General features: G+C 34.0%; 4 protein-coding genes across 4 annotated transcripts; 3 read left to right on the forward strand and 1 right to left on the reverse strand.

Moving 5' to 3' along the window:
- Positions 1-7,147: 7,147 nt before the first annotated feature.
- LOC114098795 (olfactory receptor 13C7-like) lies at positions 7,148-8,110 on the reverse strand. The gene has a single exon (XM_027943024.2). It carries the CDS (start codon positions 8,108-8,110, stop codon positions 7,148-7,150), a length of 963 nt encoding a protein of 320 aa, XP_027798825.1.
- Positions 8,111-23,614: 15,504 nt separating this feature from the next.
- Positions 23,615-24,559, forward strand: LOC114098794 (olfactory receptor 13D1-like). Its single transcript, XM_027943022.2, has one exon. It carries the CDS (start codon positions 23,615-23,617, stop codon positions 24,557-24,559), a length of 945 nt encoding a protein of 314 aa, XP_027798823.2.
- Positions 24,560-36,188: 11,629 nt separating this feature from the next.
- LOC114098796 (olfactory receptor 13D1-like) lies at positions 36,189-37,133 on the forward strand. The gene has a single exon (XM_027943025.2). The coding sequence runs from the start codon at positions 36,189-36,191 to the stop codon at positions 37,131-37,133; it is 945 nt and encodes a 314-aa protein (XP_027798826.2).
- Positions 37,134-65,618: 28,485 nt separating this feature from the next.
- On the forward strand, positions 65,619-66,563 carry LOC114081961 (olfactory receptor 13D1-like). Its single transcript, XM_027923447.2, has one exon. It carries the CDS (start codon positions 65,619-65,621, stop codon positions 66,561-66,563), a length of 945 nt encoding a protein of 314 aa, XP_027779248.2.
- Positions 66,564-72,089: the final 5,526 nt, after the last annotated feature.

The raw sequence follows: 72,089 nt of genomic DNA on the forward strand, positions 1-72,089 counted from the left end.
TTTTCTTTAGTCAGGGGCCACTGAGGAACCCACACTGGTCTTTCTGATTTCCAAGTAATTTTGATTGTCTCAGTGGCCCTTTCTGAAAATCCAACCCATGTCTGTCTGTTCCTTGATCTATTTGTATTGGTGCTGCTATAACTTGCCCTTGTTTTCCTAATCTTTTTTCTTTCCTAAAGCCTTGTCTAGCCCTAGTAGTGGGCGCATTAGGATTGATGTTATTTGTTAACATCAAACCTAATTGATCTAGGACATCTTGTCCCCATAAATTTATAGGAAGATGATCCAATACATATGGCTGTATAGTTCCTTCACATCCTTCAGGATCCTTCCAATCTAATATCATAGAACTTCTATGGGGATTAGTCGCCACTCCTAGGCCTCGAAGCGTTTGAGTGGCTTGTTGTAATGGCCAATGTTTTGGCCATTCTTGACGAGATATGATGCTAAGGTCAGCTCCTGTGTCCAGTAGTCCATTAAACTCATGACCTTGAATATTAAGTTTTAGCATTGGGCGAGAATCTAAATTTAAAGACAACATAGCCCAATCTACACCTGTGGAGCCTAATCCCCTGGAACCTCTTTCTACACTACGACTAGGAAATTTATTATGTAGGCTGAGTATTATTAACAACTGTGCTATTCTATCTTCAGGTGAAATTACTGATATACCTCTTGGAGAACTAGCTATAATTTTTATTTCACCTACATAATCGGGATCAATTACCCCAGGACTTATCATAAGTCCTTTTAATGTAGATGAACTACGTCCCAATAATAAGCCTACTGTTCCTTGGGGAAGAGGTCCTTTTACTCCTGTGGGAATGATTTGAGCTCCCATCTCTGGAGTTAATACTGCTCTGGCAGAGGCGCAGATGTCCAACCCTGTGCTCCCTCAGGTTTGTCTGATGAGGGATTTAATGGACAATGTGTCCTGGGCACTACCCTGATGGTGTTGCTGGGTTCTTCCACTGCCTCGTAGATTTGTGGTTGTGGGCCCCAGAGCATTGGGCCCCCCTGTCCGTTTTTTGGCAATGGAGCCTGATGCCTTTCTCCACGATATCGTGGATAAATACCTGGTCTTTGTCCGTTTTTTGATAAGGGAGTACCCTCTATGGTGGTTTGAGAATGGCATTCATTAGCCCAATGTCTCCCTCTACGGCATCGTGGGCAAATACCCGGTATTCTATTCCTTTGATACCTACTTTTGTTAAACCCTCCTCCTATGGGGCAATTCCTTTTAAAATGTCCTGTTTGTTCACAATCATAGCATGTTTTTGGCCTGGCATCTAAAGCCTGTTGTACTGCAGCTGCCAAGACTTGCCCTTGTTCATTAATATCTCTACATAATTTAATATATGTGTTTAAATCTTCATGTCTCCATGGTCTAATAACCTCTCTGCAGCAACGATTTGCTTGGTCATAAGCCAGTTGTTTTATTAATGGCATTGCTTGTTCTGTATCCCCCAAAATTTTGGCAGCCGTTTGAATTAGCCTATCTACAAAGTCAGCGTAAGGTTCATTAGCTCTCTGTATTACCTTAGATAGCTGACCTTGTAAATCTCCATGTCCTTGTAAAGTCTTCCATGCCCTAACTGCGTCTGCAGCAATTTGTGCATATATAGCAGGATCATATTCAATTTGTTGCTGTTGACCCTCATAAGGTCCTTTTCCTAACAACATATCTAGATTTCTTTGAGGGTAACCGGCTGCTGCATTTCGCCTAGCTGTCTCCGTGCAAAATTCCTCAATGGCAACCTTCCATAACAAATATTGTCCTCCATTTAGTACAGATTTACACATGCTAGCCCAATCTGCTGGCGTCATGTCCAAGTTAGTAATGGACTCAACCATGCTTACCGTGAAGGGAGCTTGGGGACCATAGGTTGTTACAGCCTCCTTTAACTGCTTCACTGTTTTAAAATCTAATGCACGGTGAATTCGCTGCCCTCCTGCCTGTTCAAGTACAGGGCATGCTAATCTTTGAGGTCCTGTCTCAGGATCCCATTTATCAACTACGGGGTTTGAGGGCCACTCAGCTGTCTCCATCGGTGGGGCTGTTGGTTGAATTACGCTCTCTTGTGATAAAACGGAGTTAGTAACAGCCTCCTGTTGTGGCCTTTTTCCTAACAACCCCTTTTCCTTTAAATTTTCTTCCTCTGTCTGACTAGCTCGAGAGACCTTCTCTTTTGCTTGATCTAAAATAGCTTTCTCCATGGTCTGAACCTCTAACAATTTACTTAACATCTTTTTGGTTTGTTTTTTACTAATTTCTAATCTACTATAAAGATAACACAACCCAATAAGATAACACAAAACAAAACCGAAACTGAATGAAACAAAAACGGAATAAAAAATCGTTGTATCAATTTTCTCTTCCTCAGGGCCGACAACCTTCAAACCTTTAGTCAACCATTTTTTCCAGTTTGCTTGAGAAATTTCTAGGGATAGGCAGCTTGAAACAAAAACAAGATAAATCAAAACAAGAACACACTGTTTTTTTTTTTAAATGGTCACCCATTCTTTTGCTCTTCCTCAGGGACAAGCAATTTCACTTACCTCCAAGCTTCAGAAGTTCCCCACACTGGACACCAAATGCTGCAGTCTGGCTGGGCACAAAATCACGAGCCACCACACAGCTTGTAGATTCAAACATCAACTCTTTATTCCCAAACTCACACCAGCAGTCTACAATCACGTTCTGGGGAAATCCACGTTCTCTGCCCAAATCCACCCCCACTGGGCTTCTGTCTCCCAAAAAATACTGTCTGAATGCCGTGAGAACTCAAGGGGAACTCAGGCAGCAGGATACGCCCTATTCTCAGCAGGAATAATCTTAAACCTGGAACCACCCTAAACCCGGATAGTCCTAAACCGGGAACGCCCTAAACCCAGATCATCCTAAACCAGGAACACCCTAAACCCGGATCCGCCTTGGTCCTTGAGCAAGGTCACCTACATGCAATGTCACTGCAAAATGTCCTATTTCCACAAGTCCTTCCACTAAGCAACATGGGGTACGCTGGCAAGGAAATTGTCATACCTACTTGGCTAATGGCTCCCAGCATTAAATAAAAAAAAATTTTTCTGTCATATGTTTAGTGATGTAACTGGAATCATATAATCCTTCCCTGGAACAGCATCTAGGTTTTCTGCTTCCTCCTACCTAAGTATATAACCCCTCCTTTCTGAACATCTAGGTTTCATCCCTGTTGTCTCTGCAATACTGATAAACTTCTTATCAGAGAAAAAGACTCTTTCACGGGATGTAATACGTAAGTGTCTGTTTCCTGTTCATGGGGTTCATACTGTGCTTCTGGCAGTGATGGCATATGACTTCTATGTGTCCATCAGCAAATATCTGAGTTATCCCATCATCATAAACAAGAGTTCTTGTATTTAGAAGGCAGCTTTTCTTCATGGATTAGGCTTTTAGAACAAACTGGCATAAATGTACTAACATTACAAATGTCCTTTTGTGGAAGAAATGTCATTCATTGATCATTTTTCTGAAATAGTATCTTTAATGAAACTAGTGTGCATACATATTTCCTAGAACGATAGTATATGTTGGGCAATGGAATGTTTTCAGTTACTCCATTACTGCTAATTTCTGCTTTCTATATTTTTACCACCCATGCGATACTGAAATCAATTCAGCTGGAAGAAGTAAAAAGGTTTCTTCTGCATGCTCAGTCCACATGAGAGAGGGGATTGTGTTTTATGAAATATGTTTTATGTAAATGAAGCAAACATACAAAAATCTCTTTCAGACAAACTAATAGACTTGGTCTATTATGTAGTTACCCTCATTTTCAATTCTATTATCTGTAACCTAAGGAGTATAGAGGTGCTTGGGTATATGAAGAAAATTGATGAGTGGACACTGGTGCTGGAAGAAATGATGAGAAACTGACATCTTTGAGTTCATAAATAAAATAAGCTGACATATTTTGAGGCAAAATTTTAAATATAAGCAGAGCAAAGAAAGGAAGATATGTGTGGAAACAATGCCAGAGTTAGAAATTTTAGTATTAATCTAACTACATCACTTTATGAAAATGATCTCACAAAATGTAGAAATAAGTTGTCTAAGTAGTACAAACAAGTAAACTTACAAGGTCAAGGCTTAAAAAAGTGAAATTAATCTTATCCAAGAAAATCCAACACATATGGCTTCTGAGCAAATTATATTTGTTGGCCTCTTCCATTTGGAAAATCTTTGATACATTAACTTATTTACCATTATTTTTATATTTTACCCAGGGACTTTATCTAGTTCCAATTTACATTTCTGGCTAGGTATTTCATCTTCTTTTCATGACCATGTTTGTTCCCATTACTTTCACACATACTGTGTTCATTCACCATGTAGTTTTATAATTACTCCACGTTCTTTCACACCTAAGGACAATAATAACAAATGCTATTTCCTCTGTATTGTCACTTTCCTTCCCTAGTGAAATCTTAGCAATGTCAGAAGGGACAGGTACAATGTCACAATCTCTGCAAAGCCTTCTAATATTGCCCTCGAGTTGGTTATTCCTTACTCTGTGCTGCTCTGACCCTTACCTTTACTACCATGGTTTTTCTTTTATGCTATAACCATTTGTTAGCTTCTGAAATCTCAATGTCGGAACCATGGCTAAGTGTTCATTATATAAAGTCCAATGCCAAGTTAAATAAATGGTTGACAGTAATTAACTGTTGAATGAACTAATTAATTAAAATCAAAAAAGGATAGTAAAAATACAAGTCCAGGTATTTGAAATAAGAAAAGTGGATATTATATATCATTCCATCCCCAAAATCACAATTCCAAACACTGTTGGTAAAATATCAGCTTACCTTAAAACATAGGAGGAAACAGGTAAGAAAAGACTGACTAAAACAAACTGAAAAAGTCATCTGGTCTGGGCAAGACAAAAAGCATAGAAGTGTACAATATTCTCTGATAATCAATTGGCAAAAAAAATATAAAAATCACTGACTCTCATTCATAAGCAAATATGTAAATTTATTCTAAATATTTTCTCTTCATAAAATCTTGACTTTGGGTGGCTAATGAAGTGCAATATATGCTATTGTTGCTTAATATATCATCACTCTCCTTGGTTTGTATTTTGCCCCAATGTTACTACAAACTCATATTCAAAATTTAATAAAAATCTTTAAAATAATTCCAAATATTGTAGGTTGACCTTTTAGAAAATGTTGTACTCTAAAAATACTTTGGAGTAAATGTTTCTTTCGAAGGAAATTCAGTTTGTAGCACATGAAAAATCCTGATTCAAAAACAAAATTCAGAATCAACGTATTAATTCTCCTTCAGAGAAATGTCAGCATGCATATGAGGCAAAACAACTGTTCTGATGCTTTATAACAATTTCTCTTTTACGTTCTTGTCCTTCTGAAATGTCTTTTGAGATATTTCCCAACTCAGCTAAGCATAAGTCGCCCTTTCCTTCCTGGGACACCACCCCAATTCAAGGGAAATTTTACATACTCCCTTCAAAAACTCTTCACATGCTACACTGTAGTTGAGAATCTCCACCACCACCACCATCACCCCTTAAGTCTGTTACATACCCAAATTATGCTCATCTATAGCCAGTCTTAGAATGTTAAAACTGCAAAAAGAAACTGAATCCATCACAAAATGTCTTAAAGAATATTGTTCATCTTTATTGAGATTACTAAGACTCAATGAGGTAGTGCCACACAAAACCAGCATCTAAACTTCCCCAAAATTCTATTTAGTTGTTATTTTCCTTTTTCCCTAATTCCATTTTTGCAGTATCTCATTCTTTGTCTTTGAAATCTCTAGTATGCACTGCTTTCTTCCTTACTCCACTGTCCCCTCTTTCTCACTGAACCCCTTTCTTTCTTTCTCAAAGATGGTTCAAATACTTTCATATGAAGATAGCATATGACCACATTTAAATTACTCCCAGTAGGGCTGGGACTGTAACTCAATGGGTTTGATAAATTAATTAATTAATCACTCCAAGTCTACCCATTACTCTGCTCAGCCCAACCAAGACCCAAGACCAACTGGGGAGAGGTAATTTTTTTAATATTTTTGTCCCCAATTAATGTTAGTCTATATTCCAAAAAACAAAAACAAAAACAACAAAAAAGTGTTCCTCATGTTCTGTTTTTTTGTTTTTCCAGGTTGTTTAGTTGTGTTATTTTTTTCAATAGTTAGCACAGTGCCTGAGACAATATAGGTATCAATAAATACTTGTTGATTAAATAAGTAACAAATAACTGAATGAATGAAAGGAAAGCTCCTATTCTACAGGAAATTCATGTAACTGCAGAAATAGCTAATTTGTTAAACTATACTAAATTATCATTAATAAATTACTATTGTGTTATTAGAGAACCTTGTAAAATTCTTTAGAAACTAATTTTTCAGCCATTAAACAATAACAATGTTAAAAGATAATAACAATGTTTCCTATTCGAAGATACCACTGCTCACTGATTTAAACACAAGACAGACCAAAATTCACTGTCAGCTGGATAAACAAAAGGTGACATTGCCCCAGGTGTCTTTTCATGGTAGGTGGGGTGCTTGCCAGATAGTAACCAAAAGGAAATCAGACCTAGGGGATATAGCTTGATATTTTTCAATGAAAATGACATATGTCCAGTCCAGGTACCCAATACCCAAGTGTTCCTCCATCCCCTCTATATGACCATATCTATCTCATTATGGGTCACTTTATGTTGAATTTATATAGTACTCTGACCCTTAACAAGACCCTTCCTACTAGATTTTCTAAGAATGACGTGACTATAAAACTGATTCACATAGAAGAGATTAAGTTATTAAAATGTTATTTCCCTTTACATAAGATTATAGAACTCATCATTCCAGAGTTAAACTAAACTTCATTATCCATGAGAAAGAGGGTGATTTGGATGAGAATTTTTTATTCATAAATTTCTGTCTCTCCTCTTCTTCAACCTATTGTGAAGGGAAAAGGTTATCCCTACATTTCTCTTTCATTCAAATATCAGGCACAAAAAATTAAGAATTTAAAAAATTAGTGGCACCACTAGTCCTTATATTTATTTTCGAACCACCAAGTAAAAATTACCCTTGCATTTAGAGTAAAACAATAAAAAAAAATAGCATTTACATTCCTTGCAAAAAACGTTTGCGACACAGTATATTCTTCACAGCTGCCTTCACATCTTTGTTCCTCAAACTATAGATGAGGGGATTGAGCATGGGTGTTACCACTCCATAGAAGAGTGAAATGATTTTGTCTGTGACCTGTTCTTTGTCAGCCCCTGAAGAGTCTTTAGCCTTGGGTTTTGCATACATGAAGAGGATGGTCCCATAGAATATAATAACCACTGTTAGGTGGGCGGAGCACGTGGAAAAGGCCTTCCGTTTTCCCTCTGCAGAAGGAATCCTCAGGATGGTGGAGAGAATGAAAACATATGATATAAAAATAAAAAGTACTGGGGCCACAAGAAAAATCACATTAGCAACAACCATGCTAATAATATTAATGGATATATCAGCACAAGCCAATTTTAAGACCGCCAAGATTTCACAAGTAAAATGATTAATGACATTATCACCACAGAAAGGAAGCTTCATTGCAAGCGAAGTCTGCAACACAGAATTGACACCCCCTGCGATCCAGGACCCAGCAGCCATGGGCACATAAGAAGTCTTGCTCATAACGATGGGGTATCTCAGAGGGTTACAGATGGCCACATAGCGATCAAATGCCATCATACTTAAAAGGACACACTCTGTGGCTCCCATAGCAAAGGAGAGAAACATTTGCACTCCACATCCAGAGAAGGAGATGGTTTTCTTTGAAGTTAAGAAGCTGCTGAGAAATAAGGGAATAGAAGAACTAGTGTAGCAGATGTCCAAGAATGACAAGTTACTGAGGAAAAAGTACATGGGGGTGTGCAAGTGGGAGTCACAGACACTAACAGTGATGATGACTCCATTTCCCAACAGGATCACCAGATACATGCAAAGGACCAGCACAAAGTAAATGGCCTCAAGCTCTGGGTAACCTGTAAGCCCCAGCAGGACAAATTCTGTCACAGAAGATTGATTGTATTTTCCCATGTTAATATTTTCTTTCACCGACAGGAATTCTATAAGGGCTGGAATGCATGTGATCTGCTGCAGCAGTGTCTGTAAGAACTGTTTACATTCTTAAGTGGATTCCCTCATGGGCAATAAAGACCTATAATTGAATATACAAATAACATAAGAATACATTACTATCCTTGAAGTTAAGATCAGTTAGACTTTCATATCTCATAAAAGAGGTTTAGCTCTAAATTAAATGTCCTTCTTAGAAAATAGATTAAGAATACATGCAACTGGGTTAGAATTATGCAACTCATTTGCATTATGAATTTAAAATTACTTTAATGTAATGTCACATTAGTATTTTGACCAAATAATTCAGAATAAATCTAAAATGTACCAAATAACATTGGCCAACAAGCATTTGACCATTTTAAAAATCATGTATGTCATAACAATTTTTTCTGAATAACCAATATGATATCCTTAACAAAAATGACTGCTCTTCAGTTATTAAAACAAAGCAGCATATGTAAATCCTGCTCCAAAGGTAATTTAACCTCAGTTTCAGAAGAGTTTTGGAGCTCAAAGGACAAATAGAAAAGAAGACGTATTTTTTAAAAAAGGACTTTTGGTTGTTTTTAATTTGGGGGAACTATAAGTTCCTGCAACATCCTAAGAATATTAACTACAGCATGTTAGTAAACAAAACAAGAAACACTGTTAGGTAGAACGATTTTTCTTTCTGTCTTTGAGTAACAATCAGGAAGTATCTGTAAAACATTATATTGTCCTGCCTGATGCACATAATGAATAATAAATTGACCTCAGGAAAACACTAGTGCCCAGTCTCAAGCTACAATCATAAATGTACAAATTACAAAATTTCAGTAACAAGAGATTTACTCTTTTACCTTCAGGTAGGAGGAAATGCATATTACCTCCTCTTTGCACAGATGTCAGCTTCCTCTGCTCTAACAGCAGAGCTGGGGTCTTCTCCCTGCATATTTAGCAATACTTATGACAGTAAGGAGTAGGCCACTTGAAAATTCTTAATGTAGCAATTTTCTATAATTATTTGTATCCCCATTACATTGGAATATGGAGTGTTTCTATATTAAAATGCCAAAACCAGAAGTCCTGCATTTTTACAAGATTGCTAGTCTTATAATTTCCACTTCAATAATTTCAGCAAAATAAATAAGAACTATCTACTTCCCAGTTCTCATTAAAATCAAGTTGCTGGCATTGGAAAAACCAATTAACCAGTGGCAAAACAGAAATGACTTCCAGTAATGATGAAAGCCGGGGCTCTTCACAGTCTTCTTTACTACTAGAGGATCCTTTAAAGGATCAGCCAATGGAACACCAAAGCAACTTAAAGTGTTTGCTGCTTTGAGAATGTTTCTAATCCCCAAAGTAATTTAAAGTTCACTTCCTAGTAATTTTGGGATAAAGTCCCTCAGAAGCAATTAAAACAAAGTAGCTAGTGCAATTTAATTGTATAACTTGCAAACCAGCAATAATTTTTCCAGCTCACACTCTCTGGGAAGAGCAAATGACTACTACCCAGGTAAAATGATCAAGAGATAGAAATTAGAATGGACAATATTTAATGGAGAGATATGTCAGAAATCTGTGACACTTGGTTCAAAATGATACTTTGCTCTCGATAATTGCCAATTATCTTTACTTTGACCTTCAGTACTAGAGTCCCAGATCCCATAAGCATCATTCTGGTATCATTGGTTCCTCTAAACAGACATAACTATAAGCACAGTCATTTTAATTTTGCTTATCCATGTCTCTGTTCAAGTATATACACAAGGTCCCAAACTTATCCAACCTTTCCTTTACTTAAGCTCACAATGGCCTGGCACAAAAAGTAACAGAAATGCAACAATTTCAATGGCTGAGAAAAACCAGAGTTTACTTTAGAACAGGAAAATAAATTCTGACTTGAAATAATTATTAACTAAATGTTATTATAATTAATAACATTTGCCTTGACTATCTGTTGAAATGAATGTTAACTCATGAAAATTCAATTCTTTTACATGGATATTACAAAATATACTTTTTGTTTCAAATTCTGAAATTAAATGGAATCACTATGTGTAGTGTTAAAAAGAAGAGAATAAAATTTGACAACATGATTCATTTTTGTCAGTGAAAAATATTTTTAAATGTCATTGAGGAAGAAATACAACATAGAAAAGCAACATATGCCATGAAAGATGTTATGCCTTTCTTCAATAAATAAAATTTGAAAATCAATTCTCAGAGTTGTTAACTATATGCAAAGACATGCTCAGTATACTGGCTCATAATGCAACTGTTGAGAATTTTTCACTCTAAACAATGTTCAATGAACAGAAGAATTAAGTAGGTTGATGTGGCCACTGTAAAGGCCAAAATCTTCATCATGCCAGTTTAGGCCCCAATTTCCTTAACAAGACTCCTAAAGTGCAAGAAATAAAATCAAGAATCAATAAATCAAAATATTTAATCATCGATAAATCAGAAATCAATAAATAAAAAGTCAGCCAAAGAAATAATCAATGAGGTAGAGACAGAGCTCACCGAATGCGAGCAAATTTTTACCATATGCACATCAGATAGAGAACTAACCTCCAGGATATATAAAGAACTCAAAAAAACATAATACCAAAAGGAACTTTCAACATGCAGCCAGTTGGTCAGAAGTCCCTGAGGCTCAGATTTGCTTTTGGCATCTAAAGTACGGGACAATCTTGTGGCACTGAGCCCTTTACCTGTGGGATCTGATGCAAACTCCACGTAGGTAGTGTCAGAATTGAAATAAATTGTAGGACAATCCAGTGAAGTCAGAAAATTGCTTGATGTGGAGAAAATACACATCTGGTTATCTCATGTCAGAAGTAAATTGTTGACAGAGTGTTCTGTGTTGAAAATACAATAGGAGAATTACAGTTTTTCCTATTATTTACCATATGCCTATGAACATATTAAACTAATAATAGTTACCATGTCTGGAATTATGGATGAATTTGATTTCTTCATTTAGGGTTTACCAAATTTCCCAGATTTTCTTCAATTAATATGTATTATTGAATTATAAAAATTTAGTTTATTTTTTTAAAAATAAGCTATTGCTTAATAAATAAGATACAATTAGTTCTTTGAGACAGTATTATTAAACTTTTAGGACCTACTATTTCCCACACAGATGAGAAATATCACTTTAAATCACTTCTGGGATTACAAGAGTCTCTTTGAAGAAAGCAAAGAAGGATTTATATTCTCTACTGGAGTCTCCATTTAGTTCTCTGGAAACTTTTAGGGCTCAAATGTCAGAGTAAACCTATATTGTTTGCTGTTGATACAAATTCAAGGTAGAACATTTAAGCAAGACTTACCTTTAGTCTGTTCCCTTTGAGATTACCCATGATAGCCTGGAATGGTGGAATTCTTTTTTATTATTATTTTTAACTAAAACATAAAAATTGTACATATTTATGAGGTACCAAGTGATGTTTCAATACATGGGCACATTGTATAATGTTTATATCAGGTTACACTCATCTGTCTCCTCAAATGTTTATAAATTATAGTGACAATATTTAAAATCTTTTCTTTCAGGTTTTTAAATTATACAATATCTTACCACTATCTATAGTCATCCTACTGTGCAACAGCACATCAGAATTACTTATTTCTATCTAATTATAATTAATTTCCCACTCATCAACCTTTCCCCACCCCATCCCTCTAATCTGTCCAGGTTCTGATGATCAACCATTCTACTCTCATTTCTAGCAACATTTTTTATACCACAAAAAAAATAAAAACTAAAAACAACATCTATCTTAAACAAAACAGAACAAAGCAGGAGACATGAAAATACTTGACTTCAAAATATATCACAAAGCTGTAGTAATAAAAACAACATGATACTGGCAGAAAAGCAGACACTGAGAGCAAGAGAACAGAATAGAGAGCTTATAATTAAACCCTCACATTTGAAGCCAAATGATTTTTGTTTTAGTCAGCTTTTTTGCTGTTGTGACTAAAGGACCTAACCAAAACAATTTTAAAGGAGGAAAAATTTATTTGAGACCTCACAGTTTCAGAGGCCTTAGTCCACAGAAGGCCAGCTTCATTCCTCCAGGCTTGGGGTGAAGCTGAACATCATGGCAGGAGATGGTGGCCAAAGGAAGCAGCTCACATCATGGCGACCAGGAGGCAGAGAGAGACTCAACTCTCCAGATAAAATATATACACCAAAGCCACACCCTGATTCCCACCTCCTTCAGCTATACCCTACTACTTCAGCCACCTTTCAGTTAATGCCTATGAGGGGATTAAATCACTAATTGGGTTAAGACTTTTAACAGTCTGATCATTCATTTCTCTGAACCTTCTTGCACTGTCTCACACAAGGACAACTCATGTCCAAACCATAAAAATTTTTAAAACAGAGGCTAAAAACATGCTCTGAAGAAAGAATAATCATTTTTCTTTTTTTTTAGTTGCAGATGGACACAATACCTTTATTTTATTTGTTTTTATTTTTATATGGTGCCAGTGATTGAACCCAGTGTCTCATGCATGTAGGCAAGCACTCTGCCACTGAGCCACAACCCTGGCCCCAGGATAATCATTTTGATAAATAGTGCTGGCCAGCCTCATATGGAAGAATGAAACTAGACCCCTATCTATCTATTACCACTTAAAAAACTTAATATAAATATTTGAATGTGCTCACAAGAATACACCATGGAAAAGTAGTACCTCTGCAGCGATTTTTTGCACAAACCAAAGGACAAGATGCTACCATGAAAATACTTGTTGAGGGCCACAGGCGAGTCAGGATGATGCAAGGCATCTTTGCCAGAATGGAGTGATTGAAAGGTGATGCCAGCAAGCCATTGAGATGATGATGGTTATGTTAAGCTGTGTATTTAATTGTATGTTAGACCCCTGCTGTCCGCCTCGGCCTGCTACTTTGGAGTTCTTGTGATACTTTGGGGATTCCTGGGGAGTTCAAATTGGTTGGGGAAGTGCCGGAGGAGGGATTTGCGGAGGAGGGATTTCCGGTTGGTGTGTGGTGTGTCCAGGGAGAAGGCCGTGTGCCTGGGTTTCGTGGGAGTGAAGAAAATAAAGGAGTTCCTGTTTTGAACCTACAAGGCTGTGTAGCGGCTCGGTTATTTTGTGCCCAGCCAGACTGCGGCAATACTGAAGAAATGGAAGATGATGGAGTGGATCCAGGCAACAAGCCTCAACTTCTCCATACTCCAGAAATGAAGCACTGAAAGAACAGCTGACCAGTCAGCCACTAAGCTCTATGCCAATTTAAAGAAGCCTCTGTGGAAGCAACGATGCACAGCATTCACAGCAATCAGTGGCACCCCTCAGCCCTGCGTCCTGTGCCCTCACACCTAATAGAAACAGCCAGCAGCTGCAGCATCTTCCAAGCATGCAGATTTGGTCTCCTGGACTGATGAATAAGCATTAGCTGGAGAAAAAACCCCAGCAATAGAAAGTAACTCCAGTGCCCCAGCACCTCTAGGAAGATCCACAGCTGTGAATCCCAGAGTTGCCATTAATTCATTTATCATTCAAAGGTACAGACCCACAGAAGGCAATTCTAAAGATAACCCCAAACAGCCAGCAGAGAACCTTGTGCACATACACAACAGCAGTATACCCCACAAAAAGGCTTATGAAGGAGCATCCCACAGCCAACCACCATCCAGTGTGCCCAGATACAAGCCCATTAACCTGTGACCTCTGCACTCAAGAGGAGACAGCACCCATCCACAAACCCAGTCAGCACCATATCAAAAAGATTTCAATACCTCTACCTTAGAATTTCCATCCCCTGCACACTCCAAAATATGCATCAGGTAGCCCACATTGGGTGTGACAGCCCAGAAACATGGACCTTCTCTTCAGAAGGGAACATAAGCCTGCACTCCAAAAAAGGAAATAACTTGGCCACTAAGTCCCAATCAGGGACTGTCTCCATTGACCCAACAGAAAATTAGTAGGTACTGAGACACACCAAAGATTGGAAAGATCCTCCCTAGAACTGTATCAGAGGTAAGCTGGTATGATCACTAACCCCAACCCAAGAAAAGTTGGAGGAAAAGTCAGGAAGTGGTTATTTTCTAAATGTCTCAAATCCTGAGAAGAATAAAATCAGGAAAACTCAATTAGAAATCTCCCCACATGGGCATGGATTTCATAAATAATTCTAATTTTAATTTTGATATTATAGATATTACTTTTCATATTGGAATGATATTCCATGAGGAAGAAATGAAAAACAACAATGAAAATCAACAGAGGGAGGTATTACACTGAAGGAAAAACTAATCAAAGGAGAAACAAAGTCAAGTTAAATCCCCAAAATAAACAAAACTGACTAGGAATACAAATTATGTCTCAATAATAATCCTGAATGTTAATGGCTTAAACTCACTAATCAAAAGACACAGACTGGCAGATTGAATTTAAAATAAAGACCCAACAATATGCTGCCTCCAAGAGACTCATCTCATAGGAAAAGACATCCACAGACTGAAGGTAAAAGGTTGGAAAAAAACATACCACTCACATGGACTATGGAAACAAGCAGAGGTTTCCATCCTCATGTCAAATAAAATAGACTGCAAGCCAAAGTTAATCAAAAGGGATAAAGAAGGACATTTCATACTGCTTAAGGTAACCATACATCAACAAGATATAAAATTATAAACGTATATGCACCAAACAAATGAAGCATCTATATTCATCAAACAAATTCTTCTCAAGTTCAAGAGTCAAATAGACACAACACAATAATTTTGGGTGACTTTAACACACCTCTTTCACCACTTGATAGGTCTTCCAAATAAAAGCTGAACAAAGAAATTCTCGAACTCAATAATACAATAAATAACTTAGACTTAACTGATATATATAGAATATTTCATCCGTCAATGAGCGAATGCACGTTCTTCTCAGCAACACATGGATCCTTCTCTAAAATAGACCACACATTATGACACAAAGTAAACCTTAGAAATACAAAAAAGTAGAGATACTACCCTGCATTCTATCAGATCACAATAGAATGAAATTAGAAATCAATGATGATTCATTAAAACCCTGCTTAAAAATAGCATGAGCCAAAACCCAGCTACTTGGGAGACTGAAATAGGAGAAGACAAGATTGAGGCCACCCTCATCAACTTAATGAGTCCCTGTCTCAAAATAAAAAAATAAAAGGAGTTGGGATGTAACTCAGTGGTAGGGTGCCCCTAGGTTCACTCCTCAGTTCCATAATAAATAAAATCAAAAATATATAAAATACATGAACTTTAACCACAAGAATATAATATAGCAAGTAGAATATGCTATCAATAATGCTTCATACTATATGAAGTATATTCATGAAAATATGCTAAAATTTCAATACTTATATCTAAAATAATGGATGGCTTTCATTTTTTTCTTTGGCCGTTTCTGAATAAACCAATTTTCCACAATGAATATATATTATTTCTAAAATAAGAAAAAAATTAATTAAAAAGAAAAAATGCTATTTAATGAGTAAGACATGATTAGGTCTTTGATTCATTGTCCTTAGTATTCTACAATTGGCTACCATTAGGAAGTTTAAAAGATTCAACTTTAAATCACTTGTGGGAATATAGAGTCTCCTAGAAGAAAACAAAGATGGACTTAAATTGGCTGCCAGAGGCACCAGTAACCCCCCTGAAAATACTTAGAACCCAGAGGTAAGAGAGTACTTAGGTGGCAGATTGACTTACTACAAACTCAAATATATGACATGAGTTTGTATTAGAGATAAAAGCTTTACTTTTGATCTGCCTCCCACTGACTCCAACTACTAGCATTCATCTGGAGGTGTAGGATTCTTCTGTATGGATTCTACACATGAGTACAGCTCAAAGAGAAGATAGCTAAGGTTAAAAATACTAAAAAGAGGAACAGGGGCTGGAGTTGTGGCTCAGTGGTAGAGCACTTGCCTAGCATTTGTGAGGCTCTGGATTCAATTCTCAGCACTGCATATAAATAAATAAACTAAAGGTCCATCAACATCTAAAAAAATATAAAAAAAAAAACAGGAACAATCTCAGCTACTTAATTCTTGCCTTCACACTTCAGCATGAAGCCATAAAGTATGTTCATACTTCAATGCATAAATAGAAAAATTTAATGATATACTAGAGGATGTGAATATTAGAGATATCAATGTTTATGTCTATACTGTCTTACTTGTTTTGAAGATTGTAGTCCCAATAAACCAGGTAATTTATTCTATGTGGAGAACTTGAGAACCCTACACTAATGTGTAAATGAGGTAGATTAAAGCAAAGTTGGGAAGAGCTATTTTCAGAAAGCAAAGAGGATGTAACAGTTAAGAATTCTGAATGATTTATTATATTTGGTAAGTTTTTAATAAAATAGTGAAAAGAACATGGGATATAATTATTTGATAAAGAAAATACCTTGAATATTTATGAACATATTTAAATTATTTTTTGCTTACCTTGGAAAATTTAAAAATGGCAGTTTAGGAGTTCAGAGTGAACTGACATACTATGTACCGTGCACTCCCTTTGTGCCAAAATCTTTCAGGTATGTTATGTTAATCATCTTATCAGTACAATGAGTGTACTATTATCTTATTTTTCATGACACTCATGACATGCAAGTTTGTATCGCTGGTAAATCACATATCCAGACTGAAATCTAGGAATCCTGACTCTAAGTCAACTGCTCTTTCTATTAAAACATGGTCCTTCTCCATAAAGATACATAACTAACAATAAGAACAAAGAAGAGGATCAGACAAAATAGGCTTACATGGCAGAGCCTTAGAAATAATTGAATGAGTTGCATGTTCTAATCAATCCCAGAAAACCTATAGCACAGATAGAAGTTCCAACAATGTAAGAGTTTAAACAATCCACGATATTCCTGTCGGGAAGGGATGCATTTTGTACTCACATGATGATGTTAATTAAAAAACAGAATAATTTTAAGACTAAAAAAAAAAAAAGGGCTAAATTCTAACTCACCCAGTACTGATTATTATCAACCCCTTTTAGGGCTCCTAGGAAGTCATTTATTTAGATGAGCATTAGGAGCCTCCTGCCAGTGATCTTTCATACTGTAAAGAACAAAGGCACTTTGTAAACATTAGGAAAACTTGGATTAAGCAAGATGACTGTTGTCATATACTGTTCAAACATTCCATGGGTTAAAATCAGAGAGTCTGGGTGAGTATGTATCCTTTTCCAACTACTATTCTTTCTTGATAAACATGCAAACATGCAGAGAAAAAGAGTGAATGCTTCATGATCAACAGTTTGCTTTCTTTCCACAAGTGATGCACAATGCTGAGAACCAATCTATGTCCGAGTATTTGGAGAGATGAATAAAATGTGGAGGACAAATAACCAAAATTTACTGCTTTCTGACAGAAAGAAAAGATAGTAAGAGAAGCCCTTGATCTTTCCTGATGCCTACTTTTTTTTTATTATGCGTAGTTTTGCCCACCAAGTATCTCTGCATTTGTGTGTGTGTGTGTGTGTGAGTGTAAGAGAGAGAGAGAGAGAGAGAGAGAGAGAGAGAGAGAGAGAGAGAGATACTATAGGATGGTTTACAGTGCCTCCTATGAGCACTGTCAAACTTGATCACATTCGTGTGTGTGTGTGTGTGTGTGTGTTATTTGTTCTTTTTAGATACATGACAGTAGACTCTATTTTGACATATTTATACAAACATGAAGTATATCTTATTCTAATTAGGATCCAAGTCTTGTGGATATACATGATGTTGAGATTCTAAATGGAATCCTTTTACAATAATTGAGGCTCTGTCAGGCTGTATGCTAATAGTGGGTATCTGTGTGAGATTTACTGGTTGAAATCAGAACACTAAATGTTGTATTTCTCTATATGATATAAAGCAACAAAAAGTTTCTCTCCAATTTACTGACCATTGACTGTGTTATTTCCTACTTGGGTTTGAAATAACACTGGTGTAAAAGTTCTTGTGTCAATTCTACTATTCCCTTCCTTTAAAAATTAGGAAATAGTATATATTTTATATTTATTAAATATAGTATAGTATATATTTTATATTTATTAAAATTATTATTAAAAATTAGGAAATAGTATATATTTTATATTTATAATAATTAAATATAGACTGATTAAGAATTATTTGGAAAATATGGAGATTAAATTGTTAATGCTCCAAGTTCCTTGTTCCAGAGAAAACTTCAATCAACACACTATAATTTTTTTTCCTTTTTAATTATTTTTGTAACTGTAGATGGACAATACTTTTATTTTATTTGTTTATTTTTATGTGGTGCTAAGGATCAAGCACTAGGCAAGCACTTTGTCAAGAAGCTGCAGCCACAGCCCCAGGGATAATTTCTTTAGGCAGCTTTTTTAAAAATAAAACTGCAGTTTTGTGTACAAAACTGCAATGATTTAGGCGCTTTTGAGACACTTCCTTTCTCAGGCAATATGTCATGAAAGTGTCCTCCATTTTTTTTAACACTTCTCTTAGACTACAGTTTGCATTGGTGATATAACATGGGACTCATGTCTTTTCACTCTTAATACCATGGCCATTATATGCCAGAATTTCACTATCTTAGAGGAAATAATATAGCAATTAATAAAGCATAATTTAATTTAAACTATGACACAATAAAATAAGTGAAAAATATTTTTTTTATTTTCTCATTTGTTAGAACTTTCAATTAAAAACTCAAATAATACATTTTAATGACTTCTAAAAATATACCTCCAGCATCTCAACACTTGAAATTATATTGACTGACAGTTTGAGAGAGATGATTTTTATCATCTTAATGATTTATCATCCTAAGTCTAGATTACCAAAAGTTTGTATGAAGAATGAATACTGTGCTCTATTAAATACTCTTGAACACCTAGTTAGATGCCAATGTATTTTACTTTTGTAACCAATTCACTTCATATATTATATTGACAAATTTTCAGAAATTAATGTGGAATTCCAAGAATTAAAAAAAAATAATTAACATCACTTTATTGTAGTTGGGTGTACTTTATATTCTTTGTAAAAATGTTCATAAATTGGATTGACCAACACTTTCTTGGCTCTAATACATTTGGGTAAAATTGATATTTTAATTTTTTTAAATTTTTTTTTTAATTGGTTGTTCAAAACATTACAAAGCTCATGACATATCATCTTCCATACATTTGATTCAAGTGGGTTATGAACTCCATTTTTTACCCCAAATACAAGTTGCAGAATCACATCGGTTACACATCCACCTTTTTACATAATACCATATTAGTGACTGTTGTATTCTGCTACCTTTCCTATCCCCTACTATCCCCCCTCCCCTTCCCTCTCATCTTCCCTCTCTACCCCATCTGCTGTTGTTTAATTCTCTCCCTTGTTTTTTTTTCCCCCTTTCCCCTCACAAACTCTTATATGTAATTTTGTGTAACAATGAGGGTCTTCTTCCATTTCCATAGTTTCCCTTCTCTCTCCCTTTCTCTCCCCCCACTCGTCTCTGTTTAATGTTAATCTTTTCCTCATGCTCTTCTTCCCTGTTCTGATCTTAGTTGCTCTCTTTATATCAAAGAAAACATTTGGCATTTGTTTTTTAAGGATTGGCTAGCTTCACTTAGCATAATCTGCTCTAATGCCATCCATTTCCCTGCAAAATCCATGATTTTGTCATTTTTTAGTGCTGCGTAATACTCCATTGTGTATAAATGCCACAGTTTTTTAATCCATTCATCTATTGAAGGGCATCTGGGTTGATTCCAAAGTCTAGCTATTGTGAATTGTGCTGCCATGATCATTGATATTTTAATTTGATAAAATAATTTCCAATAATTTTTCACATTAAAATGTTAGATAGCATATAAATTATTTGTTTCTTAAAATCACAATACTTATTCTTTATTCAGTGCCCATTTTCAAAGTATCACATTGGAACCCTACTATATATCATAGTATAAATGGCATGGTTTGTGTTGAACAAATAAGTAAATGAAGTATGCTATGAGAGCAGGAAGCACAGGGTTGTGTGACAGCACATAGCAGAAGCATAACCCTCATAACAGGAGGTGAGAAAGTTTCCTAGAAAATATAATATCTGAATTGAAAGAAGTCCTTCCAGTTTAAGAAAACAGTACAAATGCATAAAGATAAATGACTATTGTGCTTGAGGATAACTAAAAGAATCTCAGATTGGTCATTGCAGAGCACTGGAAGTGTCACTAGTGGTTTCAGAATTGTTACCTCAAAGGGACCAAAGAATGATTGGAGGATGAGCTGTAGGTCTTTTAAGCTGTGTTGCATAGGCAGCACATTGTTTTCCTTAGACTCTATCCCTCTGTCGATGTAACTTTTATGAGGATACTGATGCAGATTATTTGAAGGCAAACCTACTCAGTAACTCCTTACTGGACACCATCATGGGAGGAGAAAAATCAGAACTGAGAGGAGGAAAGAAAACTGAGGGAGTCAAGATAGACTTTTTATGATGGGTTAACTATGTTTTTGACAACATGACTGTTTTTTCTTTCTCTTATTCATCCTTGATTTTGGAAAAAAAAATATGCACAATTACCTGCAAGTTTTTTGAATAGAGCAAAAGAAAAACCATTTTTATCCCTTTTATCCAAGAACCTCACTCCTGAATACAAATGTTTAGTGTATTTTATTAAATAGTAAATAATAACCACTTTTTCTACTTTTCTTCCTTCTCTCTTCCCCATCCTCCCTCTCTTCTTCCACTAATGCCTTACAACAAATTAAAACAGCTGTCTTAACTCTTTCCTTTGTGGAATAAGTCCATGTGGCCAATAGGAAAGGAAAGGTATAGGAAGAAGGGATTATTCTCCAATATACTGATATTGGTACTATAATTTTTTTTAGCCTCACCAAATAATCACTGTCCAAGGGATACTCTCTAAAAGGAAGATAAATGTAAAGAAAAAAAATGAAGATGAAATTATTTTTCCAGCCCTGTGTTCCCTTGTAGGAAGACAGTCTTGTTATCTGTGACCAGCCAAGCAGTAAGTCCTTCATCTACATCTTCAAACTCTTGGGATACAAATATGACAAAAGGAAATCTATAGTTATGGGATGGATATGATCAGAAATAATTTTTTTCTTTCTATTATGACAATCCAGAGAATACAACTACAACAGTGAAGGGATAAAATAATGAAAGATGAAATCCTTTATATAATAGGTTTACACTCATGTTTAAGCATCTTAAAAGTAAGTATGAAACAATTGGAACACAACTAAGTTCTAATGATATAGTTTAAAGTTATAAGTAGACAGAACTTCAAAAAATATGAATTGGGAGGAAAAAGACAGAAAAGGCCAAAACTTTGGCCAAATTATATTGCTATATTGTGTGCATGTCCAAATATGAGAAAATCTCATTATTATGTATTACTATAATGCACCAATAAAAAATGTGGAAAAAGTTAATTTGTGAAGAAAATTGAAAGAATACAAAATTCAGAGAAGAAAACAAAAGGCCAAAATTGACATAACTGAAGTTCTTGAAGTATATACTGATTTTGAGAGGAAAGACAAATGCTAAGAATTCCAGGTGTGTGATTGCTAGAGGCAAATAAAATGGTAAGGGTTCTCAGGCCATTATTCCTGATTATGCTAATCCTCATAATTGTGAAATTCCTTCCTATATGTGGAAAATTAAGGAGGCTATAATCCACCCTTCAGAGCTTTCTGTCATAATACTTAAGGTCAAAAATAAAACAAACTGTGATGATTCCTATATAAATGTAACACATTTTTTCTAATAGTTTCTGTTGCTTAAAATCAGTATAGGAATCTGTGACATATAGTCTGGTCTGGTGGTTAAGAGGGTTGATTCTAGAACCATGACTAAAATATTCAATTCTAGTTTGATCATCTATTATATCTGTGGCCTTGTGAAAGTTACTTCAATTTGTGTATCTTTGTTTGCTCCATATCAAATATGAGTTTAAAATGGTACTAATTATAGAGTTGCCCTGAGTTTAAGTCAGTTAATATATTCAATGAACTTACATTAGTGTAATGTGCTTACAACAAAGTGCTCAATAAATGTTAGCCAAAATCAGTTTAGTCACTTATGTAAACTTTATGGCTAAAAATAAAAATAATTTGGAAGATCCAGGGATGCTTTCCAAAGTATCAAATATAAAAAATGAAGTAATAGATATGAAATGATAGTAATATGCCTAGAAAAAAAATAAAATATGCAACTAAAATGTAAGTGGTAGAGAAAAAAGAATGGAGAATTTAGATACTTAAAATCAACTGGAAATGTGTAAAAGTTAGGAGGAAAGGTAATGTTTTGTGACTTAAAGTGAAGGGCGGTGAATTATAGGTCCTAGAAAATCTGTGCATAGTTGGGTGCAGTGGTGCACAACTGTATTCCCAACAGCACAAAAGGCTGAGGCAGAAAAGTCACAAGTTCAAAGCCATCCTCAGCAATTAGCAAGTCCCTGTCCAAAATAAAAAATAAAAAGTGCTGGGAAAGTGGCTCACTGGTTAAGTGCCCCTGGGTTCAATCTCTGGTATCCTCCCTTAAAAAAAGAGAGAAAGAGAAAGAAAAGAAAAAAAGAAAAGGAAAGAAAATCTGTGCATAATGGCAGCCCAGACTCTTTAGTGCCTACAAATTCCTAGAAACCACACTCCAGTGATTATCAGAATCTTAACTGATGACATGTCTCACAGATCAGAAAATATTCATGTTCATCAATTATGATTCCCAACTTAAATCCTCATTTTTTAAATCAACTTTTCCTTCTAAGAAAAACATGTAGACATAAAAATTGTCATTTTTAACAGTTATAAATATAGAAATATATATTTAATATTGTTATATTTTATTATGTTGTATTCTTACATATAGTTTTAGATGACATGTTGAAATGGTCTACTGTTCCTGCCACCTAATGGATGATATCTAATTTAATTCTCACACAAACCTACCAAAGAATTAATAAAATCTCCCATCTCCTATCTGAGACTAGTAGCTTAGCTAGTTGAAACTCAAATAGTTAAGCTACTTAAAATGGATCACACTAAAGCTAAATGGGATGGCACAAAATCCACATGGTACTTTAAATTAAAACGAGCTTTATTAGAATGGTATCATTTCAAAATATTGATAATAAGAAGATTTTTATGTGTCCATATTTCAATGAAGTTTGCCCTAAGATTATGTGTTCATCGGAAAGCTTGGCACTTCTCACCACGATTCCAAATCTCTGCTACTGTTTGCTGCTACATAGTATTACCTATCTTTCAGTGTCTCTTTCATCATTAGTAAAATTAATATACTATCCCTGCTGTTACTGATTACAGGCCATGTTCTAAAACATCAAAATAAATAAATAATGGAAGAGAAATGATTAGATATATCTACATCAAAAATTCAGATTTCCCTGAGTCATGTCCTCATATGAACTCTGTAAATGACAAGGACACATGAAGATGGGGAATTATTCTGCAGTGACTGAATTCCTTCTGGTGGGGCTTTCTCAATACCCAGAACTACAGCATTTTCTCTTTGTGCTCTGCCTCATCATGTACAAGATTATCCTACTAGGAAACAGTCTCCTCATTATCATCAGCATCCTGGATCCTCGCCTCCATACCCCTATGTACTTCTTTCTTGGAAATCTTTCATTCTTAGACATCTGTTACACATCACCATTCATTCCACCAATGCTTATTATGTTTATGTCAGAGAGAATATCCATCTCCTTTCTTGGTTGTGCCCTGCAGATGGTTATCTCCCTTGGCTTGGGCTCCACTGAATGTGTTCTCCTGGCTGTAATGGCCTATGACAGGTATGTAGCCATCTGCAACCCACTGAGGTACCCCATCATCATGAACAAGGTGTTATACATGCACTTGGCTGCGTGGTCCTGGGCTATAGGCTACATGAACTCCTTAGTGCAAACAGTCATGACAATGGTGTTGCCTTTCTATGGTAACAATGTTATTGATCATCTTACCTGTGAGATCCTGGCTCTTCTAAAACTAGTGTGCTCAGATATATCAATGAATGTGCTTATTATGACAGTGGCAAGTATTATTATACTGGTGGTTCCTCTGCTGTTAATTTTTGTATCCTATATTTTCATTCTCTCTTCCATCCTAAGAATTGATTCTGCTGAGGGGAGAAAAAAAGCCTTTTCTACCTGTTCAGCCCATCTGACTGTGGTGATCTTATTCTATGGGTCAGCCCTTTTTATGTACACGAAACCCAAGTCAAAGAACACCAAAGTATCTGATGAAATCATTGTACTGTCTTATGGAGTGATAACCCCAATGTTGAATCCCATCATCTATAGCCTGAGGAATAAGGAAGTAAAAGAGGCTCTGAAGAAAATTTTGAAAAGACACTTGCATCTAACAAAAATATGAAAGGCCTTGAAACATGTGATTCTCTCAATACAGGATTAGATCAGGTATATTATAGTCACAGAAAAAGTCTGCTTGTAAGGCCATGCATAGGACTCCGTTCTTTTCAATCTGGAATGCTCATATAAAGCTTCTGAATATTGTCTTGTTTGCAGTCCCTGTATGTGCACAGCTCCTCTAATTAGTCCCTATTCACCTTTCCATCATATGAATCTTATCCTCTCTGCCCTCTGCTATCTCGTCTCTACTATTTTTCTTTCTTCCTCATTTTTCATTCTCTCTGCTCCTGTTTCCTTCTCCTTTTGGTCTTTCTCCTCCTCCCTCCTTCATCTATTTCATCTCTCTTCCTTTCTTTTGTCCTCTCAGTCTCCTTTCTCGGTTATTTAAAGTTGAACATGTATGTCTTTTTGGTCTGTCACCCTCTTTTCGGTAAGAGTATTCTTCTTGTGATGAGTCAACAGTCCGTCCATTTGAGTTTGTGTGGTTCTGGACAGGGCTAATCCAGTATTTTGGAAATAGTATAAGCAATGAACATTGGCCTAATTGATTAAAAACAAAATATTTCCTGCCACAGTGATTCATTCAGCATTTCAAGTGAGCCAAGTCAGGCTAATCAAACTCAATCCAAGATTTCTGTCCCAGTTTGAAGAAAAAGGGGAACTCTTTCTGCTAGAGTTGCTAAACAGGTAGAGTATTCATCTAGAGCCAATCACTGCCCTTATGTGGAGAAAGCCTAACTGAAAGGTAAAAGAAAAGTTGAAAGGAGTGTGGGAAAGGTTGTTTTAACTCCTTGATCAAGCTGTGTCTAAAGTCGAATTCACAAATGTTCTTTTGGTTTTATGAGTCAATAAATTACCTTTCTATAAAAAAACTAACTTTGAATTGGATTCTTAATTACATACAATCAAATTGTCCTGATTAATGTATTCCTTTGTTGCTTCTGCATTCATTTTTTGAAGCCAAAAATTGTGGGGATAGATTCTTGAAGTAGTCCCAAGTTCTCCAGCACTCAGGGGTTCTCTTTTTTCTTTCATTAAATAAATTATAATCATATAATTTCTGTTTTACATGAAGGTAAATACACTAATCACCCCCCACCAATAATTTCTAAACAGTGTTTACATTTTCCTACATTCTGGTTTTCAGTTTTGCCCCAGACTATTATTCTAAACTTTACTACCATTCCTTGGGTAATCTTATGTGCTTCTTAGTTTTGAAACTCTCAACAGTACATTTTGCCCATAAACAATAGACGAAATATTCCTAAATAACTATAATAAAGGTCATTATATTTAACATCCTTCTATAGGCTAAAAAAATTGTCATGGAATTAAAAATACACATTCTTCATACCATTACCCATACACAACTATCTCTCACAATAGACTCTGAATTTCCTCAAGGAAAGATATAAAACTAATCTTTATTTTAGAAACCTTGGTATCCAGAAACAAAGGAATTTATTATAAAGTGTGTGACTACCTTTCTTATGCTATAAATAAATAAGGATATCTGCCATTGCCTAAATAATCCCTACAATTGCCATTCACTCCCACTAAAATTGCCCTCTCTATAATCTACCTATAAAATCTCAAACTACCTCTCAAATGTCTCCTCTTATTTAAAGCCTTTTTAAAAATCCTAGCACAATTCTTACCTTTTCTTCCTCTAAGTTAAATTTCCATAGCAAACTATTTAGGTTTTGGAATATTTATTATTTTAAGATTTATGTTCTCTTGACAATAAACTTGCTATTGATTGAATTTTTTTAGAATTTTATTTATTTATTTATTTATTTATTTATATTTAATTGATTTTATTTTTTAAATATATGACAGTGGAATACAAAAAAAGTCTATGACTTATCTGGTATTGTAATGCCACAATTATTAACAAAGTGGGCTTCAATTAATACATTAACTGTGTCATTATATAGTGACTTCTTATATGAAGATTATTCACTTAACATAATTTCATTTTCATAGAATATGGGAAGCATGACTGTGATAATATAACACATACAACTACTATAGCAAAAATCCTGGTTAAATTAACATGCCCTGTTTTATGTATAGTTTTTTGTTTGTTTGTTTTGTTTGTTTTTTTAATTCTGGGCATCAAAAGATTGACTGTTAACAGGTTGGCATAGTTTTACTAATGCAGGTACACATGGACATAATCACTAATAATAATAATAATCACTAATTTACTGAGCTTATAGCTTGAAAATAACCAACAGGAAAAAAAGATATTAAAATGAAGAACAATGAGTCCTATATGTGTACTCCAGCCCTGAGATCTAGCATAATAGGTACTTTAAATATAACCAGTCCAAAACAGAAGCTTTGACTTTCCTATCCTCAAACTACTTCCTAAGTCTTGCTCATCTCAGGAAGTACAGCACCACACAGGAATGCCCATCCAACTCACCAGCACAATTTATATTTAACTATCAGCTTCATGGTCAGGAATGGTGGGAAAGAAGAAGCATGTTTATTTCAGGCTAATATGGTAAATCTTATTTCCTTTTGTGACTGATGGTATGTACGCCTACCTTTAGATAGGCATATGACCCAGGTCTCGAAAATTAGACTGAGAGTGAATGAGACAGACTTTCTGGGAATGCTTCTTGCCCTTAAGAAGAGTAATAGGCAGGGACCTGATCTATGTTCCTGACTTTTCTAGTATGAGGATTTGATTTCTGTCACTGCCAGCACAGTAGCAATAACCAAGAAAAATGGGAATAGCATGGATGGTGGAAGGAGACCCTCATCATTATGCAAAATACATGTATGAAGATGTGAATTTGGTGTCAACATACCTTATATACAATCAGAGATATGATAAATTGTGGTATAAAGGTGTATTAAGAATTGTAATGCAAAAAATAATAAATAAATAAATAAATACCAAAAAATAAAGGGAAAAAAACCTGAAAAACCCTTGGGTCCTTGATAACCTAAGTCTTGAATCTATTAAGTTCTTGTTAAGTGAGTTAATAAATGCTTTACTTTATAATACACTTTGAGGTTGCATTTTCCCTAAGTTGCATCCAAGGAAACTTTTCTGACATGAAAAACTTGTCACTGAGCCTATTCTATCTAAAATATTTCCTGATTCTCATGACCGATAAGGTAATAATTTCTTACTTTAAGTCACTACTTTTTTCTTTGCACATATGCTCTATTTTAATCTTGAATAGTTATGATGTTATTTTATTAACAGTGTCTACTTTTATTTTCAGAAGTGCTATATATAGAGGAAATATTTTGAATCTCCAAATCTACTATGACTTTTCTAATAGTTTCATTTAGATTGTCTCCTGCTTATTGATGATTCCACACTAATCTTTATGACAAGGACTTCTGTTTATCATTTTGCATATCCATACAACAATGACTATTTTGCATCAAAATTGAGCAAAGGGTACCACATAGGTACAATTTCCTTTTAATTTTAAAGGCAAACAGAGGTGAAAAAATGGAAATGAGAAACACGTATGATGCCACTAAACTGTAATTGATTGCTTCTCTTTCAAATTATGTGTTTTATCCTCTCATTTGATATTGAATTTACTTTAAACGAGCTAAAGTCCTTGAGAACAACTGTTCTAAATAAGGCCTACATGATTACATAGGTGTCAAAAGACTACAAGAGGAACATAATTAAAATATTAAAATCTGGAGTTAGTACAGCGTGGGCAGGGTTAAGGAAGTTGAAATAGGATAAGTAGAGGAAGAGGACGCTACCAGGGAGCCATGGCAGGAGTTTGTTGTTCATTCCCTGGAGGATACATGTCCACAGCTTTGGTTGTTACACACTTATATCTATTTCACACAACCAAGAAAAAAATGTATTGCACACTCACTCATTTTCTATTCTATATAAAGGGCATTACAAAATTTATGATAATTGGAATTAGATTTAATTAACACAGAATAAGAATAATGCCCTCCAACCTTGTAATCATCTTAATGCTGAAGACAAGTAGAAAGTACCAAGAAATTCAAGAGGAACCTGTATAATTTCTACTCATCCAATACACAGGTTTTCTTCCTCTCTATATTCCATTTGAAAATGATAGGTTTCATTAAACACCTGCTTTAAAAATAACATGAGTCTGGGGCTGGGGTTGTGGCTCAGCACAAGAGCGCTCACCTAGCATGTGAGAGGCACTGGGTTTGATATTCAGCACCAGATAAAAGTAAATAAATAAAATAAAAGTATTGTATCTGGCTACAGCTAAAAAAATAAGATTACTCAAATCCCAGCTTTTGGGGAGACTGAAGTAACAGATTCACAATTTTGAGGCCACCCTCTGCAACTTAGTGAGACCCTGTATCAAAATAAAAAATAAAAGGGGCTGGCATGTAGCTCAGTGGTTTCCCTAGGCTCAATTCTCAGTACCATAAATAAATGGAATGAGAAAACTTATAAAAAGACCTTTAAACAGAAGGTTATAAAATAGCAAATATTTAAGGTAAGGAGTATAATTGATAGCATGCTATCAATTATACTCCATACCTTATAAAGTATATTCATGAAAATATGCTAAAATTTCAGTACTTATATCTAAAAGTATAAATGACTTTCATTTCCTTCTTGGCCTTTTCTGAATAAATCAATTTTCCACAATAAATTTATATTATATCTAAAATCAGAGAAAATTAATTCAAAGAAGAAAACAATGCTATTTAATGAGGAAGACATGCTTAGGTCTTTGAGACATTATCTTTAGTATTCTACAATTTGTTACCATTAGGAAGATTTAAATTCAACTTTAAATCACTTGTGGGATTATAGAGTCTCTTAGAAGAAACCAAAGATGGACTTAAATTGGCTGCCAGAAGCACCAATAGGCCCACTGGAAATAGTAGGAACCCAGAGGTTAGAGAGTACCTAGGTGGCAGATTGACTTACTACAAACTCCAATTTATGACATGGGTTTGTATTAGACATAAAAGCTTTACTTTGATCTGCCTCCCACTGACTCCAACTACTAGCATTAATCAAGAGCTGTAGGATTCTGATGTATGGGTTCTATGGTATTATTAAGCTCAAAGAGAAGATAAATAAGTTTAAAACTAATATGAAAAGGAACAATCATAGCTACTTAATTCTTGAATTTATACTTCAGCATGAAGCCATGAAGTATCTTCATACTTCAATATATAAATAGAAAAAATTAATGATGTACTAGAGGAAGTGAATATTAGTGATATCCATGCTTATGTCTACAATGTCGTATTTGTTTTGAAGATTGTAGTCCCAATAAACCCGGTAATTTATTCTATGTGGAGAATTTGAGAATCCTACACTAATATTTAAATGAGGTAAATTACAGCAGAGTTGGGAAGAGCTATTTTCAGAAAGCAAAAAGGATGTAGCAGTTAAGAATTCTGAATGATTTATTGTATTTGGTAAGTTTTTTATAAAATAGTGAAAAGAATATGGGATATGTTTATTTGATGAAGGAAATACCTTGAATATTTATGAACATCATTTTAAATTATTTTCTGCTTACCTTGGAAAATTAAAATATGGCAGTTTAGGAGTTCAGAGTGAACTGACATACTTTCTACTGCGCACTCCCTTTGTACCAAAATCTTTCAGGTATGTTATGTTAATCATCTTAACACTACAATGAGGGTATGATTAACCAATTTTTCATGACGCTCATGACACACAAGTTTGTATAGCTGGTAAATCACAGACCCAGACTGAACTCTAGGAATCCTGACTCTAAGTTAACTGCTCTTTCCATTAAAACATGGTCCTTCTCCATAAAGATACATAACTAACAATAAGAACAAAAAAGAAGATCAGACAAAATAGGCTTACATGGCAGAGCCTTAGAAATAATTGAGTGTGTTGCATGTGCTAATCAATCCCAGAGAGCCTATGGCAAAGATAGAAGTTCCTATAGGTAAGAGTTTAAAGCTTCCTCTGTATTCCGGTATGGGAGGGATGCATTTTGTACTCACATAATGATGGTAATTTAAAAAAAGAATTAAAAAAAAACAGAATAATTTTTAAGACTGTGTAAAAAAAGAAAAAAGAGGGCTTAATTCTAACTCATCTACTACTGTTTATTATCAACTCCTTTTGGGGCTTCTAGGAAGTAATTTATTTAGATAAGCATTAGAGGCCTCATGCCAGTGAGTAATCTTTCATGCTGTGAAGAACAAAGGCACTTTGTAAACATTAGGAAAACCTGGAGGAAGCCAGATGATTGTTGTCATATACTGCTCAAACATTCCATGGGTTAAAATCAGAGAATTTGGGTGAATAACATACTTTACAACTTAATACTCTTTCTTTTTCAGAAACATGCAGAGAAAAAGAGACAATGCTTCATGATCAGCAGTTTGCTTTCTTTCTTTCCATAAGTGATGCACAATGGTGAGGACCAATCTATGACTGAGTTTTTGGAGAGATGAATAAAATGTGGAGGACCAGGAATCAAAATTATACAGTTTTCTGACAGAAAGAAAAGAAAGGTAAAGAAGCCCCTGATCTTTCCTCATGTTTCCTTTTGTCTACCAAGTAACTCTGTTTCTGTGTGTGTATGTGTGTGTGTATATGTGTGTGTGTGTGTGTGTGTGTGTGTGAGAGAGAGAGAGAGAGAGAGAGAGAGAGAGAGAGAGAGAGAGACTACAGTATGATTTACAAGGACTCCTATATACAGTGTCAAACTTGATCACATTTATGTAAGTGCGTGTTATTTGTTCTTTTTAGTTATACATGACAATAGACTCCATTTGGACAGCTTTATACAAACATGAAGTATATCTTATTCTAATTAGGATCCCAGTCTTGTGGATGTACACAATGTTGAGATTCTAAATGGTGGATTATGGAATTCTTTTACAATAACTGAGACTGTGTCAGGCTGTTTGCTAATACTGAGTATCTGTGTGAGATGTACTGGATGAAATCAGAACACTAAATGGCATTGTAGTCATCTAAATAATATAAAGCAACAAAAGTTTCCTTCAAATTTCCTGCCCAATGACAGTTTTATTTTCTGCTTGGGTTTGAAAGAAAACTGGTGTGAAAGTTGTGGATGTCCATTCTACTATTCTCTTCCTTTAAAAATTAGGAAATAGTATATTTTATATTTACAATGATAAAATATAGTCCAATTAAAAACTATTTGGAAAATATGGAGAAGATTAAATTGTTAATGCTTCAAGTCTCACATTCCAGGGAAAACCTCAATAAACACAGTGTAATTCCTTTTGGCAGTTTTTTTTACAAAACTGCAATCATTTATGTAGTTTTGGGAAACTTCTTTTATCTGGAAATATGCCATGAGCATTATCCTCCATTGTTTTTAACACTTCTCTAAGACTACAATTGGCACTGGTAATATTACATGTGACTTTATTTCTTTTCACTTGTTACACCATGGCCATCATATGCCAGAATTTCAGTATCTTAGAGGAAATAATATAGCAATTACTAAAGTATAATTTAACTTGAAATAAGAGACTGTGTGCAATGTCATTTATTTTTATATTCTGATCCAGTTGTTGGAACTGTCCATTAAAATGTCAAATAATAATAATGCATTTTAATGGCTTTTAGGAAAATATTTCCAGCATCTCAACACTTGAAATTATATTGATCAACACTTTGAGAGAGATGATTTTATCATCTTAATAATTTATCTTCCTCAGTCTAGTTTCCCAAAAGTTTGTACCAAGAATGAATCCTGTATTCTATCAAATGCTCTTGCACATAGAGTTAGATGGCAGTGAATCTTATTTTTGTAACTAATTCACTTCATACATTATCTTGACAATCTTTCAGGCATTAATGTGGAATTCCAAGCATTAATAAAAAATAAGTAATTTCACTTTATTGTGTAGTTGGATGTACCTTGTATGCTTTGCATATACAGTCATAAATTGGATTGAACAGAACTTTATTGGCTCTCACACATTTGGGTAAAAATGATATTTTAATTTCATAAAATAATTTGTAACAATTTTTCACATTAAAGTGTTAGATAGCATATAAATTATTTGTTTCTTAAAATCCCAATAGTTATTCTGCATCCAGTGTCCATTTGGAAAGTCTCACATTGGAGCCCTGCTATATATCACAATATAAATGGCATGGTTCGTGTTGAATAAATAAGTAAATGAAGTATGCTATGAAAGTAGGAAGCACAGGGTTGTGTGACATAGCAGGAGCATCACCCTCCCAATAGAAGGTGACAAAGTTTCCTAGAAAAAAACAACATCTGAATTGAAAGAAGTCCTTCCAGTTTAAGAAAACAGCATGTACAAAGGCAAAAAGAAAAAAGATTTTAGTGTTTCAGGATGACTAAACGACACTCAGCATGGTCATTGCAGAGCATTGGAAGTGTCACTAGTGGTTTCAGAATTTCTACTTCAAAGGGACCAAAGAATGATTGCATGATTGGCTGGAGGTCTTTTAAGCTGTGTTGCATAGGCAGCACATAGTTTTTCCTCAGGATATGTTCCTCTGTTGGTGTGACTTTTATGAGGATGCTGATGAGGAATATTCCAGGGCAAGCCCACCCAGTAACTCCTTACTGGACACCAAAATGGGAAGAGAAATATCAGAAATGAGAGGAGGAATGAAAACTGAGGGAGACAAGATAGACTTTTTGTGATGGGTTAACTATATTTATGGCAACATGACTTTTTTTCTTTCTCTTAAAATCATCCTTAATTATGAAAAGATATACACCTTCCCTGAAAGATTTTGAACAGAGAAAAAGGAAACCACGTTTTCTTCGTGCCTATTTTTCCAAGAACCCTACTCTAGAATACAAATGTTTAGTGAACTTTATTTAACTACTTTATTTAACTTTATTTGACTACTTTTCCTTCTTTTCTTCCCTGCCCTCCCTCTCTTCTCCACAAATGTGGAGAATTAATTAAAACTGCTATCTTAACTCTTTCCTTTGTGGAATAAGTCCCTGTGGCCAATGTGCCTAGACAGGAAAGGAAAAATAGGAAGAAGGGAATAGTTTTCAATATGCTGATACTGGTTCTATCATTTTTTTAGCCTTATCAAAAATCACTGTCCAAGGGATACTCTCCAACAGGAAGACAAATGTAAAGGGGAAAAAAATGAAGATTAAATTATTTTTCCCATCCTGTCTTGATCCTGATAGGAAGAAAGTCCTGTCATCTTGTGACTCCCCCAAGTAGTAAGTCCTTCATCTATATCTTCAAGCTCTTGGGATACAAACAAGCCAAAAAAATCTATAGTTATGGGAAATATATGATTCAAAATGAATATTTGCATTCTATCACCATAACTCAGAGAACACAAGCTACAACAGTGAAGAAATAAAAGAATAAAAGATGAAATCCTTTATATAATATGTTTACATTCATGTTTAAGCATCTTAAAAGTATGAAAAAATTGGAACACAACTAAGTTTCTAATTATATAGTTTGAAGTTATAAGTAGACAGAACTTCAGAAAATATGAGTTGGGAGGAAAAGGGTAGAAAAGGCCAAACTTTGGCCAAATTATATTGCTATATTGTGTGCATGTCCAAATATCAACAAATCTCATCATTATGTATGACTATGATGCACCTATAAAAAATGTGAAAAAAGAAAAAATGTTAATTTTTGAAGCATAACTCGAAAGGATAGAAAATTCAGAGAAGAAAACAAAAGGCCAAAATTAAGGTAATTGAATTTCCGGAAGTGTTTACTGATTTTGAGAGAAAAGCCAAATGCTAAGAATTCCAGGTGTGTGTTTGCCAGAGGCAAATAAAATGGTAAGGGTTCTCAGGCCATTAATCCTGATTATGCTAATCCTCATAATTGTGAGATTACTTCCTACATGTGGAAAATTAAGGATGGTATGACCCAGGCTTCAGAGCTTTCTGTCATAACACTTAAGGTCAGAAATAAAAAAAAAAAATGTCTTGATTCCTATGTAAGTGTAACACATTTTTCTAATAGTTTTCTGTTACTTAAAATCAGTATAGAAATCTGTGACATATAGTCTGCTCTGGTGGTTAAGAGGGCTGACTCTAGAACCATGACTAAAATACTCAATTCTAGTTTGATCATCTATTATATCATGACCTTGTGAAAGTTATTTCAATTTTTGTGTCTTTGTTTGTTCCACATAAAATGGGAGTTTAAAGTGATATTTGTATTACAGAGTTGCCCTGAAGTTTAAATCAGTTAACACATTCAATGAGTTACATTAATCTAATATACTTACAGCAAACTCAATATAAAATAACCAGTATTAGTTTAGTCATTTACAGAAGCTTCGTGGCCAAAATATTAAAAAAACAGGAAGATCCATGGATGCATTACAAAGCATCAAATATAATAAATGAAATAATAGATATATTAATATTATTTTGTGCAATGATAGGAATATGCCTAGAAAACATAAAATATACACCTAAAGGAAAGTGGTAGAGAAAAAGGAATGGAGAATTTAGATTGACTGGAAATGTATACAAATAAGGAGGAAAGGTAATGTTTGGTGATTTAAATTGAAGGATAGAATTATAGGCCCTAAAAATCTGTGCATGGTTGTGTGCGGTGATTCACACCTGTAATCCCAGCAGCTCAGGAGGCTGAGGCAGTAAAGTCACAAGTTCAAGACCAGCTTCAGCAATTAGCAAGTCCCTGTCCAATCAATCAATCAATCAATCAATCAATAAAAATTGCTGGGCATGTGGCTCAGTGGTTAAGTGCCCCTGGGTTCAATCTCTGGTATGTGCACCCCACATAAAGGAAAACAAAATCTCCGCATAATGGCAGCACAGATCCCTTTGTGCCAGCTAGTTGTTAGAAACCAAACTCCAATGAATCTTAGAATATTAACTGATTACATGTCCCACAGATCAGGAAATATTCATTTTCATCAATGACATTTCCCAACTTCAATCCACATTTTTTAAAAAATCAACTTTTCCTTCTAAGCCAATCAAGGACATTTTAAAATTGTAGTTTATTACAGTTACAAATAAGAATTATATATTTATTTTGTTATATTTAATTATATATTTTATTCTATTGTATTCTCACATAGTTTTAGATGACATGTTGAAGCTGTCTATTGTACTTGCCACCTAATAGATGTTATCTAATATAATTCTCACAAAAAATACCAAATAATTAATAACATCCTCCATTTTACAGGCTGAGGTTAGTAGCTGAGCTAGTTGAAACTCAAAATAGTTAGGTAACTTACAATGGATCATACTGAAGATAAGTAGCATGGCACTAAATCTACATGGTACTTTAATTTTGAATGAGCTTTATTAGAATAGTTTTATTTCAAAACATTCATTAATAAAGAGATTTTAAGGTATACAAATGTGAATGCAGTTTGTCTTAAATTTATACATAATAAAAGGCCTGGCATTTCTCAGCACAATTCCAAGTCTCTGTTGCTATTTGATGCTAGGTAGTATTACCTATCTTTCAGTGTCTCTTTCATCATAAGTAAAATTAATATACTATCCCTACTGTTACTGATTCCAGGACATGTTCTAAAACATCAAAATAAATAAATAATGGAAGTGAAATGATTAGATATAATACATGAAAAGTTCAGATTCCCCTGAGTCACCTCCTGATATGAACCCTGTAGATGACAAGGACACATGAAGATGGGGAATTATTCTTCAGTGACTGAATTCTTTCTGGTGGGGCTTTCTCAATACCCAGAACTACAGCATTTTCTCTTTGTGCTCTGCCTCATCATGTACAAGATTATCCTACTAGGAAACAGTCTCCTCATTATCATCAGCATCCTGGATCCTCGCCTCCATATTCCCATGTACTTCTTTCTTGGAAATCTTTCATTCTTAGACATCTGTTACACATCATCATCCATTCCCTCAGTGCTTATTATATTTATATCAGAGAGAATATCCATCTCCTTTCTTAGCTGTACTCTACAGATGTTTTTCACCCTTGGCTTGGGCTCCACAGAATGTGTCCTTCTGGCTGTGATGGCCTATGACAGGTATGTAGCCATCTGCAACCCACTGAGGTACCCCATCATCATGAACAAGGTGTTATACATGCACTTGGCAGCATGGTCCTGGGTCATAGGCTGCATGAACTCCTTAGTGCAAACAGTCATGACAATGGTGTTGCCTTTCTGTGGTAACAATGTTATTGATCATCTTACCTGTGAGATCCTGGCTCTTCTAAAACTTGTGTGCTCAGATATATCGATGAATGTGCTTATTATGACATTGGCAAGTGTTGTTTTATTGGTAATTCCTCTCCTGTTAATTTTTGTATCCTATATTTTCATTCTCTCTTCCATCCTAAAAATTAATTCTGCTGAGGGGAGAAAAAAAGCCTTTTCTACCTGTTCAGCCCACCTGACTGTGGTGATCTTATTCTATGGGACAGCCCTTTTTATGTACACAAAGCCCAAGTCAAACAACACCAAAGTATCTGATGAAATCATTGGACTGTCTTATGGAGTGATAACCCCAATGTTGAATCCCATCATCTATAGCCTGAGGAATAAGGAAGTAAAAGCGGCTGTGAAGAAAATTTCAAACAGATACTTGCATCTAACAAAAGTATGAAAGGCCATGAAACATGATTCTCTCAACACAGGATCAGATCAGGTGTTTTATAGTCACAGAAAAAGTCTGCTTGTAAGGCCATACATGGGACTCCATTCTTTTCAACATGGAATGCTCATATAAAGCTTCTGAATATTGTCTTGTTTGCAGTCTCTGTGTGTGCACAGCTCCTCTAATTAGTCTCTAAACATCTTTCCATCATATGCATCTTATTCTCTCTGCCCTCTGCTATCTCCTCTATTTTTCTTTCTTCCCCATTTTTTACTCCTTCTTCTCCCCTGTCTCTTTCTCCTCTTTGTCCTTCCCCTCAACTCTCCTTCATCTATTTCATTTCTCTTCCTTCCTTTTGTACTCTCAGTCTCATTTCTCTGTCATTTTAAATTGAACATGTATTGATTTATTTTTGTCTGGAATCCACTCTTCTGTTAAAAGTATCCTTCTTTTGATGAATCCACAGTACATCCACTTGAGTTTGTATAGTTCTGAACAGAGCTGATCCTATCCTTTGGAAATAGTATAAGCACTTAACGTTGGCCTAAGTGATTAAAAACAAAATCCTTCCTGCCACAGTGATTGATTTAACATTTCAAGTGAGCCAAGTCAGGCTAATCAAACTCAATCTGTACTGTCCCTGTATGAGAAAAAAAAGGGAACACTTCCTGCTAGAGTTGCTAAGTAGGTAGAGTATTCATCTGGAGGTAATCTTTGCCCATACATGGAGAAAGTCTAAATGAAAGAAAAAACAAGGGTTGTGTGAGGGAGGGGGAGGGGATGTCTGATGCAGTGATTTTAGCTTCTTGATTAAGCTGTGTCTAAAGTCAAATTCCCAAGCATTTTTTGGTTATATGAGTTATATTATTCATATACGCTTATATTAGTCAATTAGTTAATTGAATAATTACACTCAATAAAAATAATTTCTTTAAAAACTAACGTTGAATTGGACTCTTAATTACATACAATCAAATAGTCCTAACTAATGTATTCCTTTGTCACCTCTCCATTCTTATTTTAAGGCAAAAAAATTGTGGGGATATGTTATTTAAGTAGCCCCAAGGTTTCCAGAACTCAGGGATCCTTATTTTCCTTTCTTTAATTAAATTATGATCATATAATTTCTGTTCTGAGTGTAAGTAAATACTCTAGTCAACTCCCCAATGAAAGACTTTTATTTATTTATTTATTTATTTATTCATTTATTTATACATGACAGCGGAATGCATTATAATTCTTATTACACATATAGAGCACAGTTTTTCATATCTCTGGTTGTATATAAAGTATTTTTACACCAATTCATGTCTTCATACATGTACTTTGGATAATAATGATTATCACATTCTACCATCATTTCTAATCCCATACCCTCTCCCTTCCCCTCCATACCTCTGCCCTATCTAGAGTTCATCTATTCCTCCCATGGTCCTTCTCCCTATTCCACTATGAATCAGCCTCCTTATATCAGAGAAAACATTCAGCATTTGGCTTTTTGGGATTGGCTAACTTAACATTATCTTCTCTAGCTCCATCCATTTTCCTGCAAATGCCATGATTTTATTCTCTTTTATTGCTGAGTAATATTCCATTATGTATATATGCCACACATTTTTAATCCATTCATTTATAAAAGGGCATCTAAGTTGGTTCTACAGTTTATCTATTGTGAATTGTGCTGCTATAAACATTGATATAGCTGTTTCCCTGTAGTCTTCTCAGCAAAAGAAACAAACTGTGAGGTGAACAGAGAGCCTACATTTTGGGGGGCAAATCTTTACCCCTCACACATCAGATAGAGCACTAATCTATAGGGTATATAAAGAACTCAAAAAGTTAAACACCAAATAAACAAATAACCCAATCAATAAATGGGCTAAGGACCTGAACAGACACTTCTCAGGTGATGATATACAATCAATCGACAAATATATGAAAAAATGTTCACAATTGCTAGCAATTTGAGAAATGCAAATCAAAACCACTCTAAGATTTCATCTCACTCCAGTCAGAATGGCAGCTATTATGAATACAAACAACAATAGGTGTTGGTGAGGATGTGGGGGGAAAGGCACACTCATACACTGCTGTTGGGACTGCAAATTGGTGCAGCCAGAATAGAGATTTCTCCCCAATAATTTCTAAGCAGTGTTTACGTTTTCTAACATTCTGGTTTTCATTTTTGCCCCAGACTATCATTCTAAACTTTACTACCATTCCTTGGGTAATCTTAAATACCTCTTTGTTTTAAAACTCAACAGTATATTTTGCCCACAAAGAATAGACATAAGTCTCCTAAATAACCATATTCTACAGATCACTATATTTAACATCCTTCTGTAGGCTGAAAGATAAGATCAGTGAGACAGCAAGAAAAACATCACTGTTTTTGTTATCTCTTAGCCATGCCAATGCCCACGGCCTCTCTCAAGTCTATTTTCCTCTTTATCACTTTCCTGCTACCAGGTTGATATTGTCTATTCATTTTTAAAAGAACAGTGCTTACTCACCAGGAAATTGGGCCTTAATGATTTTAAAATATTAAAGTCCAATCTACAAGAACCTTGAATGATGAGTTCTGTTTGAAAATATATCAAGCTGCACACTTAGGATTTGTCCACTCTCAAAAAGGATTCAATAAAGTAATGCACAACCCATTGCCTGCCTCACATAATAAATATTAGAATAATCATCACAACTCTTCTAATACTAAGGTCCACATGATTCATTCTTAAAATGGAAGTACCATGATTGGAATCCAGCAATCAAAACCAATTTTAACATCCTTTATTTGAGTTTCTTATAAGTTCCAATACTATAGTAATATTTTTTAAAATCCCATTGTATTTTAAAAATCCCTGCTCACAGCTGCTCTGGAGCATCTCCTTCCATCATTTCCTAAGACCCAGTCTTCTTTTTTTACAGTTTACATCCTTTCTTTTCTATTCCAACCTTCCTTGATCAGGATATTTTTTTCATATAAAATAGTGAATACTCTGATGGCAAGGAATTTAGAACGACATGGATTTTAAAGAAAATGAACATTTGAGCCCTAACTTCATGGGGGGAAGGCTGTTAAAATTCTCAAAAAGATTTATCCTACAATATTACTTACCAACACAAATCTAGCTTTTTACACCACACTTCACAGATGTTATCTTTCTACCACTTTATCAACTTCTTTAGGAAGAAATTATTTCTTTCTCTTTTATTCTAATATAGGTTTTATAATGTGCCTCTGTTACATTTCTTGTTATATGTTTTATATTTATTCAATGTAGCATATTTGAGGATGTGCTTAGAGGTCAAGAAGAAATGATTATGAACTATAGTTTACTAGAATTAGGAACTTTCATGTAATAGACTCTACATTTCCCATGAACTAAAATGTTGAATTTACTACCTAGATTGGGGGGGAGGGGTAATTATGATTGAATTAAAAAAAGCAAAATGTCTTATTAATGTTTTTCCAATGTCATGCAATGAAAAATACAAACATTCTTCATACCTTTACACATATATACCTATCTCTTCAAATAGATTCTAAATTTCGTGAAGGGAAAATATGAAACTAATCTTTATTTAAGAGACATTGGTATCCAGATAAAAGGCATTTGTTATAAAGTGTATTGACTAATTGAATACATATGTGATTGCCTTTCTTATGCTATACATAAATAAGGATATTTGCCATTTCCTAAATAAGCCCTACAATGGCCATTCACTCCCACAAAATTGCCAATACTGTAATCAACCTGTAAAAACTCAAACTGCCTCTCAAAAATGTCTCCTCTAACTTAAAGCCTTTTTTAAAATCCTAGCACAATTCTTAGCTCTTCTTCCTCTGTGTTAAATTTCCATAGCAAACTATTTAGGTTTTGGAATATTTATTATGTTAAGGTTTATATTCTCTTTACAATTAACCTTCTATTCATTGAAATTTTAACAGGGGAAAAGCCTATGACTTATCTGGTCTTGTAATCATACAATTATTAACAAAGTGGGCTTCAATAAGAACATTAACGGTGTCATTGTAGAGTGCCTTTTTGTATGAAGTTTATTCACTTAAGAGAATTTCATTTTCATACAATATGGGAAATATGCCTGTGATATACATAATATATGCAAATACAAAAGAAAAAAAATGGTTAAACTAATATGCCCTGTTTTATATATAGTATTTTTTTTAATTCTGGGCATCAGAAGATTGACTGTTAACAGATTGGTATAGTCTACCTAGTCCATTTTCACATACATATAATCTCCAAGCTAGTTACAGAGACTTGACAATAACCAAAAGAAAAAGACATTAATATGAAGAACAATGAGTCCTATATGTGTGCCTCAGCCCTGAGAATAATAGGCATTTTAAATATAACCAGTCCAAAACAGAAAGTTGATTTCCCTATCCTCGAACTACTTCTCAAGTCTTGATCATCTCAGGAAGTATAGCACCACACAGGAATGCCCATCCAACCCACCAGCACAATTTAGTGTGATCACCTCCATTGCTGCCATTCTATTCCAAGTCACATGGTCTTACCTATGCTAATACAAAAGCTTCCCAAATCCAGACTTTTTTTCTCCCACAACTCCACTTTTGTTTTCCCACAATTCATTCTTTGCACACCAAACAGAGTTTTGTTTTTAGAATGGCACACACTTAAGTCATAGAACAGATAAAAACCTGTCAATGGTATCTTTAAAATCAGAATAGTGGCTGTCATTGTGGGTGAGGGGTGATTTCAGGTATCAACTGGGCTGGGGCATGAGGGAATATTCTGAGGCTATATTAATGTTCTGTAACTTGATAGGTGTTTCAGTGAAACAGGCATGCATTTGTTAGAACTTTCTTACATTCACATTTGTTTATTGAAATTGTTTAAAAGGAAAACTAAATAAATATTAAACCCTAGTTAATAATAAAGATGCTCAACTATTTAAAGAAAAGTGTAATGATATCTATAGTTTGGTTAGAAATGCACCCAAAAAAATGACCTGGACTTAATGTAGGGATACAGGGATAAATACATAGAATGAGATAAGCAAATCTAGTAAAATATGGAAGGTAGAATCTAGTTGGTAAATATATAGGTATAACAATTTTTTCAGTTTTTCTTTATGTTTCAAATTTTCACAGTACCATATAAAAAAACTGTCAAAATCTGGCAGGAATAAAGCTCTTGAATGAATTTTATATTCATGAATGAATGAGACAAGGACAGAATTTGGATCCTAAATGATATCATTATAAATTCTCTTAAACTTAGTTTAAGAAAAAGTTCTACTACTTTAAAAGGGAAAACATAGTAATAGGTTATTTACAACTTTTAAAAGAGAGAAGTTAAAAATAAATTTTAATGGTCCCTATGAAACTTAATTTCCTATATTGAACTCTTGTCAGGGTTTCAGTTGCTAATCCTTGGGGAATTAGCAAGAGAAGGAAAGTGAAGAAAAGTAAGACATCAGAATATTTACTAGAATTAAGTTCAAAGATAATAGAGAAAAGGAAAACAATAAATTTGTTTGATATGATGTGTTGTTGATGGTGGTCATTCATGTGTTTTTGGCTTTTTCTGACAGAACTAGTGATTCCCCTGTCATACTAGACTGTACAGGGTTTAGCAAAAGAAATTGGGCTCTTCCTACAGCATGTATTTTGTAAGTATACACCTTTTCACGACAATTAAAGCCAAGAAGTTTTTGATGATGCCATTCATGTATTCACAAGATATTTGCCTATACACCTTGTAACGCTGATACCCTTAAAACAATCAAGTTACATAATCACAATTCCCAGAGATTTTTTTCTGACTTGGAACCTCTATAAAAAATAAGTTGAAGTTTAATTCCAACAATTAATCTATAAATTGGCTGAACTGATTCTATTCCATGCCACTCATGTTCTCATATCAGATATGTGACAAAAATTATTATAAATATGAGGTACCATTGGGTAAGGCTAATGTAAATGAACAGTAGTAATATTATAATAATAATTCAGGTGATTACAGAACACAGGTGTTAATATGTAGGCTGTACTCTATATCATTATTTAAAGTGGGAGATGAGACTACTCAATATAATGCATACTAATGGTATTAGTGATGAAAAGCCTATTGAGTTTTATGCTCCTCATGAAAGTTAAAGTGTTAAGAGACAGCAAAAATGAAAACATCAGTGACTGAAGTGAAATAAATTATTTAAGACATAAATCAAGAAAATTAGATGGCAAAGACTATATACTATAATGATCTGGGTTCAGAAGGAATGATGTCTTTGTGAGAAATACACGAAGATTTAGGTATCTTAATGTCTTAAACTCTCTCATACAGTGGAATGGCATTCAGGAACAAAAAAAGAAACAACCCCATGGTAAATACCAAATAATTATGTAAGAGTCATAGTGCAAAATAGATTTGAGAGAGTGACTCATATTTTTAACTGAACTAGATTAGGAAATTTCATTATGTTTTTAAACTAGTTGTCTCACTACAATAGTGAGGTCATTAGAATGATTATGTAGAATATAGTGTGTACAAAACTAAATAATGTTTCTATATGTATATTATGACATTGATATTTGCCTTATATCTCTTCTTTAAGATACCAAATTATGAAATACATAATTTATGTTATAAAGCTTTTTAAGTTTATAACATAAAGAGTAAAATGATAACACCTAGAATAAGGCTCTGTCTGCAGAAGATATCTTTTTGGTTTCTTGTATGTACAATCCAGTCTAGGTTTTATAGTATGATTTTGCAGACTCATTTACATTTTAAAATCTAAAACTTATGAAAGGTGGTTTCAATTAATCATTTGTATAATATGTAACAATGTTTACCTAATGCTTAAAACAAAGTAATTCACTTTTAAAAAGTAAATACAAGTATATAAGCATGTTTATAAATAAGCAAAATGTAATGATAAGAATAAATGGCGGGCTGGGGATGTGGCTCAAGCGGTAGCACGCTCGCCTGGCATGCGTGCGGCCCGGGTTCGATCCTCAGCACCACATACAAACAAAGATGTTGTGTCCTCCGATAACTAAAAAATAAAATATTAAAAATTCTCTCTTTCTCTCTCTCTCCCTCTCTCACTCTCTCTTTAAAAAAAAAGAATAAATGGCTAAATGGAAATGAGGATATTGGTCTAACAATGTCATGATGCTTCCCACACAGAATACTTACAGTAGCCTTTAAAAATTTCAGCTAAACTTGTTCTTTTTAATGAATGATCTTATATCTTAATATCATATAACATCATTTGTTTCAGAAATGCTTCAAGAGAATAAAAAATGTCAGCAAAAAGCACAAGGCTCTTGTCAATGGAATAATATCTTCATAATATCCAAATAAAATAACTGAAAACTGGGAATTCTGTATCAAATTAAACTTTCATGAGAGAAGGCAAAATAAATACATTTTTAGGGGAAAAAAAGAAAGAGATTTTATCATCCAAACAATCCTAGAAAAAAAATTCCCTAACTTAAAAGAATTAAATTAAAACTAAAATATAATAAACAATGAAATTGCTAAATTTATAGGTATATATAAACTGTCACTGGCTTTGTAAGGAAAAGAAAGAATAAATGAAGGACTTAAAAGCAAGGTAAAAAGAATAGACACAACATGGAAGATGATAAGATAGGTTAAATGTAAACATTTTAAGGCCCTTGTATACCCATTTTTATGTTAAGGCAATCGTGTGTGTGTGTGTGTGTGTGGTGTATGTTGTGTGTTTGTGTTGTGTATATGAGACAGAGAATGAGAGAGAGAGGGGGAGAGAGAATGTGCTCTCATAATAGAAAATGTTTTAAAATGTACTACAGTATTCATAAAATTAAGGAAAAGGAAGCAAGTTTCAATGAATACCAAAGACATTCAAACTACAATCCATGGTCACAATGTAACACACATTATAAATTCACATCAAAAAGAACCCCCCAAAACAATGACTTTTAAATGTTGAACTTTGTGTAAATTCACAATAGTATTTGAAAGTGAGAAGAAGCTGCAGGTTGAAATTTGGTTTTTTGGATGTAATATATTTGCTATAATGTAAAACCCAACAGGATGAGAGAATGGTCAAATGAAAATGCATAAAATTTGCTGTAAGATGTATGGAGAATTATTTTCTTTATTAAAGAATTCTTATAACTTATAATTCTTATAAACATGCATATTTGTAAAAATGGTCTCCTGCATCAAGTACTTGCATAATCAGAGATGACTTATAAACTCATCTTGTAATAGCTCATTATTTTTGAAAGATTTCCATACTGAATTCTGGACATATGATCAAGAAACCGATGAAACAAAAAAAAAATTGGAATTAAAAAATACTTTTAAATAATACAAAGTTTAAAAATCATAATGGAAATTTAAAATATTTAAAATGTTAATGATAATAAAATTACAATCAAAATTTGTGTAATAAATGAATTATGTGTTCAAACACATACAATGGAAAATAAGAAAGATGGAAAATTAATACTCTTAGAATCCAGGAAGCTTAAAAATTTAGAAAAAAAAAACAGGAAATAAAGAAATCCAATGACAGGTAGAAGACTAATAAGTAGTTTAAAAATTTTAGTAAGACATAACAAAAATACAAAAACAAATTAAAAAATGGGCAAGGAAGTTGAATAGGCATATTTTCCAAAGAGGACATGAGAATGGCCAAAAGAAGCAGGAAGAGATGCTCAGTATCACCGATTATTAAAGAAATGCAAATCAAAACTACAGTGAGATACTACTTCACACCCATTAAGATGAATACTATCAAAATAACAAAAATAACATGTGCTAGAGAGGATATAAAGATATTGGAACCCATGTACTCTGCTAGTAGAAATGTAAAATGGTACAGCCACAATGGAAATAGTATGACAGTTCCTCAAAAACTTAAAAGTGCAATTACCATACAGAGCAGCAATTCCACATCTGAGTACACAACGCCAAATAAATAAATAAATAAATAAATAAGTGAAGGCATGATCTCCAAGGGATATGTGTATATCCATGTTCATAACAGCATTATTACAATAGCTAAAACACAGAAGTAACCCAAGTTCTCTCTCTAAGGATACATGAATAGCAAACTGTGGTGTATATCTACAACATAATATCATTCAGTCTTAAAAAGGAAGAAAATTTTGACAAAGACTCCACAGATGAAACTTGAAGACATTGTGCTAATTGAAATAAGCCAGTCACAAAAAAGACAAATACCATCTGAGCCTACTAATATGTAGTAGCTATTCAAGTAGTAAAATGCACAGACAGAAAGTAGAAAGGTGCTTTCCAAAAGCAGAAAAATAGAAGAAGGGAGGTTGAATGTGACTCCCAAATGCGTGGCTTCTCCTGGCCTTCCTCCATCTTAGGACACTACAGCCATCACCATAGTCCTCCCCACATAGTAGCCTCTACCTTGGAACATCTGACAGGGTATGGATGAAGCTGCCTCTCATAGCAACACATGCCACAGCTCTACATCTCCTAAAAGACCTCACAAAGCTATCCTACAGCCTGACCTTTCAGCTCCATCTCTGAAAGTGGTAGTTTCCATTTTGCGACACTTCCATGCCATCTTGGGTTATCTTCTCCTCTGCTGACACCACCACTTTCAGTATAGATTTGATGCTACTGCCACCACCAACTAGGGAAGTGGCCACTTCCATCTAGGGACAACAGCCAGGACCCATAAGACCATCATCAAGTTCCTGCAGACCTGGTTACACCAGATGTATCACTGATAGATCTAATCACTGCTGATAGCCACCATCTTGTTACAGAGGCAGAAGAGAACCTTAGATAGGTTTTCCTCTTTCTCTCCTTTCACCTGTTAATAGCCAACTTATTTTGAGTCATCTTTCACTTTGCCTATGATCTAACACCTCTGTTTTCTCAGCTCCAACCTCATAAACTTCACACCCTTTACCCTCACTCCACTTCTGCCTTTGCTCACCAGTACAAACTGTAGACACTTTTGCTAACTTACTATTTATATTGCAGATAATAATTGAACACATCATTTAATCAATTACAAAACTAATTCATTAAACAGGAACTAGTTGGTTTAAAGCTGTGTAACACATGCATTGGGAACTGTTAATATTGATTCTCTCCTTAAAGGCAAGACATCAAAATCTTCAGGGATACTTTAAAATTATAGGGTAGAAACTGTAACACCTAAGATTCATACTGCTAAAGGGGAAGAGACACAAAAAGCATGAAAAGACAAGGGAAGAAAGTGACCCAAACAAACCAAGATGATACAATAATAGAATCCTTTAGAAGAACAGTAGATGAAATGTCAGAGAGGGAGTTTAGAATGTACATAATTAAAATGATCTGCAAATAAGTAATGACATAATAGACCAAATAAAGGCAATAATCGATCATTTCAACAAAGAGATAAGAGAGCAAACATAGGTAGCAAAAGATTACTTCAAGAAAGAGATGGAGATTCTGAAAAGAAAAAAAAAACCAAACAAATAAATCCTTGAAATGAAGGAAACAATAAACTAAACAAAAAAATCAATAGAAAGCATCACTAACAGAGTAGATCACTTGGAAGACAGAACCTTAGATAATAAAGACAAAATATACAAATTTGAGAATAAAGTTGACCACACAGTGAAGATGATAAGAAACCATGAACAGAATCTCCAAGAATTATTTGGTCAAAAGACCAAATCTAAGATTAATTGGGATAGATCAAGGCATAAAGATACAAACAAAAGGAAAGCACAATCTCTTCAATGAAATAATATTAGAAAATTTCCCAAATATGAAGAAGCAAATTGGAAAATCAAATACAAGAGGCTTACAGGACATCTAGTGCACAAAATTACAACAGATGCAAAGTGAGGCACATTATAATGAAAATGCCTAGCATACAGAATAAGGAATTTTAAAAAGCTATAAGAGAAAAGTCTCAGATTATATATAGGGGAAAACCAATTTGGATCTCAGTAGATTTCTCAACCCAGACCCTCAAAGCTAGGAGATAAAGGAACAACATATACTAAGCTTTCAAAAGAAAATGAATGCCAACCAAGAATCTTATATCTAGCAAAATTAAGCTTCAGATTTGACAGCAAAACAAAAACCTTCCATGATGAACAAAAGTTAAAAGAATAAAAGAAAGCCTGCATTAGAGAACATCCTCAGCAAAATATTCCATGAGGAGAAAATGAAAAACTATAAGGAAACCCAGCAAAGAAGGAACTACAGTAAAGTAAAAGCCAATCAAAGGAGAAACTAAGTCAAGTAAAACACCAGAAACACACCAAAATGACCAGGAATAAAGAAACATATTTCAATAATAATCCTGAATGTTAATGGCCTAAACTCATCAATTAAAAGACATAGACTGGCTGATTGGATTTTTAAAAAACAAGACCCCAAAAATACACTGCCTTTGAGAGACTCATTTTATGAAAAAGACATCCACAGGCTGAAAGTGAACTGAAGGGAAAAAACATACCACTCACATGGACTGAGCAAACAAATAGCAGTTTCCATCCTCATATCGGATAAAGTGACTTCAAACCAAAGTCAGTCAGAAGGGAGAAAGAGGATGTTTCATACTGCTTAAGAGAATCATACATCAACAAGACATAATAATCACAAATATTTAGCCCCAAACAATGGAGCATCCATGTATATCAAACAAACCCTTATAAATTTCAAGAATTGAATAGACCACAACACATTAATACTGGTGAATTTAACACACCTCTTTCACCACTGGATAGCTTTCCAAACAAAAAATAAACAAACTATAGACCTCAATAATACTATCAATAATTTAGACTTAACAAACATATATAGACTATTTCATCCATCAACAAACGAATGTACTTTTTTTCTCAACAGCACATGGATCCTTCTCTAAAATAGACCATATGTTACACCACAAAGCAAGTCTTAGCAAATACAGAAAAAATGGAAATACTACCCTGAATTCCATCACACCATAATGGAATGAAATTAGAAATCAATAATAAAATAAACAATATAACAAAGTCCAACACCTGGAGACTAAATGACAGACTACTAAATGATGCATGGATAACAGAAGACATCAGGGAGGAGTTAAAAAAAATTCTTAGAAGTAAATGAGAATACTAACACAACATATCAAAATCAACTATGAAGGCAGTGCTAAGAGGAAAGTTCATTGCATTAAGCTCTTTCATTAAAAGAAGAGAAAGTCAACAAATAAATGACCTGGAATTACATCTCAAAGCTCTAGCAAAAGAAGAACAAATCAACATAAAAAGCAATAAAAAACAGGGAATAATTAAATCAGGGCTGAAATCAATGAATTGAAACAAAAGAAACACTTGAAAATTTTGAAAAAAATGTAGATTATTTGAAAAAAAATAAATAAAATTGATAAACTCTTAGCCACCCTAATGAAAATAAGGAGAGAGAAAACACAAATTATTAAAATTTATGATGGAAAAGGAACCATCATGACATCCACAGGCTGTCAGACACTACTGAAATACAGAAGATAATTATGAACTATTTTGAAACTTTATACTCCAATTAAATACAAAATCCCAAAGACACCAACAAATTTCTAGAGGTGTATGATGTGCCCAAACTGAATCAGGAGGACATATACAAATTAAACAGATCAATTACAAGTAAGGAAATAGAAGACTCCATGAAAGGCCTACCAACCCAGAAAAGCAAGGGACTAGACAGATTCTCAGCCAAGTTCTACAAGACCTTCAGAGAAGAATTAATACCAATATTCCTCAAATTATTCCATGAAATAGAAAAGGAATGAACCCTTCCAAACTCATTCTCCTAAGCTAGTATCACCTTAATACCAAAGCCAGACAAAGACTCACCAAGGAAAGAAAATTTCAGACCAATATCCCTGATGAACACAGACACAAAAATTCTCAAATTCTGGTAAATTACATACAGGAACATATTAAAAGGATAGTGCACCAAGATCAACTGGGGTTCATCCCAGGGATGCAAGGATGTTTCAACATATAGAAATCAATAAATGTAATTCACCACATCAATGGACTCAAAGATAAGAACCATATGATCATACCAATAGATGCAGATAAAGCATCTGACAAAATACACTACACTTTCATGTCCAAAACACTGGAAAAACTAGAGATAGTAGGACATACCTCAACATTGTAAAAGCTATCTATGCTAAACCCAAAGCCAGTATCATTCTAAATGGAGAAAAATTAGAAGCATTCCTTCTACAAATGGGAAAAGACTGGGATGCCACTTTTCACCATGTTTATTCAACATAGTCCTTTAAACTCTAGCCAGAGCAATTAGAGGGACAAAAGAAATTAAAGCGATATGAATAGGAAAAAAAGAACTCAAATTATCACTATTTGCTGATGACATGATTCTATACTTACAGGATCCAAAAAAAAAATCCACCAGAAAATATATAGATGAAATAAATGAATTCAGCAATGTAGCAGGAAATAAAATCAATACCCATAAATCGAATGCATTTTGATACATCACTGGTGAATCCTCTGAAATTGAGAAATTGGGGAAACCATCCCATTCATAATAACCTCAAAAAAATAAAATACTTGGGAATCAATTTATCAAAAGAAGTGAAAGACCTCTACAAAGAAAACTACAGAACATTTTTTAAAAGAAATTAAAGAAGACATCAGAAGATAGAAAGATTTCCCATTCTCTTGAATAAGTGGAATTAATGTCAAGACGGCCACACTACCAAAAGCACTATACAGATTCAATGCAATACCAATTAAAGTCCCAATGTCATACCTCACAGTAATAGAAAAAGCAATCATGAAATTTGTCTGTAAAAATAGAATAGACAAAGCAATACTTAGCAAGAAGTGTGATGGAGGAGGCATCACAATACCAGACCTTAAACTATACTACAGAGCAATAGTAACAAAAACAGCCTGGTAGGCACTAAAACACACATGTAAACCAGTGGTACAGAATAGAAGACAAAGAAACAAACCCACATAAAAATAGTTAGCTCATACTAGACAAAGGTGTCCAAAACACACATTGAAAAAAAGACAGCTCCTTCAACAAATGGTGCTAGGAAAACTGGAAACCCATATTCAACAAGATGAAATTAAACCCCTGTCTCTCACCATGCACAAAATTCAACTCAAAGTGGATCAATGACCTAGGAATTAGACCAGAAACCCTATGCCTAATAGAAGAAAAAGTAGGCCCAAATCTTCATCATGTTGGATTAGGCCCCAATTTCCTTAATAAGATTCTGAAAGTGCAAGAAATGAAATCAAGAATCAACAAATGGGATGGATTCAAACTAAAAAGGTTCTTGTCAGCAAAAGAAACAAACAGTGAGGTGAAGAGAGAGCCTACAGAATAGGAGAAAATTATTACCACACACACATCAAATAGTGCACTAATCTCCAGGATTTATAAAGAACTCAAAAAACTTAGCACTAAAAAACAAACAGCCCAATCAATAAATGGGCTAAGAATTTAAGCAGACAGTTCTCAATGGAAAATATACAATAAATCAAGAAATATTTGAAAACATGCTCAACATCTCTAGCAATTAGAGAAATGCAAATCAAAACTACTCTAAGATTTCATCTCACTATGAGTCAGAATGGCAATTATCAAGAATACAAGAAACAATAAGTATTGGGGAGGATGTGGGGGAAAAGGCACATTTTGTTGGTGGGACTGCAAATTGGTGCAACCAATCTGGAAAGTAGTAAGGAGAGTCCTTAAATACTTGGAATGGAACCACCTTTTGACCTAACTATCCCACTCCATGATCTATACCCAAAGGACTTAAAAATAGTATACTATACTGATGCAGCCACATCAAGGTTTATACCAGCACAATTCACAATAACCAAACTGTGTAACCAACTTTGACGCCCTTCAATAGATGAATGGACATAGAAACTGTGGTGTATATACACAATGGAATATTAGTTGACAATAAAAGAGAATAAAATTATGGCATTTGCAGGTAAATGGATGGAACTGAGAATATAATGCTAAGCGAGGTAAGCCAATCCCAAAAAAACAAAGACCAATGCTTTCTCTGATACATGCATGCTAATCCTTAATTGGGCAGGGCATATGATGAGTGGAGGAACTTTGAGTTGAGCAAAGGGGAGGGAGGGATGGGGAAGGGGAATGGGGATAGGAAAGATGGTGAAATGAGATGAACATCATTACCCTAGGTACATGTATGATTGCACAGATGGTGTGACCCTATTTCATGTACAACCAGAGAAGTGAAAAATTGTGAACCATATGTTTTAAATTGAAGAGCATTCTGCTATCATGTATAACTAATTGAAACAAATAAATTAATTTTTTTAAAAAATAACAGGAATACCTGTATGAATATATCTCAATGAATTCCACATTTATATAAAAAATGAATGTAAACACATGAAGGAAGACCAGAAGAGTATAGGAAGGATAATGGGATTGTGGGGGAGTACTAGGGAATGTATTAGAGCAAATGATGTTATGTGCATTTCTGAATATGTAAAAATGAACCACAGTACAATGTATAATTAGAATGCACTAGTAAAAACACATTTTTAAAAGAGGAGAGATGCAGTGGCTGCTTTATTTTCCTCTCAAAAACATTTAATTCAGTATTCATCACCCAATAGTTACCTAACAAAAATCTAATGATTCTAGTGGGATTCTGTAAGGAAAAGTGAAGAAAAGTTTTTATTGTTTTAATATCAATTACTGTTAATAATAACAATACAACATCACTTTATTGCAATTTTGTCCACTGTATAATCCAGCATTACACACATGAAAATACATACACACAATAAAAATAGTCATATATATTCAGAAACTTAATGAAGGGAAAGTTAGTCTATGCCTCCATCTAGTGACTACATAACAGGGCATTAAAAAAAGAAGGTGCTTACCCAGGGATGTAGCCCCAGAACATAAACACCTAGAGTTGAGCTGAAGCTTCTGTCCACCTACTCAGTTGAGGCAGCATTGACTCCACCTCTCCTGCTTCCTGCTGCAAACTTGTATGAACCCAGCTTTTGAACAAAAGCTAGCAGGAGCATCATCAAGAGACTATATACCCTCAGCCACCTAATAATTTCCACCACCATGCAATTCCTGCCTATTTGTAATACAAGGTGTAATGCCGCAGTCTGGCTGGGCACAAATCACGAGCCACTCAAGCAGGAACAAACTTTATTTCCGAACTCCCAGGAATGCCACCCAAGCGGCTTTCTCTGGGACACACCACACACCAACCGGAACTCTCACCAATGGAACTTCACCAACCAACGCAAACTCTTCAGGAATCCTGGCGAGAGCTCAACGGGAACTCCTCCGCCAGAACTCAAAAGTCATCATCTTAATGGCTCGCTGGCGTCACATCTCAACCACTACTTCTGGCAAAAATGCCATGTGTCATCCTGACTCGGCTGTGGCCCTCAATGTGTATCTTCAGATTCAAAGACTAAATGGGCAAAAATAAAAAGTTGGTCAGATAAACCTCATAAACTGCTTTTAAGGGGATAAAGTTATAAAATATTTTGTCAATACTTGGTAAAGATTAATATGAACATAATTTATGAACCAGGATTTCCACCACGTGTTTCATATACTACAGCAGCAGTTTGTAATCTCTAGTACACACAGAGTCAGAGGAAGTCTATTAAGGACTCTGTAGATCTGGTAACTTACATAATTAAAGGTTATATATTTATTGTCACTGCATTCTAATTGAAATAAAGCAATCCTTTGTTTATGAAGGGAGGTAATGAACTACAATATTATAGCAGATCTTCTGACTTTGTTAGCCAATAAAACTCATAGATATCGTCAAACTTCATTTACAGTTCCTGAAAATACAACAAAATTTCTAGGCTCAATACCATTTTAAAATTATGTCTTTTTCACCCAGCACTAGATCTTCTGAGTCCCCTGATAAGAATGAAAAAAATAAGAATGAAATGAAATGAAATAGAAGATTTAAATCATGACATTTGCTGGTAATTAGATGGAAATGAAGAACATCATGCTAAATAAAATAAGCAAGACTCAGAAAATCAAGGGTCAAATGTTTTTCTCATATATGAAAGGTAAAACAAAATAAGAAGTGGAAAGGATAGGGGATCCCATAAAAATAGAAGAGAGCACAGTGGATTAGAGGAAGGAAATACAGAGGGATTAAGGGCAGACGGGAAAAGGGAGGAACTGCAGAATTATATTGACCAAATAATTCTATGTACATTTATGAATATACCACTGAATTTAAAATTTACATGTATCTATGAAGCACTGATTTTTAAAAACAATAAATAAATAGATGAAAAAACAGTAGAAGAGAGTAAGGGGAATAGGGAAGCAAGGAAGGGCAGGAAAGAAGAAGTCCTGGGGACTGAAATACAGCAAATTATATTCCATGCAAGTTTGAGCATATCAAAATGATTCCCCAATATTACACATAACTTTTATGCAATAATAAATACACCTTTAAGAATAAAAGACTTAAAGGCAAGACCTGAAACCATGAAATGACTAGAAGAAAACCTAGGAGAAATACCTAAGGACATTGGAATGGGCAAGAATTTGGGAGATAAGACTGAAAGCACAGAGAACAAAGTGAAAACAGACAAATGGGATTATAATGTACTGAAAACTTGTGGAATGGTGGAATTCCTTGCATTCTTCTCTTAGGGGCCCATGGCATGGAAACAGCTGAAAAAGAAGACAGCTAAGATGTGAACTAGCTTGAGGAAGCGCAACCTATTTCATTTAATATCGAGACAGGAAGAAGTGGTTAAACTACTATAGAAAGTGATGATATATAGCAATGAGTACCATTGTGTCCTAAAACTCTTGGAAACTGAAGTCCCAACATCTCTTTCAGAATGATAATAAATTTTAAGAGACAGAAGCCTTTCTCCCACTGGACAGTATTCATCTTATTTGATGGTTCAGCCTTTTTTATATACATGAAAACCAAATAAAAGAAAACAAATCTGATGAGATCATCAGGCTACTTTGTGGATTGATAACCCTAATGTCAAAAACCCTAATGAATAAGAAGATTAAAGAAGCTATGAAAAGAGTCCTGTAGCAAACACCTGTATTTAATGAAAACTAAGAAATAGTTTGAGGCATCTGATATTCTCAATGGAAAAACAGATCTTGTCTTTGTGTTCTGATATCATGATATTATGAGAGCTTGCATGCTTATACAACCAGATAGCAACTCCCATTTTTTTTCAACATAAAATATTCAGGTAAACCTTCAGAACAGTGTCTTATCTGTTGTATTTACATTGTAAGGAAGTCTGCCAACTGATCCCATAAGGATCCTGATGCTCTTCATCAGGATAATATCAAGTGCACACTCGCTTTCTCACACTACCTCATTCTATGAACATAGCCATCATATTGTTATGTAGCTACATACAGTTGTCCTAGTTATATCCTAAAACCCGAGCCAACAGCTAGCATTTTACTATCAGACCTGCAAGTAAGCAAGCATTCAGATGATTCCAAACCACAGATTTCAAACTGCCAAAACTAACACCAGGAGGAAACCTGTCCAACTAAGCCCAGCACAAATTACAAGGTCAATAGCAAACTAAACGTTGTCCTTGTTCTAATATACTAAGTTTTGCTATAGTTATCTATAAACAAATACCCAGAAATAAAATGAGAAAAAAAAAGAAATCCAGAATATCTACAATGTACCATTCACCATGTTCAAGATATAACACAGAATTTCTACACACACTCAAGCAAAATGGAGACTGATCATGAGATAATTCAAAGGATGCAATAAATAAGAATTTTCAAGTAGACGTTATAACTATTCATTAATTTTTTAAATAGCTCATATGAAAAAACACAACATATTTAGCACCACATAAACTAAGTAAATAAAATAAAGGTATTGTATCTGGCTACAACTAAAAATATAAATAAATAAATAAATAACATTACCCAAATCCCAGCTTTTGGGGAGACTGAAGTAACAGATTCACACACAAAAAAATATACTAACTATAGAAAGGACCAAAAGAAAATTCCAGAAGTGAAAACTACAACATGTAATTTTTTAAAGCACTGAAATTTTAACAAACTTAACATGAAATTTTAAAAAAAGAGGTGCAAGTAAAGATAAACCCAATAGTAGTTACCTAAGTTAAAAAGAGAGGTAAAGAGTATATGATCAGTTTTCTACCAGAAAACTAAGTGACATAATAGATACACAATAGCAATTTCTTTTCTTTCTTGGTAACAAAACCGAGATTTATAATTAACTATCAGCTTCATGGTCAGAATGGTGGGACAGAAGAAGCATGTTTATTTCAGGCTAATATGGTAAATCCTATTTCCTTTTGTAATTAATGTTATGTACGCCTACCTTTAGATAGGCATATGACCCAGGTCTCGAAAATTGGACTGAGAATGAATGAGACAGACTTTCTGGGAATGCCTCTCGCCCTTAAGAAGAGCAATAGGCAGGGACATGATCTATGTTCCTGACTTTTCTAGTATGAGGATTTGATTTCTGTCACTGCCAGCACTATAGCAATAACCAAGAAAAATGGGAATAGCATGGATGGTGGAAGGAGACCCTCATCATTATACAAAATACATGTATGAAGATGTGAATTTGGTGTCAACATACCTTATATACAATCAGAGACATGATAAATTGTGGTATAAAGGTGTATTAAGAATTGCAATGCAAATAATAATAATAAATAAATAAATAAATAAATAAAATACCAAAAAAAAGAAAAAAGGAAAAATAACCCTGGAAAACCCTTGTGTCCTTGATAACCTCTCTGAGTCTTGAATCTATTAAGCTACAGAGTTCTTGTTATGTGAGTTAATAAATGCTTTACTTTATAATACACTTTGAGGTTGCATTTTCCCTAAGTTGCATCCAAGGAAACTTTTCTGACATGAAAAACTTGTCTCTGAGCCTATTCTATCTCAAATATTTCCTGATTCTCGTGACAACATAAGGTAATAATTTCTTCCTTTAAGTCACTACTTTTTTCTTTGCACATATGCTCTATTTTATCTTGAATAGTTATGATGTTATTTTTATTAACAGTGTCTACTTTTATTTTCAGAAGTGCTACATATAGAGGAAATACTTTGAATCTCCAAATCTACTATGACTTTTCTAATAGTTTCATTTAGATTATCTCCTGTTTATTGATGATTCCATACTAATTTTTATGACAAGGACTTGTGTTTATCATTTTGTATATCCATACAACAATGACTATTTTGCATCAAAATTGAGCAAAGGGCTACCACATAGGTACTATTTCATTTTAATTTTAAAGGCAAACAGAGGTCAAATAATGGAAATGAGAAACACATATGATGCCACTAAACTGTAATTGATTGCTTCTCTTTCAAATTATGTGTTTTATCCTCTCATTTGATATTGAATTTACTTTAAACGAGCTAAAGTCCTTGAGAACAACTGTTCTAAATAAAGCCTACATGATTACATAGGTTTCAAAAGACTACAAGAAGAATAGAATTAAAATATTAAAATCTGGAGGTAGTATAGCATGGGCAGGGTTAAGGAAGTTGAAATAGGATAATTAGAGGAAGAGGACGCTACCAGGGAGCCATGGCAGGAGTTTGTTGTTCATTCCCTAGAGGATACATGTCCACAGCTTTGATTGTACACACTTATATCTATTTCACACAACCAAGATAAAAATGTATTGCACACTCACTCATTTTCTATTCTATATAAAGGGCATTACAAAATTTATGATAATTGGAATTAGATTTTATTAACACGGAATAAGAATAATGCCCTCCAACCTTGTAATAATCTTAACGCTGAAGACAAGTAGAAAGTACCAAGAAATTCAAGAGGGACCTGTATAATTTCCACTCATCCATTACACAGGTTTTCTTCCTCTCTATATGCCATTTGAAAATGATAGGTTTCATTAAACACCTGCTTTAAAAATAACATAGCCTGGGGCTGGAGTTGTGGCTCAGCAGTAGAGCACTCACCTAGCATTTGAGAGGCGCTGGGTTCGATATTTAGCACCACATAAAAGTAAATAAATAAAATAAAAGTATTGTATCTGGCTACAACTAAAAAAAAATAACATTACCCAAATCCAGCTTTGGGGGAGACTGAAGTAACAGATTCACAATTTTGAGGCCACCCTCAGCAACTTAGTGAGACCCTGTCTCGAAACAAATGGGGCTGGGATGTAGCTCAGTGGTTTCCCTAGGCTCAATTCTCAGTACCATAAATAAATGGAATCAGAAAACTTATAAAAAGAACTTTAAACAGAAGGTTATAAAATAGCAAGTACAACATGCTATCAATTATACTTCATACCTTATGAAGTATATTCATGAAAATATGCGAAAATTTCAGTACTTATATCTAAAATTATAAATGACTTCATTTCCTTCTTTGGCCTTTTCTGATAAATCAATTCTCCACAATAAATTTATATTATATCTAAAATCTGAGAAAATTAATTCAAAGAAGAAAACAATGCTATTTAATGAGTAAGACATGATTAGGTCTTTGAGACATTATCTTTTATATTCTACAATTTGTTACCATTGGGAAGATTTAAATTCAACTTTAAATCACTTGTGGGATTATAGAGTCTCTTAGAAGAAACCAAAGATGGACTTAAATTGGCTGCCAGAAGCACCAATAGGCCCACTGAAAATAGTAGGAACCCAGAGGTTAGAGAGTACCTAGGTGGCAGATTGACTTACTACAAACTCCAATTTATGACATGGGTTTGTATTAGACATAAAAGCTTTACTCTGATCTGCCTCCCACTGACTCCAACTACTACCATTTATCAAGAGCTGTAGGATTGTGATGTATGGGTTCTATGGTATTATTAAACTAAAAGAGAAGATAAATAAGTTTAAAACTAATATGAAGAGGAACAATCATAGCTGCTTAATTCTTCAATTTATACTTCAGCATGAAGCCATGAAGTATCTTCATATTTCAATATATAAATATAAAAATTTAATGATATACTAGAGGAAGTGAATATTAGTGATATCCATGCTTATGTCTACAATGTCGTATTTGTTTTGAAGATTGTAGTCCCAATAAACCCGGTAATTTATTCTATGTGGAGAATTTGAGAATCCTACACTAATATTTAAATGAGGTAAATTACAGCAGAGTTGGGAAGAGCTATTTTCAGAGCAAAAAGGATGTAGCAGTTAAGAATTCTGAATGATTTATCGTATTTGGTAAGTTTTTTATAAAATAGTGAAAAGAATATGGGATATATTTATTTGATGGAGGAAATACCTTGAATATTTATGAACATCATTTTAAATTATTTTCTGCTTACCTTGAAATTAAAATATGGCAGTTTAGGAGTTCAGAGTGAACTGACATACTTTCTACTGTGCACTCCCTTTGTGCCAAAATCTTTCAGGTATGTTATGCTAATCATCTTAACACTACAATGAGGGTATGATTAACCAATTTTTCATGACGCTCATGATACACAAGTTTGTATAGCTGGTAAATCACAGACCCAGACTGAACTCTAGGAATCCTGACTCTAAGTTAACTTTTCCATTAAAACATGGTCCTTCTCCATAAAGATACATAACTAACAATAAGAACAAAAAAGAAGATCAGACAAAATAGGCTTACATGGCAGAGCCTTAGAAATAATTGAGTGTGTTGCATGTGCTAATCAATCCCAGAGAGCCTATGGCAAAGATAGAAGTTCCTATAGGTAAGAGTTTAAAGCTTCCTCTGTATTCCGGTATGGGAGGGATGCATTTTGTACTCACATAATGATGGTAATTTTAAAAAAGAATTAAAAAAAAAAACAGAATAATTTTTAAGACTGTGTAAAAAAAGAAAAAAGAGGGCTTAATTCTAACTCATCTACTACTGTTTATTATCAACTCCTTTTGGGGCTTCTAGGAAGTAATTTATTTAGATAAGCATTAGAGGCCTCATGCCAGTGAGTAATCTTTCATGCTGTGAAGAACAAAGGCACTTTGTAAACATTAGGAAAACCTGGAGGAAGCCAGATGATTGTTGTCATATACTGCTCAAACATTCCATGGGTTAAAATCAGAGAATTTGGGTGAATAACATACTTTACAACTTAATACTCTTTCTTTTTCAGAAACATGCAGAGAAAAAGAGTGAATGCTTCATGATCAGCAGTTTGACTTCTTTCTTTCCACAAGTGATGCACAATGGTGAGGACCAATCTATGACTGAGTATTTGGAGAGATGAATAAAATGAGGAGGACCAGGAATCAAAATAATACAGTTTTCTGACAGAAAGAAAAGAGAGGTAAAGAAGCCCCTGATCTTTCCTGATGCTTCCTTTTGTCTACCAAGTAACTCTGTTTCTGTGTGTGTGTGTGTGTGTGTATATGTGTGTGTGTGTGTGTGTGTGTGAGAGAGAGAGAGAGAGAGAGAGATTACAACATGATTTACAAGGACTACTATATACACTGCAAAACTTGATCACATTTATGTAAGTGCGTGTTATTTGTTCTTTTTAGTTATACATGACAATAGACTCCATTTGAACAGCTTTATACAAACATGAAGTATATCTTATTGTAATTAGGATCCCAGTCTTGTGGATGTACCCAATGTTGAGATTCTAAATGGTGGATTATGGAATTCTTTTATAATAACTGAGACTGTGTCAGGCTGTTTGCTATTAGTGGGTATCTGTGTGAGATTTACTGGATGAAATCAGAACACTAAATGGCATTGTATTCATCCAAATAATATAAAGCAACAAAAGTTTCCTTCAAATTTCCTGCCCAATGACTGTTTTATTTTCTGCTTGGGTTTGAAAGAAAACTGGTGTGAAAGTTGTGGATGTCCATTCTACTATTCTCTTCCTTTAAAAATTAGGAAATAGTATATTTTATATTTACAATGATAAAATATAGCCCAATTAAAAATTATTTGGAAAATCTGGAGAACATTAACTTGGTAATGCTTCAAGTCTCACATTCCAGGGAAAACCTCAATATACACAGTGTAATTCCTTTTGGCAGTTTTTTTACAAAACTGCAATCATTTATGTAGTTTTGGGAAACTTCTTTTCTCTGGAAATATGTCATGAGCATTATCCTCCATTGTTTTTAACACTTCTCTAAGACTACAATTTGCACTGGTAATATTACATGTGACTTTATGTCTTTTCACTTGTTACACCATGGCCATCATATACCAGAATTTCAGTATCTTAGAGGAGATAATATAGCAATTACTAAATTATAATTTAACTTGAAATAAGAGACTGTGTGCAATGTCATTTATTTTTATATTCTGATCCAGTTGTTGGAACTGTCCATTAAAATGTCACATAATAATAATGCATTTTAATGGCTTTTAGGAAAATATTTCCAGCATCTCAACACTTGAAATTATATTGATCAACACTTTGAGAGAGATGATTTTATCATCTTAATAATTTATTTTCCTCAGTCTAGTTTCCCAAAAGTTTGTACCAAGAATGAATCCTATATTCTATCAAATGCTCTTGCACATAGAGTTAGATGGCAGCAAATCTTATTTTTGTAACTAATTCACTTCATATATTATCCTGACAATCTTGCAGGTATTAATGTGGAATTCCAAGCATTAATAAAAAATAAGTAATTTCACTTTATTGTGTAGTTGGATGTACCTTGTATGCTTTGCATATACAGTCATAAATTGGATTGAACAGAACTTTATTGGCTCTCACACATTTGGGTAAAAATGATATTTTAATTTCATAAAATAATTTGTAACAATTTTTCACATTAAAGTGTTAGATAGCATATAAATTATTTGTTTCTTAAAATCCCAATAGTTATTCTGCATCCAGTGTCCATTTGGAAAGTCTCACATTGGAGCCCTGCTATATATCACAATATAAATGGCATGGTTTGTGTTGAATAAATAAGTAAATGAGGTATGCTATGAAAGTAGGAAGCACAGGGTTGTGTGACATAGCAGGAGCATCACCCTCCCAATAGAAGGTGACAAAGTTTCCTAGAAAAAAACAACATCTGAATTGAAAGAAGTCCTTCCAGTTTAAGAAAACAGCATGTACAAAGGCAAAAAGAAAAAAGATTTTAGTGTTTCAGGATGACTAAACGACACTCAGCATGGTCATTGCAGAGCATTGGAAGTGTCACTAGTGGTTTCAGAATTTCTACTTCAAAGGGACCAAAGAATGATTGCATGATTGGCTGGAGTCTTTTAAGCTGTGTTGCATAGGCAGCACATAGTTTTTCCTCAGGGTATGTTCCTCTGTTGGTGTGACTTTTATGAGGATGCTGATGAGGAATATTCCAGGGCAAGCCCACTCAGTAACTCCTTACTGGACACCAAAATGGGAAGAAAAATATCAGAAATGAGAGGAGGAATGAAAACTGAGGGAGACAAGATAGACTTTTTGTGATGGGTTAACTATATTTATGGCAACATGACTTTTTTTCTTTCTCTTAAAATCATCCTTAATTATGAAAAGATATACACCTTCCCTGAAAGATTTTGAACAGAGAAAAAGGAAACCACGTTTTCTTCGTGCCTATTTTTCCAAGAACCCTACTCTAGAATACAAATGTTTAGTGAACTTTATTTAACTACTTTATTTAACTTTATTTGACTACTTTTCCTTCTTTTCTTCTTCTTCTCTTCCCCGTCCTCCCTCTCTTCTCCACAAATGTCTTACAATAAATTAAAACTGCTATCTCAACTCTTTCCTTTGTAGAATAAGTCCCTGTGTCCAATGTGCCTAGACAGGAAAGGAAAGATAGGAAGAAGGGAATAGTTTTCAATATGCTGATACTAGTACTACCACGTTTTTAGCCTTATCAAAAATCACTGTCCAAGGGATACTCTCCAAAAGGAAGACAAATGTAAAGGGGAAAAAAATAAAGATTAAATTATTTTTCCCATCCTGTCTTGTCCCTGATAGGAAGACAGTCCTGTCATCTTGTGACCCCCCCTAAGTAGTAAGTCCTTCGTCTATATCTTCAAGCTCTTGGGATACAAACAAGCCAAAGAAATCTATACTTATGTGATATATATGATTCAAAATGAATATTTTCATTCTATCACCACAACTCAGAGAACACAAGCTACAACAGTGAAGAAATAAAAGAATGAAAGATGAGATCCTTTATATAATATGTTTACATTCATGTTTAAGCATCTTAAAAGTAAGTATGAAATAATTGGAACACAACTAAGTTTCTCACTATATAGTTTAAAGTTATAAGTAGACAGAACTTCAGAAAATATGAGTTGGGAGGAAAAAGGTAGAAAAGGCCAAACTTTGGCCAAATTATATTGTTATATTGTGTTCATGTCCAAATATCAACAAATCTCATCATCATGTCTATAATGCATGAATAAAAAAATGTGAAAAAAGAAAAAACATTAATTTGTGAAGCATAACTTGAAAGGGTACAAAAATTCAGAGAAGAAAACAAAAGGCCAAAACTAAGGTAACTGAAGTTCCTGAAGTATATACTGATTTTGAGAAGAAAGCCAAATGCTAAGAATTCCAGGTGTGTGTTTGCCAGAGGCAAATAAAATGGTAAGGGTTCTCAGGCCATTATTCCTGATTATGCTAATCCTCATAATTGTGAAATTCCTTCCTACATGTGGAAAATTAAGGATGCTATGATCCAGCCTTCAGAGCTTTCTGTCATAACACTTAAGGTCAGAAATAAAACAAACTGTCTTGATTCCTATGTATGTGTAACATTTTTTAAATAGTTTTCTGCTGCTTAAAATCAGTATAGGAATCTGTGACATAGTCTGTTCTGGTGGTTAAGAGGGCTGACTCTAGAATCATGACTAAAATACTTAATTCTAGTTTGATCATCTATTATATCATGACCTTGTGAAAGTTACTTCAATTTTTGTGTCTTTGTTTGCTCCACATAAAATGGGAGTTTAAAATGGTATCTGTATTACAGAGTTGCCCTGAAGTTTAAATCAGTTAACACATTCAGTGAGTTACATTAATCTAATATACTTACAGCATACTCAATATAAAATAGCCAGTATTAGTTTAGTCATTTACAGAAGCTTCATGGCCAAAAATAAAAAAATAAATAGGAAGATCAATGGATGCATTACAAACCATCAAATATAATAAATGAAATAATAGATATATTAATATTATTTTGTGCAATGATAGGAATATGTGTAGAAAACATAAAATATACACCTAAAAGGCAAGTGGTAGAGAAAAAGGAACGGAGAATTTAGATTGACTGGAAATGTATACAAGTAAGGAGGAAAGGTAATGTTTGGTACTTAAATTGAAGAACGGTGAATTACAGGCCCTAGAAAATCTGTGCATGGTTGTGTGTGCTGATTCACACCTGTAATCCCAGCAGCTCAGGAGGCTGAGGCAGAAAAGTCACAAGTTCAAGACCAGCTTCAGCAATTAGCAAGTCCCTGTCCAAAAAATAAATAAATATATAAATAAATAAAAAGTGCTGGGCATGTTGCTCAGTGGTTAAGTGCCCCTGGGTTCAATCTCTGGTATGTGCACCCCACATAAAGGAAAACAAAATCTCCGCATAATGGCAGCACAGATCCCTTTGTGCCAGCTAGTTGTTAGAAATCAAACTCCAATGAATCTCAGAATATTAACTGATTACATGTCCCACAGATCAGGAAATATTCATTTTCATCAATGACATTTCCCAACTTCAATCCACATTTTTTAAAAAATCAACTTTTCCTTCTAAGCCAATCAAGGAGATTTTAAAATCATAGTTTATTGCAGTTACAAATAAAGAATTATATATTTATTTTTGTTATATTTAATTATATATTTTATTATATTGTATTCTCACATAGTTTTAGATGACATGTTGAAGCTGTCTATTGTACTTGCCACCTAATAGATGTTATCTTATTTAATTCTCACAAAAAAATACCAAATAATTAATAACATCCTCCATTTTTTCAGGCTGAGGTTAGTAGCTGAGCTAGTTGAAACTCAAAATAGATAGGTAACTTAAAATGGATCATACTGAAGATAAGTAGCATAGCACTAAATCTACATGGTACTTTAATTTTGAATGAGCTTTATTAGAATAGTTTTATTTCAAAACATTCATTAATAAAGATTTTTTAAGGTATATATATTTGAATGCAATTTGTCTTAAATTTATACATAATAAAAGGCCTGGCACTTCTCAGCACAATTCCAAGTCTCCATTGCTATTTGACGCTAGGTAGTATTACCTATCTTTCAGTGTCTCTTTCATCATTAGTAAAATTAATATACTATCCCTGCTGTTACTGATTCCAGGACATGGTCTAAAAAATCAAAATAAATAAATAATGGAAGAGAAATGATTAGATATAATACATCAAAAGTTCAGATTCCCCTGAGTCACATCCTGATATGAACTCTGTAGATGACAAGGGCACATGAAGATGGGGAATTATTCTGCAGTGACTGAATTCTTTCTAATGGGGCTTTCTCAATACCCAGAACTTCAACATTTTCTCTTTGTTCTCTGCCTCATCATGTACAAGATAATCCTACTAGGAAACAGTCTCCTCATTATCATCAGCATCCTGGATCCTCGCCTCCATACTCCCATGTACTTCTTTCTTGGAAATCTTTCATTCTTAGACATCTGTTACACATCATCATCCATTCCCTCAGTGCTTATTATATTTATGTCAGAGAGAAAATCCATCTCCTTTCTTAGCTGTACTCTACAGATGTTTTTCACCCTTGGCTTGGGCTCCACAGAATGTGTCCTTCTGGCTGTGATGGCCTATGACAGGTATGTAGCCATCTGCAACCCACTGAGGTACCCCACCATCATGAACAAGGTGTTATACATGCACTTGGCTGCGAGGTCTTGGGCCATAGGCTGCATGAACTCCTTAGTGCAAACAGTAATGGCAATGGTGTTGCCTTTCTGTGGTAACAATGTTGTTGATCATCTTACCTGTGAGATCCTGGCTCTTCTAAAACTTGTGTGCTCAGATATATCAATGAATGTGCTTATTATGACAGTGGCAAGTGTTGTTTTATTGGTAATTCCTCTGCTGTTAATTTTTGTATCCTATATTTTCATTCTCTCTTCCATCCTAAAAATTAATTCTGCTGAGGGGAGAAAAAAAGCCTTTTCTACCTGTTCAGCCCACCTGACTCTGGTGATCTTATTCTATGGGACAGCCCTTTTTATGTACACAAAGCCCAAGTCAAACAACACCAAAGTATCTGATGAAATCATTGTACTGTCTTATGGAGTGATAACCCCAATGTTGAATCCCATCATCTATAGCCTGAGGAATAAGGAAGTAAAAGATGCTGTGAAGAAAATTTTGAACAGATATTTGCATCTAACAAAAATATGAAAGGCCTTGAAACATGTGATTCTCTCAACACAGGATCAGATCAGGTATTTTATAGTCACAGAAAAAGTCTGCTTGTAAGGCCATACATGGGACTCCCATTCTTTTCAACATGGAATGCTCATATAAAGTCCAATCCACAAGAACCTTGAATTATGAGTTATGTTTGAAAATGTATCAAGCTGCACACTTAGGATTTGTCCACTCTCAAAAAGATCCAATAAAAAAATATACAACCTATTGCCTGCCTCACATTATAACTATTAGAATAATCATCACAACTCTTCTAATACTAAGGTCCACATGATTAATTCTTCACAATGCAAGAACCATGATTGGAATCCAGCAATCAAAACCAATTTTAACATCCTTTAGTTGAGTTTCTTATAAGTTACAATACTAGAGTAATATTTTTAAAAATCCCATTGTATTTTAAAAATCCCTGCTCACAGCTGCTCTGGAGCATCTCCTTCCACCATTTCCAAAGACCCAATCTTCTTACAGTTTACATCCTTTCTTTTTCCATTCCAACCTTTCCTGATCAGGATATTCTTTTCATATAAAATAGTGAATACTCTGATGGCAAGGAATCTAGAGCGACATGGATTTTAAAGAAAATGAACATTTGAGCCCTAACTTCAGGGGGGAAAGCTATTAAAATTCTCAAAAAGATTTATCCTACAATATTACTTACCAACACAAATCTATCTTTTTACACCACACTTCACAGATGATATCTTTCTACCACTTTATCAACTTCTTTAGGAAGAAATTCTTTCTTTCTCTTCTATTCTAATATAGGTTTTATAATGTATCTCTATTACATTTCTTGTTATATGTTTTATATTTATTCAATGTAGCATAATTTGAGGATGGGCTTAGAGGTCAAGAAGAAATGATTATGAACTATGGTTTACTAGAATTAGGAACTTTCATGCATTAGACTCTACATTTCCCATGAACTAAAATGTTGAATTTAGTACCTAGACTGGGGGGAAGTATAGCACCACACAGGAATGCCCATCCAACCCACCAGCACAATTTAGTGTGATCACCTCCATTGCTGCCATACTATTCCAAGTCACATGGTCTTACCTATGCTAATACAAAAGCTTCCTAAATCCAGACTTTTTTTCTCCCACAACTTCACTTTTGTTTTCCCACAATTCATTCTTTGCACAGCAAACAGAGTTTTGTTTTTAGAATGGCACATACTTAAGTCATAGAACAGATAAAAACCTGTCAATGGTATTTTTAAAATCAGAATAGTGGCTGTCATTGTGGGTGAGGGGTGATTTCAGGTATCACCTGGGCTGGGGCATGAGGGAATTTTCTGAGCTTATGTTAATGTTCTATAACTTGATAGGTGTTTCAGTGAAACAGGCATGAATTTGTCAGAACTTTCTTATATTGACATTTGTTTATTGAAATTGTTTAAAAGAAAATCTAAATAAATATTAAACTCTAGTTTAAAAAAACACATGCTAAACTATTTAGAGAAAAGTGTAAGTAATACAGTTTGCTTAGAAATGTATCCAAAAAATGACTTGGACTTAATGGAGAGTTACAGAGATAGACACTCAGACTGATATAAGCAAATCTGTAAAATATTGATGGTAGAATCTAGTTGATGGGTATATGATAATTAACAAATTTTTTTACTTTTTCTTTATGTTTCATATTTCCATAATATGGTATACAAAAAATTATATCATTAATCTGTCAGGAATACACTTCTTGAATGAATTTTGTATCCATGAATGAGACAAGGACAGAATTTGGACACTAAATGATATCATTATAAATACTCTTAAACTTAGTTTAAGAAAAAGTTCTACTATTTTAAAAGGGAAAACTTTTTAATAGGTTATTTATAACTTTTACAAGAGATAAATTTTAATGGTCCCTGTGAAACTTAATTTCCTATACTGAACTCTTGTCAGGGTTTCAGTTGCTAATCCTAGGGGGATGAGCACAAGCAGAGAAGGAAAGTGAAGAAAAGAAATAGATAAGAAGATGTATTAGAATCAAATTCTAAGATAATAAGGAAATGAGAAAACAAGAAACTTCTTTGATATGATGTGTTGTTGATTGTGGTCATTCCTGTGTTTTTGGCTATTTCTGACAGAACTAGTGATTCCCCAGGCATATCAGACTGTATAGACTTTATCATTTGGCTTTAAAGTTGACTCTTCCTACAGCATTTATTTTTAAGTATACTTTTTGAATACAATTAAAGCCAAGAAGTTTTGATGATGCCATTCATATATCCACAAGATATTTGCCTATAAACCTTATAACACTGCTACCCTTAAAACAATCAAGTTACAATAGATTAACTCTAGATAGGGCAGAGGGGTGGAAGGGGAAGGGAGGGGGCATGTGGTAATTAATGATGGTTAAATGTGATGATCATTATTATCCAAAGTACATGTATGAAGACAGGAATTGGTGTGAGTATACTATGTATACAATCTGGGGTATGAAAAATTGAGCTCTACATATGTAATAAGAATTGTAATGCATTCCACTATTATATATAAATAAATAATATGGAAAAAAACATGAAGGAAAGCAAAAAAAAATCAGGTTACATAATCACATTTTCTGGAGCCTTTTCTGACCTGGAACCTGAATAAAAAATAAGTTGAATTTAATTCAAAAATCTATAAGTTAGATGAACTAGTACTATTCCATGCTACTCATGTTCTCACACCAGATATGTGACAAACATTTTTATAAATGTGAGTTACTATTGGGTAAGGCTAACATAAATAGACAGTGGCTATATCATAATAATAATTCAGGTGATTACAGAACACAGGTGTTAATATGTAGGCTGTATTACTAATGGTGTTAGTGATGAAAGGCCTACAGAGTATGAATTTTATGCTCCTGATAAAAGTTAAAATTTCCAAGTGTTGAGAGACAGCAAAAATGAAAAAGTCAGTGACTGAATAACAAGTGAAATAAATTACTTAAGACATTAATCAAGACAATTTGATGGCAAAGACTATATAATATAATAATCTAAATTCAGAAGGAATGATGTCTTCGTGAGAAATGCATGAAGATTTAGGAATCTTAATGTCTTTTACTCTCTCATACAGCGGAATGGTATTCAGGAACAAAAAGGCAAACATACAATCCCAATGAAAATACCAAAATAATTATATAAGAGTCATAAAACAAAACAGATTTTATTGAACTAAGATAGAAAATTTTACCATGTTTTTAAACTAGTTGTCTCACTATAATAGTGAAGTCATAAGAATGATTATGTAGAAATACATGATGTGTACAAAACTACATGCTTTTATATGTATATTATGACATTGGTATTTGCCTTACATCTCTTCTTTAAGATACCAAATTATAAAATAAAGTATTTACTTATTAGCTTTAAAACATAAAGAGTAAAATGATAACACCTAGAATAAGATCCCATCTAAAGCAGATACCTTTCTGGTTTTTTGTATGTGCAATACAGCCTAGGTTTTGTAGTTAAATTTTGCAGGCTTATTTAGATTTTAAAATCTGAAACTTATGAAAGGTGGTTTTAATTCATCATTTTATAATATGTAACAATGATTACATAAGGCTTACAACTAAATAATTCACTTTAAAAAAGTAAATACAAGTATAGAAGCATGTTTATAAATAAGCAAAATGTAATGGTAAAAATAAATGCCTAAAAGGAAACCTGGAAATTGGTCTAAGAAAGTCATGATGCTTCCCACATTGAATACTTATTCCAGTTTTTTAAAACTGAAGCTCACTCTGCTCTTAATAGTAAATGATCTTATTATATATTAATATCATATAATAGCATTTATTTACTCAGATGCTTCAAAATAAAAAAAAGTCAGCAATGAACACAAAACCTCAGGTCAATGGAATAATTTCTTCAAATTATCCAAATAAATAACTAAAAACTGGGAATTCTATATCAAATTAAACTTTCATGAGAGAAGGCAAAATAAAGACATTTTAGGGAAAAAAGAAAAAGATTTTTACCATACAGATAGTCCTAGAAAAAAAAGTTCCCTAAGCTAAAAGAATGAAATTAAAATGAAAATACAGTAAACAAGGAAATTGCTAAATACATAGATATATCTAAACTGTCACTAGCTTTGTACAAGAAAGAAAGAATGAATGAATTAGGGACTTAAAAACAAGATCAAAAGAATAGATACAGCATGAAAGATGATAAGAGAGTTTGAATGCAAATATTTTAGGGCCCTTGTATACCCATCTTTAAAAGTTAATGTAATTTTGGGGGGGATGTGCTTGCATAGTAGAAAATGTTTTAAATGCAATAAAATGTTTATGAAACTGAGGATGCATTAGGGGGGAATAAAGCAAGTTTCAATGAATACCAAAGACATTCAAACCACAACCCATGTTCACAATACAACATACATTATAAATTCATTTCAAAAAGAACCCCTCCCAGAAAAATGACTCTTAAATATAGAAATTTGTGTAAATGATCAGTAGTATTTGAAAGTTAGAAGCAGCTGCAGATTGTAATTTGGTTTGTTGGATGTGATAGACATGCTAAAATGTAAAACCCAACATGATGAATGGGAAAATGAAAATGCATAAATTTGCTGTAAGATATATGGAGATTTATTTTCTTTATTAAAGAATTCTTATAAGAAAACATGCATATTTATAAAAATGGTCTCCTATGTCAAGTATTTGCACAATCAGAACTAACATATAAACTCTTCTTGTAACAGCTGATTATTTTGAAAGATTGACATATTGAATTCTGGAAACACGACCAATAAAAGTGATGAAACAAAAAAAGTGAGAATTTAAAAAAGAACACTGTTAAATAATTCATAGGTTAAAAAGAAGATAATGGAAGCTTTAAAATATTTATAAAGTTAATGATAATAAAATTACTCTCAAAATTTGTGTTTATCAGGAAGTACGTGGTCAAATACATACTCTGGAAAACAAGAAGGATGGAAAATTAATGCTCTAAGAATCCAGCTTAAAGATTTAGAAAAATGAGTAAATAAGGAAATCCAATTACAGGTAGAAGACTAATAAGTAGTTTAAAAATTTAGTAAGACACAACAAATAAAAAGTGGGCAAAGAAGTTGAATAGGCATTTTTCCAAAGAGGACATGTGAATAGCCAAAATGGGCAGGAAAGATGCTGAGTATCACTGATCATTTAAGAAATGCAAATCAAAACTACAATGAGCTAGTACTTCACAGCCATAAAGATGACTACTATCAAAATAACAAAAGTATCATGTGTGGAGATGTGGAAATATTGGAACCCATGTACTCTATTAGTAGGAATATAAAATGATACAGCCACAATGGAAATAGTGTGAGTGTTCCTCAAAAACTTTAAAATGAAATTACCATATAAAGCAGAAATTCCACGTCTGAGTACACACCAAAAATAAATAAATAAATAAATAAAGGCATGATCCCCAAGATATCCATATTCATAACAGCATTATTACAATATAAAACACTGAAGTAACGCAAGTTTTTTCTCAAT

The sequence above is a fragment of the Marmota flaviventris genome, chromosome 13, assembly GCF_047511675.1.
Source record: "Marmota flaviventris isolate mMarFla1 chromosome 13, mMarFla1.hap1, whole genome shotgun sequence".
Classification (NCBI taxonomy): Eukaryota; Metazoa; Chordata; class Mammalia; order Rodentia; family Sciuridae; genus Marmota; species Marmota flaviventris.

Excerpts from the sequence above, each read along its gene's own strand:
- LOC114098796 (XM_027943025.2), top strand. The coding sequence starts at position 36,189 with ATGAAGATGGGGAATTATTCTTCAGTGACTGAATTCTTTCTGGTGGGG.
- LOC114098794 (XM_027943022.2), top strand. The coding sequence starts at position 23,615 with ATGAAGATGGGGAATTATTCTGCAGTGACTGAATTCCTTCTGGTGGGG.
- LOC114098795 (XM_027943024.2), bottom strand. The coding sequence starts at position 8,110 with ATGGGAAAATACAATCAATCTTCTGTGACAGAATTTGTCCTGCTGGGG.
- LOC114081961 (XM_027923447.2), top strand. The coding sequence starts at position 65,619 with ATGAAGATGGGGAATTATTCTGCAGTGACTGAATTCTTTCTAATGGGG.